Genomic DNA, 72089 nt, shown 5'->3' with positions numbered 1-72089 from the left:
TTAATAACTAAAACAAATTAAATTTAAAATTAGAACTAATAAGTAAAAAATCTTAAATATTCAAGATAGAAGAGAAGAGAGAGAAAGCATAAGTCATTGGATCAATGTAGAAGTCAATAAAACTACTTATTTATAATAATTAAACATGTAATACTTAAATTTATTCATTCATAGAATGATATTTTATCTAATCTAATTTTTCAATTTAAATTCTACATTTAACACCAGTAACTTTAAAGCTTGATGCTATTTTAGAAGTATAAATAATTATAAACTAATGTATAATCATCAGTATTTTTACTAGTTATTCTTAGATATTTTTTATATTATAATTATAAATATGAATATTAAAATAAATAATATAACAACCTTAAGGAGTAAAAGAAATTAAAATAAATAATACAAATGATATTATATCAATTATATTTTTAGTTTACTTTAAACAAAATAAATAATATAATTTGTAATTTTATAAATTAAAAGAATTAAATTGAAGTATTTAAGGATAGTAATGATATTTTATAATATTTAATATTTAATATATATATGTGTTTGTATAGTTTAATAATATGTGTATATATATACATTTAATTATGCAATAATAGACTACAATTTCATTCCAGCTCAGTGGCAAAATGGTTGGACACAAAAGGAGGAGGTCATGGGTTCAAACCTTGAAGGAGACAACTTTCAAAATGAAAATATAAATTGGTGACATGATGACACGTGGCGTGTGGTGAGAGCGACACATGGAGAGCGACATGGTGCCACGTGGCGTGAGGTGGGGGCGACACGTGGAGGATGACATGGCACCACGTGGTGAGAGGTGGGGCCCTATGTGGAGGGTGACATGGCACCACATGGCGTGAGGTGGGGCACACATGGACACCACGTGGACGGTGACGTGGTGCCATGTGTGTAAGTGAACCAATATTACTTTTGAACGGCGACAAAAAAGTCGCCGCTAATTGGTAGCTTTCGCGGTGACAAATGTCGCCACTGATATTTAACATTTAGCAGTGACAAAATAGTTGCCGTTGATGTGTGATTTTTGCGGCGACAAAATGTCGCCGTTGATTTTTAACTTTCAATGGCGACTATCATTTGGCTGTGACAAATTTTCTTTTCTACGGCGACATTTGTCGCCACCAATTCTCAACTTTTAGCGACGACTTTTATTGTCACCACAGATTGAATCAGCGATAAGAGCTCTCGCGGTGACATTGTGACGACTTTTTGTTGTCGCTGAAAAATTTTAGTGGTGACTTTTTGACTTTCAGCAACGACAAATGTCGCCGTTGAAAGTCAATTTTTTTGTAGTGTAAATCAAGAATCACAACAAGTTTTAGTATGTAAATGACACTTTTTAGAAAATCAAACAAACCCCAAAGACTTGTATCTAGATTCTAGGCATTCATACTAAGAGCTTGTTTAATTATGTTTTCATTTATCATAAACTTCATATCTCAAACATTTTATCAAACACTTTATATGCATCAATATTTCAACTATAATACCAAGCTTACTCCTCTCCTATTTTTTTTAAATTTCCAACGCCAGCATTTAAATTAATCAAACTTATTAAATTTCATTGCTAGAAAATTAAGAATAGAAAATATTTCAACTTTAACCTTCCACATGTGACATGTCATGGTGAATTTAATCCATAAATCTCCAATATATATATATATATATATAACCAATATCCACAGTTTCCAATTCTCAAAGTATAAAAATAAATAACCTTTATTATGATTCTTTCAACATTGCTACTGAGGTTTATCCAATTTTATTAACTTCATTTGTCAAACCTTTCATCAGGCATTTTATATGTTCCCAACAACTAACATAAGAACAAACCAACTTGGTCATGAAATCACTAACCAACTATGATTGCCCTCAAAAATAATTTAATCAACAACAATATCTTTACAAGATTTATTTACCCTTAGAGATGAAAATTCTTCTATCAAAAATTTTATCAAATACCTCATGTGCAACTCAAAATTTAATCATGAAACAACACCATAGTTTACAAATTATCACTATTTAACTCCCAAAAATCTAGTCTCACAATAACTTCTTACTTTAATTTCTTCACAACACCTGGTCTAAATTCACAAATGAGCGTGAGCATCACCCAAGTTAGTACATGATTTTTGCAAAATATAACCAAGTAAAGATTACATATTCAAGCATCTTCTTCTTCGACACTATAATAATAACTTCTTTCCCCAAAATTCCTTTCCTATTTAAACTCCCATAAGCACAAATAATAGAAACTTCAACATCCATTCCATATCATCACAGCACGCAAGAAAAAAATATGAATCACCGGCCACAGATGCAATGAAAAGAATCTAAGGTTTAGGCTTACCCAAACAACACACCAAGGGAGAGAAGAATCCGGTGACACCCATGGCAGTAGTGCAAATAGAGGAGGAGGAGGAAGAAAGAACGAGCTCTGTCACACCGGCAAAACGTCGACATGTCCATAGAAGGGGAAGGCTTCAACGATGCGTAACAGAGGGAGAAGATTCTAGTGACTCCCAGCAATGATCGCAGGAAAATCTCTCGCTCACCTGCTCACTCTCATCAGCAACGAAAGAGAAGGAGAAAGGCAGAGAAGGGTTTTCTGGTCGAAGCTCCATCAAACCAGATCAACAACAATAGCTCAATAGAGGAAAGGGAGGTTCTGTGGACGCAGAGCACAACAGAGAAGGAGAAGAGTCCAGCAGTGATGTACCCATGGCAACGGCGGATGCATAGACGAGTTGCTGCACCTGTCGACGGCAAGAACGGAAGGTTTGAACAGAGCATTCTCTCTCTCACTTTTCTGAAGCATTTGAAAATGGGAGAGGATAAAAGGACTAGCTGATGCGTGAGTTTGATTCCTATTTGTCTCCTCTCTTTTTTGTAAGAAGGCTGTTTCAGTGGTTTCGTCGGACAAGGCGAAATAAAATATTCTACTTAAACAAAAGGAGGATTCAAACCTAGAACTTGAGGATGTTTAGCAAGCAAGGTTTCCACTTAGTCACCAATGCATCTTGATAAATTTTTCCCAAAACTTATAAAAATACTTTTAAAATACCTTATCATAAATTTTAATTCTCACTAAAATACTTGGGTTATTACAATTTATGAGGAGTTTAAGATTTAAGATTAACCGTAATACTAAATAAGCTAGTGTAAGTTAAAAAGAATAGCCAACAGTATTCACTAAACTTAAAGGGAGTTAAATAACCTAATGGAAGTGAGTTTTGGGGTTAGTTATGATTAATCATGCTTAATGAAAGTATTAGACCTTAATTATGATTAATGGTTAATTAATAACAATTAGTCATTTATGTTGTTTTCTAGCCATTGCTTGTAGAGTATTGTTTTTGAAGCTTATGTCGGTAGGAAGCTCCCCTAGAAATTCAAAGTATACTCTTGGGGTGATAAAACCAATAGTTTAATTTTAGTATCTGATTGTGCTTGTTTATATAAAATTTTGATATTGTTATTGATGGCATAAGTTGATGTTATAATCATGAGCTTATAGATATGTTTTATTGGTTGAAAATGAGTAATGGAAGTGGACTCTTGGGATGGAAATTATGCATGGTGATTACAAGAATCACTTGATTTTATGGTTATGAAATTGTTGATTCGAAGTACTTGTGTAATGATCATGTGCTCATGAGGTTGTGGTTTTATGTTGGGGCATGATATTTGTTGTAGTGAATACATGCAAGCTTTTGAGCTATGTAAATGAGTATGCCATGTTTCTGCAATTACATGAGATGTTAAGAAGCATGAAAATATTGGCATGTAACCAATGAACTTACATGATCATGATGAGTAAGAGTTCACCTTAGAGTAGTAGAGGGTATCATTGGAAAAATTCATGTGGCATAGCCTCTATTGAGTTGCACAAAGTGGTTGGCAAAGTATTTTATATGTGCTTAGTATTACTATCAACCTTTGGGAATGTCATAGGTCCGCAGGCACGATGTTCAATATCACCAATCTCTACGGAGTTGATGTAGGTTGGGCAATTACGAAACCTCAAATTCAAGTAGGGGGAATCTATGGTTCAAGAATGAGTATAGGAGCCTTTGGTTTAGTAACCCCTCATAATTAGAGAGTGGGACTAGCCCAGTCACACGAGTTAGAGCTATTAGAATTAGTAGCCTATGGATTTAATTAGAAGATATAAGGAGTCATATAAGATGGTTGCATTGATCATGTGGATTGGAAGTACTTGATGCATTATGTTAAGTGCTTGCCTTGTTTGATAGTTGAGTTTGCTTATATTGTTGCCATACTTTTACATGCTTTAATGAAATTGTTTGATTATTGAGATTGTTAAATTTTACTCTCGTGTGTTAATATCTTTCCAAGAGACAACAAAGTGGAGGGCAAAGGGAAAGCCTCTGAGGTTAAGCACTAAGGGATTGTTTTGTAATATCTCTAGTTGCCTTTTGTTGTAATGGAATATATATTTGCCAACACTAGAATTATAATTGTATGTTTGGATTATTTTCCATTTGCATGTTAGCCCTATTTTAACTTGGGCATTTTTGGTTGCTTGGCCTTATTTTTAGGAAGGGTAAAGGATTCAAATGTGTGGATGTGATTGTTGATCTTAATTTCTAGCAAGATCATGTTATGACACTATTGATATGTCTTATAAATGAGAGAGTTATATGCATGTGAATTGCGATGGTTAAATGGCTTATGGAAGGGGGACAGTTAGTTTGAGTTGCCTTTAGAATAAAGGCTTCTTTTAGCACTAAGTATTTCAAGATCCTCATTTAGTACTAAATTGTAATGTAACTGGAGCAATTAGTTAGATCTCTTAATTATTTGCATGTGAGTGCTTGGTCTACCTTAATTGGAGGTCTAAGCAGTTTATTAGGCTCTTTGAAAGTTTAATTTATTTTTATCTGTGCTAATTAGGGGTTGTGCTGTAGTAAATATGACCATTGGCTGCGGCGAAGTTATCCTTGTGCCACATCTGCAACAAATGAGCATTTAGCTGCAATGATTTGTTAATTATTGTTAGTCGCAAGGGAATGTGGTTCAACCGCGATGGATGTTCTAGTTTTGCCGTGTTCACATATTTTCCCATTTTAATCCATTCTCAATGCTGAACCTATCTCCATGTTTTCGTAGACTATTATACTCTAATTTTTGAGTGGTTTCAGGAATTGATACTTCAATGTGCACTTTTAAATGATTTTTAGGATCGCAATACTCTAAGTGTTTGCAAAGTCTATTATTTAAAGTTAATCTTAGCCTAGGTTGATCCTTATTCATAAGGGTTGGTGTAGTTAGTGGAGTTTAAGTTAGGTTAATGATGGATGTGATTACAAAAGTCACTACCTCTAGAACCCTCTTTCAAAAACCCTATCGTAGCATTTGGGTTGATGGATTTGAATTTTATATTTGAAATTTTGCATTTATGTATTTAAAATTTTTTATTTTTGGTAATTTAAAAAATTTCAAACGAAGAGAGATGAATTGAGATTCAAAATAAAAAAAGGAAAAATATTAATTAAGGGCCACTGAAGGATATTCATATCAGTTAAGGATTACTTGTTATCAAAACCCGAATAAATAGTTATTGATTTGAGTTAGTCTTTTTTCAACAAGTATCCATTCGAGTTTTAACAACAACTCATTTTAAATTAACAATAGTCCATTCGAGCTTGTTTTCAATTTGAGTTTTGATAACAACTTTTCCTTGATTGATATAAATTTTTTCCAACAGTTCTTTACTACTATTTTCCCTAAAAAAAGGAAAAAGATGAATTTATTTCTATGTTTTAATTGGCAAAAGATGAAAAAAAAGATATGAGAGTCATAGAGGTATTAACAGTGAAAATGCAAATAGAATGGAATATTTGAAGTAATCAGAATTTTAAATAATTAGGGTGCAGATGGAATTTGGATTTACAAAAGAATTATAATTTGAAATCGATTTGAATTTGAATCAAATATAAATTTTTAATACTTTTGTACATACAAATGAAGGATTTGGTCTAAATTTAAATCCTCATTAATTCAAACACCCCATAAAATTTTGTTTGTTTTCCTCTCATATAGTTGCTATCTATGATCATATTCAATGGCAGATGTGCTCATTGATTCCACAACTGGTGTCAGACACACTTGTGTATTTTAATCGCTCTCACAAATGTATGAGAACAATAAATCACCCAGAGTATTTCAAGTGTCGAATTCATAGGAAAGTTATGCTTTTACTAATTTAAATAATTAATAGTTCGAGAAAAATAGATAAAATGGATAATTTGATGAAAATCTAAATAATAAAAATAAATCAATAAAACAATGATAATGAAAACACAATCACTTGAAGCGTTGGGGTTTAGGATTCACCCTATAGGTTGCTAGTTTTTACCCTTTGAGTTGACTCTGACCAATTATAGTGACAACTATTTTTAAAGTGTCCTAATATTCTCTCAAATTATTAGTCCCTTTTTAATTAGCGTTGAATTCGTTCCCATGATACTCATGATACCCAAGCAACTAATTAAACCGTGAAGCTATAGTTTAAGTCACCACAAATTTCTAGAACTATCCTTAGCTTAGTTATTTATGTTTATTTTTCTAGATCTAGGTTCTTTCTTCACCTCCCAGTCTATCAAGATTACCCATAAATTTGATTAAATGGTGGTCAATTGTTAAATCAATATGAAGAATAAGAGAAATAAATATAATTAAAAAAATAAAAATATTCATAAATATAAATGCAAAGAGTCAAAACAAAGAAAATAGAAAATTAGCTCCTCAATAGGGCTACATCCCTACCCCAATTGGGTAATTTAGAAATACATAATAAAATCAAATAACACCGTTCTAAAATCTCCAATTATGAAAAATGATCACAGAGAAAATTAAGGAGTAGAAAAAATAATAATTATGAATTGTAGAACTCCTCAACGATCTCACTTTCAGCCTTCAAAATATTTCTACGAACTCCAAATATCTCAGAGAGAATTCTTGAAGTACTTAGATAAGTGATTGCATGACTCCCCAATTGATGGAGGGAGTATTTATAGTTAAAGTGGAAGCTCTTTCTTTTTTTTCTTATCGATGTGGAACTTTAATACACGCACATTATTTTCCATATGTATCTCTTTTATATTCCTTGAAAATTGCGTACTGCATCTCTCGTCAGAATATTTAGTCTCAAAGCATATATTGACATGCTTGTGACAATTGCTTTCTACGTTCCTTCCTATATATATAAATATATACATATATATATTTCTATTTTTTTTCTTTTCTTCTATCGGGTTTATTCTTTTCTCTGCAAAATATAAAAAATAAAAAGATATGAGTAAATTTTATATTAAAATCCCTTTCTATCTTATAATTAAGTGATGAATGGAAAATATATAAATATTAACCAAAATTTACACTTATTTAATTATAAAATATGTACTTATCATATTTGACTAGTCAACTCTAGTGTCCACGGTCAGATGTAACTTGAACAGCTTTTGTTCGACACTAGACATTGACACAGACAATATTAGTTCCTTATACCTATGTTTGCGACTAGATGTCTCACATTGTTCCCTTGTTTGCGGGTAGACATAGCCAGAAACTTGGTTCTAAAAACTTTTTAAAACCTAGTTAATATTGGTACAGAAACTAGAAAAAATAGGAAAAGAACTTTGGAAGTTTATTTCTCTCAATTTGTCTATGTCCCAGGCATAGTGCAAAATATTCTATTTATACTACTAAGATAGGGAGGGGGTTACAACTAAAATCAATAAAAGGGATTAATGCTTATTATTGAAATAAACATTTATGTAAAACGGATGTATGAGTATTAATGGAAATGAATGGCGTAACGTTAGTGCTGTAATGCTGTGGCTAGCTGGCGTTATTCTATTTCATGCTCCCTGGGTTGGACGAAACTTGCCCTCATGTCAAGTTTAGCATCATCATCAAGATAGGGTAATAAGTTAGCAACATTAAAAGTTATAGAAACTCCATAAATAACGGGTAATTCAACCTTATAAGCATTATTATTGATCTTTTGCACAATTTTGAATGGACCATTAGCTCCAGGTGCCAACTTGGCATTGGGTTGTTTAGGAAAATGTTCTTTCCACAGATGTATCTAAACCAAGTCTCCCATATTAAAGATCTGTTGCTTGCAATGCTTGTCTTACTGTGTTTTGAGCTTAGAACTCTATTTTTGGATTCTTTCACGGATTTGTTCATGCAATTTCTTGATTTCCTTAGCCTTTTGATCTGCATCAGAACTATATTGTTGCTTATTAATTGAAGGGGTCAAATCTAGTGAACTAAGGGGACGAGTGCCTTAAAAACTTTAAACGGATACTTCCCGATTGCTTGGTTGACAGAGTTATTGAAGGAAAATTCAACTTGAGTAAGAATGAGGTCCTATTGCTTCAAATTCTTCCCCATGAAACTATAAAGAAGATTGCCAAGAACCTTGTTTATAGCTTCAGTTTGTCCGTCCATCTAGGGATGATTAGCACTACTGAATTGGAGCTTATTTCCTATATTCTTCTATAACGTCCACCAAAAGTAGCTAAGAAACTTAATATCACGGTTAAAAGTTACAGTCTTGGGAATGTCATGGAGATAAACAATCTTTTTAAAGTAAAAATCTGCAACTTGGACAGCATTATTGGTCTTCTAACATGGAATAAAATGGGCCATCTTTGAGAATTGATCTACAACTACCATGACAAAATCTTCCTACCTTTGAGTTCGTGGTAAACCAAGAACAAAATTCATGTTGACATCTTCCCACAATACTTCTGGAATTGGCAGTGGCATGTATAATCCTGTATTTTGACTCTTAGCCTTAGCCAAATGACTATTCTACATTGTTGTATATGCTAATTGATATCTCATTCAAGCCTTAGCCAATAAAAATTCTCCTTAACTAGATTAACTATTTTATCTCTACCAAAATGACTTGCTAATCCTCCATCGTGAGCTTCCTATATTATGGCCTCTCTTAAAGAACCCTGTGGAATACATAGGGTTTTGCCTTGAAATAGAAACCCATCATATTTGTAAAATTGGTGGAAATATCGATTTGCAGTTGCTTCCCAGTTTTCTTGAAAATCAAGATCATCTTGATACAACTATTTGACAAGTTCAAACCTAGCAACTTTGGTCTCCATTGTTATGAGCAGCACATGTCGACGACTAAGAGCATCAGCTATGGAGTTTAAAGTTCCAACCTTACGCTTAATAAGGAATGGATAAGACTGTAAGGGTTCACTCCAACAAGCATGCCTTCAGCTGATCTTCTGCTAAGGATTCAAATACTTAAAGGCTTCATGATCAGAAAAGAGTATGAACTCTTTATTCAAGAGATACTGACTCCAATATTGAAGAGCTTGGATAATGGCATAAAATTCTTTATCATAGGTGGAATACTAAAGATTAGCATCATTGAGCTTCTCACTGAAAAAGTTGATGAAATGGCCCTCTTGGCTTAAGACAGCACCAATACCGGTGTTAGAAGCATCACAACTAACTTCAAACACTTGGTCAAAATTGGGAAGAGCTAGGATAAGAACTTCAGTCAACTTCTTTTTAAGCTTCTCAAAACTTTTCTGAGTTTGCTTTGTCCACTTAAATTTATTTCCTTTGGTGCAATCTGTAAGTGGTGCAGTAATAAAGCTAAAATTATGGATGAATCTCTTGTAGAAAGAAGTTAACCTGTGGAAGCTTCAAAACTCCTCAATAGATTTTAGAATTGGCCAATCATTAATGGTTGCAACTTTACTTGGATCAACTCGAACACCCTTTGCAGTTATAATGTAACCCAATAACACAACTTTATTGGTGAGGAAGGTGCATTTCTTAATATTGGTGTAATGACTCTAAATTTTAAATTTAAAAAAAATTCCAATTTCTATCTTATATAAATTAGTTTTACGGCAAATGGAGATTGATGACTCAGTGAAATTTAAGTTAATAGCTTACCTGAAAGTCCAAATTTTAAATTCTGTTGAGCAATCTGCTAATTTTATTTAGTTTAAAATTATGAAAAAATTATGAAAGTCCTCGTATCTTTTATGTTATTAGAGGAAAATATTGTGCCCTCTCTTGTAACTTTCACAATTTCCTAATGTTCAGATTTCTTATTCCTCTCTCTCAGTCAGACGCACAGATCGGAAGAAAAAAATCTGGATCCTTTGACTCAATCTGCGTTTTCATTGCTGTCTCCCTTCGTTTCTCTTCGTGTTTTCTGGTTATCTCTCGCTGCTGTGCCTCCGATCACCATCTTCCTCTTCTCTCTTCCACTCTATTCGGTTGAATCATCTGGAGATTGAGAGCAGTTTTGAGCTCAAGACCCCTGTTATTCTTCATCATTTTCATTCTCCTTCCCTGCTGTTTTATTCGTCGTCGATGTCCAAGTTTTTCGTGGATTCACCGCTGACAAGGTCGGAGTCACGATCACTGTGCTTCTCTTTCTCTTCTATTCGTGTGCGCTGTGGGGTGTTGATATCGAAGCCTCTCCTTCATCATCTTCCCCTGTTTCAAGTGCTGAAATCCCTCTTCCTTCTCTGTCATTGCTGTGGTATGGAGTGCACCAGACCTTATTCTTTCTTCTTCATGTTCGTGTGATGTCAACCTTCTCCTCATTTTTGCTTCTGTCATCGTGGATTGAGGTAAGGATATCTGAATCTCTTCCTCTCTGCTGGTCTTGTGCGTGAATAGGAGAGGTAATAGGATATAAACAAGTTGAAGATCAAGTTTTAAGAGCATGATTTCTAATATGTTATTCATTATAGTTGTTCGATTCAAACTTGGGAAGGATAGAAGTGGGTTTAAATCTTCATCAAGATTAACTAATTAATTCTTGGCAGGGAGTTGAACATGAGAAGCATAACTGATTTGATTTTCTTTAATTTTATTATTGATTTGGGTTGAAGGAATGGAATTGAACCGGAGGAAGGGTGACATAATTTGAGAATTAACGCCTGTGAGCTATTTGATAAAATGTTTAAATGTGAGTTTGATATATTATGACAAGATATGTGTGGTGAATATATTGTTATTAATTAAATAATGATTGGAAGATAATTATTTTCTTTAGTGGAAGTTGGAAAGTTTGAATTGTTCCAATTATTGTTATAAGATAACTTTTGGAAAGGAAATTTAAGCAAAAGAGGCTTGATAGTTTGTGATGTTGTGTTAAGTATTAAGAAAGGCATAAACAAGATGGGAAGGTTTGTTTTTGTTCTTGTTAGGTTATTGTTAAGTTAATAATTTGTTAAGAAAATAGTTGGCTATGTATGTATAGTTGAGATGTTATTTAAAATTAATTTAAATGTCACTAATTGTTTGAAGAATTAATTGATAAGTGAAACTGAAGGAGGAAGAAAACTTATTAGGATTAAAAGGATCTTGTTAATTGTTGATGGTTAGCATATTAAGTACTTATTTATTTATATCAAGAAAAGAATAAAACAAGTGATTTTAGAATTTTGATTGACTTATTAGAAAAATTAATGGTACCCTTAGAATTAAGTGAGAAGTTGAAGTGAATCAAGCTATAGAATCTTTGGAAAACTTTCAGGTGAGTAAGTAGCGTTTCAAGTAAATTTTTGATAATGTTTTTATAAAAATTTCCTTATTTGAATTTTAATATAATTCCCTTGTAAATTGTATTAATATCCTTTTCAATTCAATTTTTATAATAATTTTTTTTATTAATGATCATGTTTTGATTTTATCAATAATTTTTATTATTACAACTTAATTATTTAATTCCATGTTTAATTTGAAAAATGAATCTGAGTAGTGGAAATTAATAATATAATAGCATGGTTGAAGATGAAAATTTTAAAATTGTTTTCTTGCTTTATGCACACTTGATTTTTATTAGGAGACTGAGTTCAGAATAATGGTTGCTAATAGGTAATTTTGTTAGCCTTTAATGTACTATGGTACACTTAATTAGCAAGGTGTTTGTAGGAGGTACTAGCCTTGTGCGCAGGCCAACGCACGTGGAACGGAGGGATGAATATTCATGAATATCATACTTACACTTATTTCATAGGCTTTATGCCTGCACTTGTTTCGTGGCTTTTAGCCACGCCTGATTATTTCATGACTTTAATCCACACTTGATTGGTTACTTATCCTTGTGAACTGTGTCCACGCTTGATTGGTTATTTACCCTCGTAGACTGTGTCTCCACGCTTGTTATTTTTTCTAATAAAGCCCTCCTAAATTTAAATTAAATTTTATCATTTTTAGATTGGTTCTTCAGAAGAATTTTATTGAATTGCACTACAATTGAAAATTTTATATTTTATGAGCAGTATAAATTTTAATACATTTACGTGAGTCTATTAGCATTGTTAAATTTCATGGTTAGGTTATTGAGAAAATTCATTATTTATTGTTAATTAAGTATATGTTTAATTATTTCATTGAATTGTTTTCCAATTAAATTTATTAGTTACTATCTTCATAAATTCTTTGTATTTATTTATAATTTTGATTGGAATACTACTCATTAGAAATTCTTTAATCTCAAATACTGTAGCTGACCATGCGCCTCCTATAATCGTTGAGGGGCCCTATTGATTTTGGAAAGAAGAAGTGCACTGTGAATATCCCTTTTTGGTGAAATTATGCATTGTATTATATAATTGCAAGTTAGTGCTCCGCGTATATGTAGTTAGATCCTAGTTTTATATTTCTAATATGTAATCTATTGGTATGGAGCTAGTCTCCTTTGCTGGATTGGCTGACAAGTTTGGTATTTTAAAAATTTTAGAAAGTCCAAATTATAAGGGAGATTTTATCAAAATTTCTATAAAATTTTTAAGACTTTACAAATTTTTTTAGATTATAGGTCGATATTTTGGCTTAAACTATGGTTAATTTAGGCTTGTGGAATGCAGGTTATCTCAAATTCTACATTGATCATACCTTTAATATCAGGGTGGACAGTTGGCATAAAGCTTCTGTTCTCACAAGGCTTGCAAAACTTGCCATAAGTGATCTAAGTGTTTTTCCTGACTCTTGCTGTAAATAAGAATGTCATCAAAGTACACAACAACAAAATTTGCCAATGAAGAGTCTCAATACCTAATTCATCAGGCGCATGAACGTGTTAGGGGCATTTGTCAACCCAATAGGCATCACATTCCACTTGTCGCACTTGAAAATGTGACACGGACGGCACACGAGAGCAGAGGTTTTGGCCTTCGGAGGGAAAACCGGTTGAAAAAGAGTCACCACCAAAATTTTAAAGAAAATTTTGGGAAACCATTTAAAGGAAATAAGAATGATCTGCGAAGTCAAAAATAGGTTCGGGAGTTAATTGAATGTGAGGTAGGTGATAGGCACCTCGCAACACCCATTCGTGAAAATGGTTATTTGAAGTTGATTATGTTAAATTAATATGGCGTTAAAGTTATTTTAATTATCCCTTTTCTTATTTACATATTTGATATAAAAATTAATAATAATAAAATGAGGAATATTTATTTATCTACAAGAGAGGACTTGACTTAGAATTAGACTCTGAGGCCTACGTATCCTACGATGGGGATTAAAGTCCACATAGTTCGAGATTATAAATTTCTTGATGAAAATATCTTTTTGAAGAAAAATTAATTAGAAATAATTCACTATTTTATAAATAAAATAATTTTCTTAAATTTTGATATGTATGTTTTAAATTACCAAAAAGTAATTTAATTTTAATTATTTTCTTAATTTTTGAAATTTGGAAAAATGAAAAAGGAATAGAGTTTAAAATTATTTTTTTAGAGATTTAATTGCTATACCTTTAGAGCTTTATTATCTCATATGGTAATACAATTGCTTTAAATATCTATGAAGATTTTAAAATCTCGTACGATAAAAGAATCTAACGACTTAATTTAATTACTTATTTTTAAGTATTAATAATATTTTTTAAAGCACATATATACATGTTTTTTAAAGAATCTTAATCGTCATATCTGTAAAGATTTATTGAATTATACGGTAATATGATTATTCTAAATATTTGTAAAGATTCAAAATCCTCACATAGTAAAGGATTAAATAATATTTTTTTGAAAATATATATTTTAATTTATTTGATTTATTATGTATGTATATATTTCTTTAAAAAAATTTAATTATTATACCTGCAGAGTTTTATTAATTCATATGATAATACGATTATCTTAAAATTCTATAAAGATTCAGAAATCTCACATGATCAAAATATTTAATAGTTATTATTCAAATAAATTAAGTTAAATAGTTAATTAGTTAGTTTTATTTTTAAATGTTTATTATATTATTATTTACAAAATTTATTTATTTATTTACTATATAAATTAATAATCGCAATAGCTATAAGAACTTATTATCCCATATGATGAGGCAATTAATTTGAATATCTACGGAGATTCTTTAAATCTCACATGATTGTATTTAAATATTTTTAATTGATTTAAATTATATTTGAGAAAAGATAAGAATAAAATTGTCAATTTAAATAATGGGTCATTGGAACCTGTGTTTAATATATATAAATTGAATCTTTATACCTGCAAACTCTTGTTAATTTACATAGTAGAAGATCATTTTAATTGCCTATGAAGATTTTTAAAATCCCACAGGACAAACAAATAAAATATGAATGTATCTTCTCTTATTATATTCTTTTCTTTTCTTCTTCTTCTTCTTCTTTTTAATTTCAATCTTTTACAAGGAAACTCCCCAACCATGGCAATGCGTGCCTTTCATCATGATTATACCAAATCTGTACATATAAATCAAAGGAAACAAAAAAAAAACATCATGTACGGTGTCAATTTGAACATGGCAACCTATTCTCATAAACACCTTTCATAAATGAATATATCACAACAATCAGCACCAAATGTAGACATTAGCAAGTTTTTCATATTAGTAAGCAAGCACGGTGATAAACTTTCAAATGTTAAGAACCTTGAAGTTTGATTGAACTATATTCTTTGATTACTAAGGAGCACAAGATCATATCTAATCTCATAGGTAGTTGGATAGTAATCCATAAGAACATGGGAAAGAAAATAAACATGATAATAATAATGATGATGATGATATGATTCAAAATCATAACCTTTATCTGAACCTTTAAAACCAGAGAGCATGCTCTTATATTCACCAATATTTTTTTTAGGCATCTTAATTTGAATATATCTCTCATAAATCAAGCAACATCATCATGAAATCAGAATTTTTTTTTTTTGAGAAAGGAGAAAGAAAAATAAGACTTTTGCAAAAACTCATCTCCTGAAACTTAAATGCCTTTGAATATATATGAAAAACTAAAGTAGAAGAAGTATCCCACAACATAGGCATATATACCAAAAATCAAAACAGAAATCATACTGTGCCAAAGTCCTCATCTATCCACTCTAACAATGTATATGTACAAAGAGGATCTATCAAAGATCTAACAAAGTCTACAAGCAAAAAATATTGAACAAATCCTTGCCAAGGCAAACATCAATTTTAAGGTTGAAAATTCTCAAATGATAGCTAAAGGAATATTTTGAACATTCAAACAGCATAACCGTGACTTAAGCTTCCTCAGCCCCAAAATTTATCTCATCTTTGCACGCTTAACATTAACTTGCTTCGAAATTAAGAACAAGAATAAACATAAATATTTCTAATCTGTCAACAAAGGTAGATTTGAAACTTGTTAGACTACTCCCTCCTTGCTTGTTATCTTGACTCTGTTCTTCCTCTATGAATGCTTCGATCGTTCTTCACAGGCTCTCCATCTTCCTCTGAATGCCTCAATCGCTCAACATCCTCTACGCTTATTCTTTCTTCTCTCTTTCAAACTCAGATCTCTTTTCCTCTCCAAATTCGTATCTCTCTTCAACTCTGCCCTTCGCCCCTTCCTTCTAATCACTTCATCAATCTTATAGAGAGAGTAGAGGGGATGGATTTTTTCAAAAATCATGATTACACCATTGCCTGCTCCTCCAATCCCACACGCTTCAGTCTCAGATTTGCTTTTCCTCATCTTTCTCTGCATCGCCGACTTCCTGCCGTTCTAGTCGTACACTCTCCTCGCTTGCTTTCTCTCTTGGCTGTCTCTGTTTTGCTCTTCCTTTTAGGGTCTGTTTGATTCGAGGAGAGGGAAGGGGAGGGGAGGGGAGGTGAGGGAAGGGAGGGGGAGGAGGGGGGGAGCTCCCCCAATTTGGAGGGGAGGCTTTGGAAGGGAGGGGAAGGAAAATTTTAAAAATTTCCCCTCCCCTCCTCCTAACCAAAGGAGGGAAGGGGAGGGGCTCTCCTCCTCCTAACCAAATGAGGGGAGGGGAGAGGAGCCCCTCCCCTCCCCTCCCCTCCCCTCCCCCAACTAAATAGGGCCTAATACTGCTTGCGTGTGCCTCTCCCTTCTGCTCTTCCTCTTTTTGCTTTCCTTTTTGCCATCTTTGGCTTTTCTCTTTGCGCTGAGGAAAGCATTTAGGGTTGTGGTGAAATGCTGCATTATCAACATTTCACCCACCCCATTATATTTTTTTACTTTTTGAATGCCTTTTTTTATGTTAATTAATTTCAAAAATTAGATTAAAAGAGAGAAAAAAAATTGATTTTGAATTAAATAAAAATATTTTTTTAAATGGAAAACAACAAGATTTAAGGAAATAAATTTAAAAACATTAAACTCTCAAAAAATTGATTCTCATGATCTTTGAATTGTTGAGATAATTTGGGAGAGATTTTTCAAAGATTTAAGCAAGATTTTTTTTTTTCCATTTTCAAAATTAATTCTAAAGAGAAATTAAATTTATTTATCTTCTTTATTTTTTTGATTATTTTTTTTGAAAAATAATCTTAAAAAGGATTAAATTTCATTTTTTACAATTACTAGATTTTTTTGGAATATAATTCTTAAAAAAATAAAATTAACTCTTAAACAAAGAATTAAATTTTTATATTATTATATATATATATATATATTGGTTGTTTTAACTAACTAAAAAAAAATAAAATCCTAGCCAATAGGAGATCACTTAGGCTAAAAATAAAACCAATCCTTATTTAGTTGATTTTTTTTATTTTATCTATATTATTAGAATTTCATTTTTTTGGTTGAATTTATTATTATTATTATTATATTTAAAAAATGCTCGAATAAAATACAGTGTTCACACCACTCATAAAAATCATCTCTGTTCTTTAAAAGCAGTCTTCCACTCATCTCTTGACCGAATTCTGATTTGGTGGTATCTACTATAAAGAAATTTTAGAAAAGGTAGTGGCACCATACAATTGATATAACATATCATCGAGTTGGGTATCAGAAACCGATACTTGATAGTGATCTTATTGATAGCTCAGTAATCAATGCATATTTTCCAACTCCCATCCTTCTTAGGTACAAGAAGAACAGGTACAACACAAGGGCTGGCACTTTCTCAAACCAACCCTTTCTTCAATAGCTCTTCAACTTGTCACTGGACTTTGGCATGTTCTTGAGGGACTCATCTTGTAAGCAGGTTTGTTAAGAATGATTGCTCTTGGAATAAAGTCAATGGTGTGCTGTATGTCTCGCATGGGTGGCAACCCTAGTGGTATCTCATCAGATATCACATCTGGAAATTTAGATAATAAAGGCATGACTCTTGGCAGATTGGAAGACTCATCATTCATCTCCAGCACCAGAATGAAACTTATCGTTTGGACTTCAGATTTTGTCATCTTGAACTCCTCCTTGGTTATTAAAGACATTAATAGCTTAGATTTCCTTAAAGATTAGCTAATTTTAGTGGGCGCTAGAGAAGCTAATGTAAACTTGACATCATATTTCGTGAAAAAATAGGTGTTTGCACGCCCATTATGCATAGCATGTCGATCATACTGTCATGGTCTCCCCAAAAGAAGGTGGCATGCATCCATGGGAAGAACATTACACAAAACTTGATCATAATACCTATTCACAATAAAAAAATCACAAGGCATTGCTTAAAAACTTTTGCCTCACTCCCTTTATTAAGCCAGTGAAGCTTGTAAGGATGCGGATGGTTGTGTGTTAGAAACTTCAATTTCTCCACCATGTAGTCAAACATTACATTTTCACAGCTTCCATTATCAATGATGACATTATAAACTTTTTCTTGGTCGTGCAACGAGTGTGAAAAAATATTGCATCGTAGCCAAAGTTTTTCCTTAACTATAGTTGTATGTGGACTTCGTCTAATCACCAATGCTTCAACCTGATTTACAGGCATAACTTCTTAATCATATACTGGATCAGTTCCTTAAGACTTAGTTTCCTCCTTATCTTCTTCAGGCGCTTCATACACTTGCTCTTCCCTAATGGTGACAACCTTCTGGGTAGGATAGTCCGCAGTAATGTGGCTAAATTCTTGGTATTGAAAACATTTAGGTGCTTTAGTGCCAGATTCCTTGGCGACATTTAGTGGTGACTTGCGCATAGCGTTAGATTGCGACTTGCTTGAGGGACTGGACTGTTGAAACTCTACCTTGCGGGCATCTGAATAACCCTTGGAGGAAGAAGGCTGGAAAGATGATTTCTTGGGCGTTTGCTTCTCAACACGAATGGCTAAACAGATGACATCATCCAAGGTCCAATACTACTGAAGTTGGATTGGATGACTGATGTTAGCATTTAGGCATGCAAGGTATTGGGCTATTTTCTACTCATCCTTCTCTTGGATGTCACATTTTATCATGACTTTCTCAAACTCTCTAATATACTCTTCCACAAACAAGGACCTATGTCGAAGATTTTGTAGCTAGAGAAAGTTATCCTGGTAGTAATGGTCTGGTAGAAATTTCTTGGTAAGCTGGCATCTCATTTTTTCTCAGGTCTCAATCTTGTGTTTCCCCTCACGTTCTCACTTCCGCTTGATGTTTTCCCACTAAATAGAGGCATGTTTTTTGAGTTTGAGGGCAACAATCTTTGATTTTTTGTGCATTTGGAATATCCTTATATTTAAATACATGTTTACCAGTTTGGAGTCTTCCCTCAAATTAAGAATGTCTACTTTGATGTCATTGGGACGGAATGGTTGTTGTCGAGGATGGATTGTAAATGAATGATGAACTTTTGCTTCTTGAATCTCCTTCTAGGTTTTCTCTACGAGTGTGTAGCAAAGCTTGCTGCATTTCTATAGTAGCTTCCAACTCTTGTATCCTACGTCTCATCTCTTCTATTTCAACCTCATGCATATTCTTGCTTCTTGGAGGCATCTTGGAATTTTTCTATTAAGGTTAGGACTTTGGAAAAGCAAATATAGGGGCGAAAATGTAATTTATGAGAGTGCAAGGGTGAAAGGGTAATTTCAGAATTTTGGGACAAATATGTAATATTTGAAAATATGGGGTCAAAATGAAATTTATGTTAAAGTAAGAGTCAAAGTGTAATTTTGAGAAATATGGGTTCAAAATGGAATTTATGTAAAGTTACAAGGTTGAAGTATAATTTTCAAAAACATGTGGAGTCAAAATGGAATTCAGGAGAGTTTGGGGTCAAAATGAAAATATTGAAAGGCTAAGGGTCAAACTGCAATTTAGGAAAATAGGGTTGACTGGGCAGGATGATGTGGCAGTTGTGACATGTGGCAATCTCTAGCTGGGCTGACTTGTTGACTAGTTAGAGAAGCTGATGTGGTTGATGATGTTCGCGTCTTCAACCTTCAGCAAACATGTGTGGCGGCAGTGGCGGCACATGATGGTGTGTGTGGAGGTTTCAAGCAGTGGGACGACTCCTATTCCACTTTTTTGGACCTCCTGAGCATGATAGTGCGGTCAAAAAGTGAAGGAAAAAAAATGCTGGAAACGGAACTTTTGAGAGCAACAGTAACCTCTTTTGCCGGTGTCATCTCCAACTCAATTCTAGAAGGGGTTTCCACTAGTTCTCCAGCTTTGGAACCCTACTCTGATATAATAAATGGTACAGAAATCAGAAAAAATAGGAAAAGAACTCTGGAAGTTTATTTCTCTCAATTTGTTCATGTCCCATACACAGTGTAAAATATCCTATTTATACTACTGAGATAGGGAGGGGATTACAACTGAAATAAGTAAAAGGGATTAATGCTTATTATTGAGCTATACATTTATGTAAAACGGATGTATGAGCATTAATGGAAATGAATGGGATAATGTTGGTGCTGTATTGCTGTGGCTAGCTGGCGTTATTCCGTTCCAAATATGTTGCTTGAAAAGTTTGTTTTGGCTTCCATGTCAAAACGTTTACATAACAATATGTCCTCCTAGTTCTTGTATTTTCCTAGTGAACGCTTTTGTTCTCTCTTTTGTCTTCTTATATGATGATTAAACAAACTACTGGATATCCACGGTCCTTTCACAATTTTGTGAGAGACACAGGATATTTACAATATTTGTCCTTGATCACATTACTTGTATATATGTCATCTATTTTCTACAACGAGAATTTGTGCTTGTAGTAAATGAATCTCTGGAGAAAATTGCAGAAGTGTTGCAATGTGTCTCAGGAGTTTAAATCCTAACAAAAGATAAAATTATAGTTTCGTATAGTATTTTCCTTCCAGAAACTTCCCATCAACAATTGATTTAATTCTTTCCTTTTCTGTAGCATGTTTTCAACTATTGTCAATAGGAGGGGAGATTAAACCATAGCTCTTAATGACCCCATTTTGCAAAATTCACCAGAAAGAAATAATTGCCCAGCCCTACACGCTTTAGCTACTTAGCAAATTTCTTATGGTGTCACACCATTTCTTATGCTGTAACACCACCAGCGGATACAAGAAGAGCATTTTTTTATTTTTTTAATTAGAACTTTGCCGGATTTGGAGGATCTAACCTTATATAATCAGATATGATGATTGGAATGAACACAGAAATCACATCATAGATTCACAAACTAGCATTCGGAAGAGGAACCATGACCATAAATATTCATGAACTATAGCAAATTAACATATTAAACATTTAGTACTATCAATGTAGAAGATTTATATATATATATATATATATATAATTTAGAGCTACCCTGTTGAAGATTTGAAAGTATACTGAGGAAGATCGTATTTAAGATCTCTCAAATGGAATAGAAACAGAAAAACACCCCAGTCTATCCCCTCAAAATTTGAGACAGTTACTTTATTAATGAAACATAACTCATCATTGTTTGTTGTTTGCACTGCTGCACAAGACATTGATGGATCTAATGATCTTTTGGATATTTCATATGCATCAGCAGAACATTGCCTATCTACACATTATCAGTATGAAAATTGTCCCCAAGCATCTTAGTACTATTATTTTAGCCTTGGCTTCTCTTAATCAGTCTTCTATCTCCCTTGCATGTTTGTCAGAGTTACACTGTTGTTGGAGCATGATTTGTTGCTTGTTGAGAAGATTCTGAACTCGATACAGCCTGCCTTTGATTGAATGCTGGCTGACATGGAGGAGGAAGATTAACAATGTCACTGTTAAGCATTGACATGACTGTGGCCATAGAAGGTCTGTCTCTTGCAAGTTCTTGCACACATAGAAGTCCAATGTGCAGACATCTTATAACTTCATTGATAAAATCTGGTGCTAATATCTCAGGGTCTATAAAAGATATGATGTCCTCTTCATTCCATGACTTCCATGCCTGAAAATAAAATCAAAGGTAGCAAAAATAATACACATCCATGTAGCTTTGCTAAAATTATACCAAAGTTAAATTTGAGAGACTTACAAATCCTAAGAGGCTCAATGAGTGTTCATAGACATAAAAACTTGTGACTTTCATACCACTAATAATCTCTAGCAGCAAAACTCCAAAGCTAAACACATCTGATTTCTCTGAAAATAACCCTTCCATTGCATATTCAGGTGACATGTAGCCACTGCATTTAATCCTTGAAAGTAAGATCAAATGATATGAATATTTCATGGTTATAACAATATTATGTATAGAAAGATAGAAAACATGCTCACTATGTTCCAACAACCCTTCTTGTATTTCCCTCATCTTCATTGAAGATTCTTGCTATACCAAAGTCAGATATCTTTGGATTAAGCTCTCCATCCAACAAGATATTATTAGGCTTTAGATCTCTATGAATAATTTTTAATCTAAAATCTCTATGGAGATAAAGTAGACCACGAGAGATTCCTTCGATTATGTTAAATTGCTTTTTCCAATCAAAAGCCTTCTTTTTTATAGGATCTACATCAACAAGAGAAATGATGCTTTACGTAATGATTCACAAAATATGAAAGTGTTTGAATTAAGAAAAGTACGAGGCTTTTGCTTTCTTAAACAAAAAACTATATAAGATCCTTTTTTCTAAATTCGGTTTCAAACTTCAAAGGACTTAGAAAAGCAGGAAGAATATATGAAATTCATATAGGAAAAGATAAGGATTTATAATAAATTTGGGGGTTGAACAAGAAAAATTTTAGATGGCTAAGTCCACATATAAGGTAGAGTTAAGCAATTAACTAACCAAACACAAAAGCATCCAAACTCTTGTTAGGCATGTACTCATAGATCAACATCTTTTCCTCTCCTTCAATACAACAACCTAGAAGTCTTACTAGGTTATGATGTTGAAGCTTTGAAATAACAACCACTTCATTCAAAAATTCTTCTAGCCCCTGTCCAGATGCTCTTGAGAGCCTCTTCACTGCAATTTCCTGTCCATCTTGCAACTCTCCCTACAAGAATATGTTAAGAAAAAGAGAATACTTCATAAATATTATTTGAAACTTTACATTGTTAAGTTACCTTATATACTGTACCAAAGCCACCTCTTCCAAGCTTATTATAAAAACGGAAGTTGTTTGTTGCAGTAACAATGATTCCAAAATCAAATAGTGGCAGCTCCTCTATTTTAGCTATTTTCAGGTCTTCAATTAGGTTTGCCCTGTGGTTTTTTAAATGTGATTCTTCTATTTCCAGTGTTAATGTTCCATTATTTCCTTTCCTTCTAGCTGAATTCAAGCATGATAAGAATAAAAAAAACAAGAGTGAAAATAGGACAGTTAGACATGAGAAACAGGACATAAATATTCTTCAAATAACTTAAATAGAGAAATGGCAAACATACCATAACGTCTTGTAGCCCACCACCATACAATACATGCAGCAACAATGATAATTACTCCTACTGCCACTGTAACTATGATGACTAATTTCAACTCTTTCTTTTCTCCTTCTGTATTCATTGCAGTAAATAGTTTAGAATATATATATTGGGGAAGCTGAGAAATAAACTTAGTAAAAAAATATCAAAATATTAAATGTTTTGTTAAAATACTAAATCTACCAAGTTCAGAATAGGCTTCTCGGATGTAAAGATCCACTCCTCCACTTGAGAATCTTACAATGTCAATTAAGTTTCCAGTCCAAGAGATGCAGCCAAGTGCAGCATCATATGCATATGCTGTACAATTACAATTATTTAGGCATTGAATTCTGCACATGTCCTCAGAATCATATGACTTCTCTGCAAAATCTGGCACTTTTGTCATTGGAAGTTTCAAAAACCCATCATCTTTATCTGTATCACTCCCACTTTTCATCTTCCCACACTGCAATGATGCCTTTCTCACACATCCACTAGTCCAGTTTCGTCGATTCCATTCCTCAGCATTCCTTGGCTCAAATCCTCTCAAACAGCTGCATATTGGGGAATTTCTAGGATCGCAGCTTCCAAATGTCCCACATAAGCCATACATATCACAGATTGAATCTTGAACAGTTCGCATCCCAACTTTGTGTTTGTTCACCCAGGTGGTTAAAACTAGTTTTCCTTCAGAACTCAAAACAAGGGTTAAAAAGAAAGATTCATTTGGCAAAGAATATGTTATGTGAACAGACCACTCTCTTCCCTTCCAATGTCAAAGCCATTTAGATATGAGGAAGTATACATCTTGGATAACCCAATGAACACTTGACCATTCCATGGACCTGACCTCCAATATGGCTGTGTTTGATTCCAGATGAACACTTCAGGCGTACTGAGGTGTTCAAGACCGCTGGAGAAGCTTCCAACGGACGGATCCGAAGGGCTCTTCCATGAAGTAACCTTCAGTTTCTCACCTGTTTTTTGGTTAGTGCTAATTACCAAATTTGGAAGGAATGAATTACCTGGATGTTGGAAACTCTCCCATAATGTTCTGCCTGTGTCATCTAGCAGGACTAAGTTTCCTGTATTGAGAAGTTGAGCAGTGGAATTGGATGCCTTGTTTGATATATTTGAAGTCCAAACAACCTCTTTATCTCCATTCAATACAACAAGATTCTTGTCCTCAGATATTGTGAGAATTCCAGATGAATCTTTCAATGGTTGGTTTCTGTTAGCCACCCAGATGACATTCGAGTCAGAAACATATCAGATTCCTACATAGCGATTCGTTGCATTTTCAGGGCTGAAGAATCCCAGTTCAAGTTCACTGTTGTTTGAGCTTACAATTTCAGAATCTCTAATGAACTGAGTTGTTGTAATAGTGTCAGAGGCAGTGCAAAAATCTGCACAAAAGCCAGAAATCACAAGAAAAACAGATAATAAGTTTCTAAGTGAACTAATTCCCATTATTTCAATGAACAATCCTTATTACTTGCCGCAACCTAAAGATACAAAACCAAAGGGACTACTAAGTCGGAGAATTTGGCATGTAAAAGATTGACTTGCTCTTGTTTTCTTCTGAAAGACTGATGAAAAAGAGATGAAAAATCCAGAGTGCTAATGTCTGGTTAAATACTAAAACAGAGTAAAATTGACTTTTACGAGGGATTTGGACCAGATAATAATCTAATTAATTGTTTTATGACTATGATGAAGGCGCACTACTGATCTTCTTATCGTGGAGCACTACTTTGAAGACTCTATTTTATGTCATTATGTTAGTCTACATTTCTTTAATCTTTGTCTAGATCCTCCCTCATTTCTGCCTTCCTTCATTGACTGCATACATACACATACTTATATATATATATATATATATATATTAATTTTTTAAATAATTTTTTCTAGAAGTCATGGTCGTGCATGGTATTTAAACCTTAGAAAGTTGTTCTCAGCCGTGCTTTGTGGATTTCACTTCACGTGATCAGAAAGACAACGTTGGCTTGAACCATATTCCTTCATATTGGTGATGAACAAAATTATTAATTTTTTTAATTTTTATAAATTTTTATTTTAATAAATATAAAATAAAAATAAAAGTTTTAAATCTAAATCTGGACAGTTCATGTAACATCGTGCATTTCATGCATTAGCTTTCATTTACATATGGGTTAAGTCATTCATTTGCCTTCCCATTTCTATATTTCGGCCAAAGGAAGAGAGAGAGAGAGAGGAAGGAGAGAAAGTTGCAGCAACTTAGAGAGAGAAGATGAAGGTGGATGAGAGATCTTGCAGATCCAAGGTCAAAAACCAAAGATAAATGTGATTTCCTTAGGTTTCCTTCCATTCTCTCTTTGATTCTTCCATTACATGTAAGTTTGAATGGTTTGATCATTCTCTTCTCCACTCGAGACCTTGAAGGGCTGTTCTTAGGAGAAATGTTTGAATTTTGATCACTTATGGTCTTGCATGTTGATGATCTTGATAAAAAGCATCAAGTAGGAAGCATGCATGTGATTTTCTTCAAGGTGTCGTCCTGTCCGAAATTTCCAGTAAGTTTTTGGACATGTATGAAGTTTTAAAAAGCTTGGGAAATGTTGTTTAATGTTGATGCAAGTTTGTATTAAAGGCTGAAAGTGTCTTAAAACAAGTTATAGTTTCAAACCCAAAGGATAGTGTATGGGATACAAGCATAAGTTCATCACTGTCCAGTTTAGAGTCTGGTTGGTTGTGTGATACTATTCAGATTGCGCACTTCTATTCTGACTATGAAATTTGGATATGTTTTATAAGACATGATAATATTTAAAATGATTCCTATTTCACGTTAAACAAATAAGTATATAACAAGTTATGATCTCTCTAAGTTAAGGCCAGAAATCTGGAAGTCACTAGAAGTGAGTTTAGCTAAAGTGAACTTTGCTTGTGATTGTGGAATTACGAGTTTATAGAATGGTCCACATGATATTTTTCTCTTAAAATTGGGTTTAAGATGGATAAATTGAGACCATAATCATGCTCATACGATTAATATTGAATGAGTTATGAATTTTTAAAATTTGGGAGTGAAAACTGGAAATATCTATGTTTTAATTTGGAACAGAGGGAATCTAGAGGCTGTGAGTGGTTTGAAGCAAATGGGGCTTCTATAAAAAAAAATTATTTAAAGAGGACATCCCAAGGTTTATTTAGAGACCTAGATCATGCCCAAATGATTTTTCTAAAATTATTTATGATTTTTCAAAGTTAATACAAAATTCTAAAAAATATATATGGGGCAGAAACTTGAGAATTCCCAAAGTCCAAGTTAGTAGATTTATGTTCCATATTTGGGCACTAGACATGGATTTTATAAGGCATTTGCTTCCACCTAAAGCTAATTATTATGGGCTAAAGAAGTTTAAGTTTATATGTTACAGTCATATGTTCTTAAGCCAAAGTAAGTCACCTTTTCGATCTCAAAGTCAAGCATTAGTCGGAGTAGGCTAGGGTGCATTCTTTATTTATAAAAGAAGCTTTATATGAATGGTAACCCTAGCATTATCCTATGATAGGAGTTGGTATTTGTGAGCAAACCCCAACATCAGAGACTTTAAGAGATAAAACAACTATCGGTAGCTAACTACTACTAACTCTTATATTTATTTATGAGCACGTTAAGATGATGTTTTTGCCTTGTATGATTATGATGATGTTGTTGTTGTTATGTTGGATTCCTTGGCTAACGTGAATTTCCATGCTTTGGTTATGATGCTTATATATGTGCTTTTCTTTAGATGTTTTATAAAAGGTATATCATGCTGTGAATACATGAATAGTATAGTTGCTACTGAGATTACTCGAATCTCACTCTCTCTGACTAACCTTTTAGGCATAAGTGGGACTGACAAGGGAAAAGCAAAGGTATAGAAGGGTGACTTATAAAAAAGTAATCTTTTTGGCTAATAATATATAGATGTATAGTGGACATTTAGTCCACTAGTATTTTGAGGATATTTTCAAGGCCATATGGTTTATGGCATATATTCTATGTAATGATAACGATGACTATAATGGTGTTCATAAGAATACTTTTTATGATTTAAGTTTTATGATGCCTGGTGAGACTTAGAGAGTAATAACCATCCTAGGCTAAAGAAAAGGAAGAAACAAGAAAGGTAAGGATTGAGATCTCACTAAGGTTTTAAAGACATGATTTAAAGTAGAGAAAAGTTTTAACTAGAATAGCCCTGAACCGATTAGTGAATGATATCTCCAAATTTATATCGACTAAGTATGCCATATTACAAAAAGAAAGAAAAGAATTTCATTGTTTATCAAGGATAAAAGGAGTTATGTTTTAAAAGAGCAGCAAAAAGTTTCCATTGTAAGTGCTTTAATAGTGCTGTGTTGATTCCTCCTTCTATTAGATGGCATACTTAAAGTGTTAAAATTGATTTTGAAAGGACTATATATAGAATATTGGTTGCTAATGATAGTTCCATTAGCCCTTGGTGCACCACGGTTAACATCTAGCTAGATTGCTTTTTATGAGAATTGCACTCATGTTTGTTATTCGTGGGCTTTGTATCCACGTTTGTTTTTATGACTTCGAGCCGTGTTTGATTAGCATTATTCTCATGGACTGTGTATTTACATTTGTTTTTATAGCCTTAAGCTACATTTGATAAATTATTCTCGTGGACTATATGTCTGTGTTTGTCTTCACAGCTTTAAATTGCATTTAATTGATTACTTACTCTCGTGGATTGTGTGTTTACATTTATTCTATGTTTTGATAAGTGCTTAAAAAGAAAAAATTGTGTTTAATTTGTTTATTTATACACACATATAGCTAAGCTCTATTTGATTTTTTTCTATTTATTTACCAAATATTACTAATTCATTTTCTATTTTTTTTATTATAACGATTTGATTTAAATGTCAATCACTTGCCATTGTATAATGGGAAAACAAATATTGTTGGAGACAATGCTACTGTTTATAAGGACAAAATGGGAATATTCTTTGATTTCGAAGCAAAGTGATTGTTATATTTTATTACTTTATTATTTAGTACATGTTTACTTAATTATATTCCTCACTATTCTTTGAACTTATATAGTTGAGATGTTATTCACTAAAAAAATATTTTTACTCTCAGATAGTTTAGATGGCTTTGGACCTCAAGATGATTGTTGAGGGGTATACTTTCAAACTAGAATTGAAGCACTATTTTGGTTAAATTTCTAATTGTTGTAAAGTTGAATTCATATATTATACTTTGTAATTTGTAAATTTTGTTCTAAATTCTCCATATAGATTATAGTTTGGATTCTTGTTGGATTAAATTTGTTATTAGTCTGTTGATAGAAGTTGAGTTCTTGATTTCTGTTTTGTGTAACAATAATGTTAGTTTTCAGGACAATCTATTGTCAGAGTAGGTTTTGCTGAAATTATTACAAAAATAATAAATCTTTTGTTTGTGCGAGATATATATATATATATATATATGAGTTAGGGTCTAATCCTATGCCAAAAATGTGTACAATTTATAATTAGAAACTTGTGAACTTAAGGCTTAATGGATGTGAGTCTCATATTTTGAGCCGGTTACGCTTTAGATTTTGGGATGTGACATGAATGGTTAAAAAAGTTGGAAGAAGTTTGTTGTCATTCGCTACTTAATTCTAATCAATAATTTGCAAATTTAAAATAGTCATTGACTTCTAAACCCTTGTACATCAATAGTTTAAAAAAGCTACAAAAAGTTAATTGCCATTTGCTACTAAGTTCTATTCAAAAGCCTAATCAAAGCAATCATTTACAAATTTAAAATAGTCATTAATATACAAACCCTTACACTTGAATTGGTTGAAAATAGTTGGAAGAAGTTAGTTATCATTCACTACTCAATTCCAACCAATAGTCTAATTGAAGTAGTCATTTATAAATTTAAAATAATTACTCATTTCCATATTCTTGTACTTGAATGCTTTAAAAATGTTGCATAAAGTTAGTTGTCATTTGCTACTTAGTTCTAGTCTATCAATAGCCTAATCGAAGTAATCATTTACAAATATAAAATAGTCGCTGGCTTTTTGACCCTTGCACTTGAATGGTTTAAAAAAAATACAAAAAGTTAGTTGTCATTCATTACTTTGTTACAGTCAATAATGTAATTGAAGTAGTCTTTTACAAATTTGAAATAGTTAATGACTTCCAAACCATTATATAGAACGACACTACTATCAAATAGTATTAAAATTAATAAAAATTAAATTTTACAGTAAAGCGCAACATAAGTCGTCCCTATAAAAGTTAATGAATTGACTATTTGAATTAATATTATGAAAAGTTAAATAATGAGAGGATTTTTTTTATGATGAAATTAATTAAAAATAAAAAATAAAGCAAGTTCAACTGAGAAAATTATTAAGCATAAGCAGCATAATCAATCACAACTCAATCGCCTAAACTTAATCTTCCTCGTCCAAAAAATAAGTTAATTTTATTTAACTTTATTATTCTAATTTTATTATATATTTTTTAAATTATAATTCAAGAATTAAACAAGAAATTAAGTTATGAAATAATTAAAATCTCTCTTAATTTATAAAATTACTTTAATCAACAATAGCAATTAAAATATAAAATTTAAAGATAGAAAGAAGAAGAACAAATTAGAATAAAGTTAAAATAAATTTTTTACTAAATATTAAAGATTCTAATTATAGTTTAGAGTCATGGTTTATAATTGATGACATTAAAAAAAATTAATTCTGAAACGTGTAAATCACACCAACAAAAAATAAAACGAGTGTTAGCATGATAGGCTGAACCGAAATCGAAGAAAATAAAGAGGTCTGCGATCGCACACGTCTCTGTTGTCCAAATTTTTTCCACCGCCAACGCCGTTCTCCTCTTTTATGCTAAAAGCGATGCGTCTCTTTTTATTCAATTTTCAGTGACTTCTGCGGCTAATCATGTGCGTACAACACTAAATGTTTTCAGAATCGAATCAAATATTAAATTAAAAAAGTCAACAATTTATCATTCATATAGTTTAATTGGATTGAATCAATAGCCAAACTGGTGACGTAATAATAAAATTAAAAAAATTATACATGTATATAATAATATAAATATAAGAAATAAATATGAAATTGCTACTTAATTTAAAAAAATAAAATATTTAAGTTTATCATGACTTAATAAGCCACATGATACAATATAATATCAAATGATTAAAAAATTAATCATTTTTTAAAAAAAATTGATAAAAAAATAAAAAAAATTTTGAACAATCCGGTTTTTGAAAACCAAATCCGGTTCCCAACTTGATTTCGATTCCCGATTCGAAACGGTCTAACCTGGCTAAACTCTTAAAATGGTTTTCTCATATGAACCAAACCGGAGTCCAGACCGATTGACAATCGGACCAATCCGACCGTCCGGTCTGATTTTAAAAGCACTGGGAAAACCTAATAATTTATTAAAAAGATAAAATTACCTTTAAGAACCCTAACTGAAAACTCTGCTAAATACCCAAAATAAATATAAACAAAGTTTTAAATATTTAATTCTTGACTTGATGTTCAAGTATGCCACACTCCTCTATTCAAAATAATCTTTATCAATATCTTTTAACTTAGATTCAGAAAATATGCACAAATATAAAATAAAATAGCAATAGCGCAAAAATATCAAATATATCATAATCTCAAATAAATATTTAAAAATTTAAATTAAAAGGATAAAAATATATAAGATTGTCATTTGTTATAGAATGTTTAAGAAAAGCTGGAAAATGTTAACTTTCATTTTGCTATTGAGTTTTAGTCAATGACCTAAACAAAGAAGTCATTTTAAAATGGGGGCAATCTTGTAATTTATCAAAAGACCTAAATACCAGACAAGTTTATAGGGACTGCATAATAATTATCACATTTTGTGGATCTCTTTTGTCATTTGCATATTTAAAGAGTATTTTTTTGTCATTCTCTCAAAACTCTACTTTTTGTAAGCATATAGGGTAAGCTCCGTAGATAATAAAGAATATCTCTCCTGAGATACGTACTGAGAATAAATAGTAGACTTTTTCCAACTACATTATTACATACATAAGGGCTAAGATTTAAACTCCCAAAATTCTTTGAAACATTTGAGAATGCACTTATTTTGTGTCTAATGTGCACCCTATACTAAAATGAGATTTGATTAAAATACTACTAAAAAAATTAAAATTAGCAATTGACAAATCTGTTAATAAATAGCAAAATCTATCATTAATTTTAAATTTCATGATAGATTGTCCATCACTGATTTCAGTCAAAAATATGGTGTAAAACATCCATCACTAATTAGTAAACTTTTGTCACTAATTTATTTTATAATTAAATTTTTTTTGTAGGTTTAATCACTATCATATCATCTTTCATGTCACTTTTAAGGTACATATCACCCACCACTCGTCACATCATCACTACTTGGATCTCAATGTCATGTCCATAATCACTTTTAATTTTTCTAGTAATGAAAAGGCTAAATTTAATAAGAGAAGTTGAGAAATTTCTTTCTTTTTCAAACAATATTTATCAATCACTTAACTACCTCTCTTTAATTTTGGTGAGATAGTTAAAAATAATTTATATATAAAACTAGATACTTCAGCCCTTCAAGTTAAAGTGTCTACAACAATCCAATGACAAACTAGAAAATTAAATGCTAACAACCAAACCCAAAGCCCGCCAACATGTTCAAAGATAAGAAAGGTCTACAAATCCTACAACAACAGATCCAACATTACATACTATTTTTGTCCCAATTCTCAGCTCATTTTTATATACACGTGTTTTTTTTAAAAAAAAATTTAGAGTAAAAATCTTGAAAAATTTTAGAGTAAAAATCTTGAGTTTAAAATAAACTAAATGAATTTCAATCATAATACCCTTGTTATCTAAAGCTTATAACCTAATTAATTCCTTGGGTAAACATAACTTGATTTGCTCTAATAAAAAAATCTCTTAAAAATTCATATTAAATACTCCAAAATTAAAAAAAAAAAAGTCTGACATGATCAACAAAACTTCAACAAATTCATGTTCTCACAAGTATAATAGTGTTACCAAGCAAAACATTGAAGTTTCTTTTTTTTTTTTTTTGCCAGAAGCAAAACATTGAAGTTTCCAATAAGCATTTCCTCTATAATTTGAAGTTCCGCCCTTAGCGACCTTGGATTTTAGTCTAAAAACCAAACACTTTAATTCCCACCGATTTAAGTTAATAAGACTAGAGAAAGCTTTGGCTTGAATCAAATTCACTGGAAAATCTTCTACATCACAAGCAAATTCGGACTGTCCATTGCCACCAAACCAAAGTCCCATCAACAACAATGCCATTATGCTATGTTTGGATACACATGGATTTGCATTTGGATTTAGATTTGAGCCAAATCCATTGTTTGGATAATTTGAAATCCTTTCTAAACTCCTATTATTTCAAATCCTAACTCAAGCTCTTTTGTAATTTGATCCAAATGTATGAAGGTTTGATTGACTTGCCAACGGTAATTGGACCGAACCCCCAAAGTTGACGAAAATAAGCTGCCACTGTTGATTGGGATGGGACGGCAGACTTTCACTAGGACCAGACCTACGGCAACGATAGAGACTAAACGGCCAACTTTCACCGGCACTGGACCAATGGTGACGACGGGGACCAAATGGCTGACTTCCCCAGAGATCGGACCTACGGCAACCTGAAGGCCAACTTCCACCAGGATTGGACTAATAGGGACCAGACAGTCGACCTCTATCGAGACTAGACCGACGGCAAAGATGAGGACCAGACGACCAACTTTCATTGGGATCAAATCAAATACGACGAAGGGGACCAGACTGCAGACTTCTACTGGCACCGGATAGATGCCGACGATGAGTATATGATGACTGACTTCCACTGGGACCTGATTGATAACGACAACATGGACTAGACGACGGACTTTCACCCTGACCGACCAACAACTACAACGGGATTGAAAAGCCGACTTCCACCAGGACCAGATTGATGGTGACAACGAGGACTAGACCAATAAGGGTGACGGAGACCGTACGACCGACTTCTATCGAGACCGGACCGACGGCGAGGATGGGGATCGAAAGGCCATGTTCCATCAAGACTGAATTGACGGCGAGGATGGGGATTGGACGATCGAGTTCTATCGATACCAGACTGATGACAATGGGAAACGAACGAACGACTTCCACTAAATCGAACGGACAACTTATGAAGGGACCTGATCTACGACGATGATGGGGACCGGACAGCCGACTTCCACTGGCACCAAATCGATGATGACAATGGGAACCTGATGGCCAACTTCTATAGAGACCAAACCTACGACAGTGACGAGGATCGAAAGTCCAACTTCCACAGGGCGAGGACCAGACGGTCGCCTTCTGTCGCCATCCCTTCAATCTAATCGCTATCACCATTGGTTCGATATGGTGCATATAGAAGCCAGCAATCCTATCCCTGTCTTAGCGTCGATCCAATCCCGGTGGAAGTCAGCTTTACTGTCCCTGTCATTGGCGTCGGCTCGATCCTGGTGGAAGTCTGCCGTTTGATCCTCGTCGTTGGTGTCGGCTCGATCCCTATGGAAGTCAACCATTCGATCCCCATCCATGTCATCGTCGGTCTAGTCTTTGTGGAAGTTGGCTATCTAGTGCCTGTTGTAGTTGTCGGTCCTATCCCAGTGAAAGTTGGACATCTTGTCCCCATCATCGTCGTCAGTCAGGTCTCTATGGAAGTTGGCATCCAATGCTTGCCGCCGCCGCCAATCGGGTCCCAATGAAAGTCCGTCGTCTAGTCCCTATCGTCACCGTTGGTTCGGTCTCGGTGAAAGTTGGCTGTTCTATCCCCATCATTGTCGGTCTGGTCTCTGTGGAAGTTGGCCATCCAGTGCCCGTTATAATCATCGATCCAGTCCCAATGAAAGTAGGTCGTCCTGTCCCGTCGTCGTTGTCAGGTCTTTATGGAAGTCGATCGTCCATCGCCCGTCGCCACCAGTGATTGGGTCCCAATAGAAGTCTGCCATCAGGTCCCCGTTGTCGCTGCCAATTCGATCCTAGTGGAAGTCGGCCGTCTGGTCCTCGTCATCACCATCGGTCTGATCTTGATGGAAGTCTATTATTCGATGCCTGTCGTCACCGTCGGTCCGGTCTCGGTCAAAGTTAGTCATTTTGTCCCCGTCGCTACGATTATCCGACCTCGGTGGAAGTCAAAGGTCTTATCTTGGTCATCATCAGTGCCACAATTCCAGTCAGCTTTGTTTGTCTGATCCTATTGGATGTCGGTCATTCGAATCATCGAGTTTGACTAATCTTCCAAGTTTCTTCTAAATTTAAATATAGAATTTAAAAGTTAAAATTTTACTTTAGATCCAAATATAAAATTTAAATATTATAATTTGAAATTTTTTATATCATCCAAACAAAGAATTTAGAATCTATGAATTTCAAATATGAGATTTTAAATTTAAATTTTTAACTTAAATCCATTCATCCAAACACAACCTTAGTTTAATGTTTGGTGCTTCAAATCCCCCTGATTCTTGATGAAAATGGTCTAGAACCTTGAAGAAAGTCACCATTTCTGGAATGCTCTTGCAAAAACCCTAACATAATGTTTGGATTGATGGATTTAGACTTGAATTTTAGATTAAACATTTGAAATTCATGTATTTAAAATTCTTTATTCGAGTATTAAAAAATTTTCAAATAAAGAATACTAATAAATTAATATTCAAAACGAAAATTAAAAATTAAAAATAATGAATTTATTTATATTTTTTAACTGACAAGAGATGAAAAAAGATATAGAAGTCATAGATGCATCAATGTTGAAAACGTGAAGAGAATAACATGTTTAAAATGATATAGAATTTTAAATGATTGGAATGTAAAGGAATTTTGAAATTACAAAAAGAATTATAATTTAAAATCAACTTGGATTTGAATCCAATATAAGTTCAAAAAATTTTGTGTATCCAAATGAAGGATTTGATCTAAATCCAAATCCCCATTAATATAAACACACCATGAAATTTTTTGTTTTCCTCTCATAGCTGTTGTCTATAATCATATTCGGTGGCGAATGTGCTCGTTGATTCCACAAATGGTGCCAGATACACCTGTGTGTTTGACTTGTCAACTCTGGTGTCCACGGCTAGATGTAAATTGAATAGCTTATGTCTGACACTGGACATTGACAGAGACAATATGAGTTCCTCATGTCAACGTCTGTGACCGGATGTCTCACATTGTTCCCTTGTTTCCGGCAGACATAGACAGAAACTTGGTTGTAATAATTTTTTAAAATGTTGTTTGAAAAGTTTGCTTTGGCTCCCATGTCAAAACGTCTTTATACCAGTAGATCCTCCTAGTCCTTATATTCTCCCAGTGAACGCTTTTGTTCTCTCTTTTCTCTTCTTATATGATGATTTAACAAACTACTGGATATCCACAGTCCTTTCACAATTTTGCCAAAGACAGAGGATGTATACAATATTTGTCCTTGATCACATTACTTGACTTGTAAATATGTTATCTATTTTCTACAGCGAGAATTTGTGCTTGCAGTATATGAATCTGTGGAAAATATCGAAGAAGTGTTGCAATGTGTCTTAGGTGTTTAAATCCTAACAGAAGATAAAACTATAGTTTCGTATGGTATTTTCCTTCCAGAAATATCCCATCAACAACTGATTTAATTCTTTCCTTTTCTGTTGTTTGTTTTCAGCTATTGTCAATAGGAATAGGAGATTAAACTATAGTTCTTAATGACGCCTTTTAGCAAAATTCAGCGGAAAGAAATAATTGCCCAACCCTACACACTTTAGCTACTTGGCACATTTCTTATGGTCACACCATTTCTTATGCTGTAACACCACCAGCAGATATAAGAAGAGTATTTTTTATTAGAACTTTGCCAGATTTGGAGGATCTAACCTGATATGATTACATATGATGATTGGAATGAACACAGAAATCACATCATGGATTCACAATCTAGCATTCGAAAGAGGAACCATGACAATGAATATTCATGAACTATAGCGAATTAACATATTAAACATTTAGTACTATTAATGTAGAACATTTATATATATAAAAAAAATTTAGAGCTGCCCTGTTGAAGATTTGAAGGTATACTGGGGAAGAGTGTATTTAAGATCTTTCAAATGGAATAGAGACATAAAAGCACCCCAGTCTATCCCCTCAAAATTTGAGACAGTTACTTTATTGATGAAACATAACTCATCATTGTTTGTTGTTTGCTCTGCTGCACAAGACATTGATGGATCTAATGATCTTTTGGATATTTCATATGCATCAGCAGAACATTTCCTATCTACACATAATCAGTATGAAAATTGTCCCAAGCATCTTAGCACTATTATTTTAGCCTTGGCTTCTCTTAATCAGTCTTCTATCTCCCTTGCATGTTTGTGAGAGTTACACTGTTGAGGGAGCATGATTTGTTGCTTTGTTGAGAAGATTCTGAACTTGATACACCGTGCCTTTTATTGAATGCAGGATGACATGGAGGAGGAAGATTAACAATGTCACTGTTAAGCATTGACATTACTGTGGCCATAGAAGGTCTGTCTCTTGCAAGTTCTTGGACACATAGAAGTCCAATGTGCATACATCTTCTAACTTCATTGATAAAATCTGCTGCTGATATTTCAGGGTCTATAAAAGATATGATGTCCTCTTCATTCCATGACTTCCATGCCTGAAAACAAAATCAGAAGTAAGAAAAATAATACACATCCATGTAGCTTTGCTAAAATTATACCAAAGTTAAATTTAAGAGACTTACAAATCCTAAAAGGCTCAATGAGTGTTCATAGACATAAAAACTTGTGACTTTCGTACCACTAATGATCTCTAGCAGCAAAACTCCAAAACTAAACACATCTGATTTCTCTGAAAATAGTCCTTCCATAGCATATTCAGGTGACATGTAGCCACTGCATTTAATCCTTAAAAGTAAGATCAAATCATGTGAATATGCCATGGTTATAACAATATTATGTATAGAGAGATAGAAAACATGCTCACTATGTTCCAACAACCCTTCTTGTATTGCCTTCATCTTCATTGTTTTGGAAGATTCTTGCCATGCCAAAGTCGGATATCTTTGGATTAAGCTCTCCATCCAACAAGATATTACTAGGCTTTAGATCTCTATGAATAATTTTTAATCTAGAATCTCTATGGAGATAAAGTACACCACGAGAGATTCCTTCAATTATGTTAAGTCGTTTTTTCCAATCTAAAGCCTTCTTTTTTATAGGATCTACAAAAATACAAGAGAAATGGTGCTTTACGTATTGATTGACAAAATGTGAACACGTGTTTGAATTAAGAAAAGTACAAGGCTTTATCTTTCTTAAACAAAAAAACTATATAAGATCCTTTTTTATAATTTCAGTTTCAAACTTTAAAGGACTTAGAAAAGCTGGTAGAATATATGAAATTCATATAGGAAAAGATAAGGATTTATAATAAATTTGGCGGTTGAACAAGAAAAATTTTAAGATGGCGAAGTCCGCATATAAGATAGAGGTAAGCAATTAACTAACCAAACACAAAAGCATCCAAACTCTTGTTTGGCATGTACTCATAGATCAACATCTTTTCCTCTCCTTCAATGCAACAACCTAGAAGTCTTACTAGATTACGATGTTGAAGCTTTGAAATAACAACCACTTCATTCATAAATTCTTCTAGCCCTTGTCCAGATGCTCTTGAGAGCCTCTTCACTGCAATTTCCTGTCCATCTCGCAACTCTCCCTACAAGAATATGTTAAGAAAAAGATAATACTTCATAAATATTATTTGAAGCTTTACATTGTTAAGTTACCTTATATACTGTACCAAAGCCACCTCTTCCAAGCTTATTAGCAAAACTGAAGTTGTTTGTTGCAGTAGCAATGATTCCAAAATCGAATAGTGGCAGCTCCTCTAATTTAGCTATTTTCAGGTCTTCTATTAGGTTTGCCCTGTGGTTTTTTAAATGTGATTCTTCTATTTCCAGCGTTAATGCTCCATTATTTCCTTTCCTTCTAGCTGAATGCAAGCATAATAAGAATAAAAGACAAAAGAGTGAAAAAAATAAGACAGACATGAGAAACAGAACATATATATTCTTCAAATAACTTAAATAATGAAATGGCAAACACACCAAAATGTCTAGCAGCCCACCACCATACAATATATGCAGCAACAATGATAATTACTCCTACTGCCACTGTAACTATGATGACTACTTTCAACACTTTCTTTTCTCTTTCTGCATTCATTGCAATAAATAGTTTAGAATATATGTATTGGGGAAGCTGAGAAATAAACATAGTAAAAAAATATCAAAATATTAAATGTTCTGTCGAAATGCTAAATCTACCAAGTTCAGAATAGGCTTCTCGGATATAAAGGTCCACTCCTCCCCTTGAAAATCTTACAACGTCGATTAAGTTTCCATTCCAAGACATGCAGCCAATTGCAGCATCATATGCATATGCCGTACAATTGCAATTATTTAGGCATTGAATTCTGCACATTTCCTCAGAACCATATGACTTCTCTGCAAAATCTGGCACTTTCGTCATTGGCAGTTTCAAAAACCCATCATCTTTATCAGTATCTCTCCCATTTTTCACCTTCCCACACCGCAACGATGCCCTTCTCACACATCCACTAGTCCAGTTTCGTCTATTCCATTCCTCGGCATTCCTTGGCTCAAATCCTCTCAAACAGCTGCAGATTGGGGAATTTCTGGGATCACAGCTTCCAAATGTCCCGCATAAACCATACATATCACAGATTGAATCTTGGACAGTTCGCATCCCAACTTTGAGTTTGTTCATCCAGGTGGTTAAGACTAGTTTTCCTTCTGAACTCAAAACTATGGTTCCAAAGAAAGACTCATTTGGCAAAGAATATGTTATGTGAACAGACCCATTTTCTTCCCTTCCTACGTCAAATCCATTTAGATATGAGGAAGTATACATCTTGGATAACCCAATGAACACTTGACCATTCCAAGGACCTGACCTCCAATATGGCTGTGTTTGATTCCAGACGAACACTTCAGGCGTACTGGGGCGTTCAAGGCCACTGGAGAAGCTTCCAACGGACGGATCCGAAGGGCTCTTCCATGAAGTAACCTTCAGTTTCTCACCTGTTTTTTGGTTAGTACTAATTACCAAATTTGGAAGGAATGAATTACCTGGATGTTGGAAACTCTCCCATAATGTTCTGCCTGTGTCATCTAGCAGGACTAAGTTTCCCGTGTTGAGAAGTTGAGCAGTGGAATTGGATGCCTTGTTTGATATATTTGAAGTCCAAACAACCTCTTTATCTCCATTCAATACAACAAGATTCTTGTCCTCAGATATTGTGAGAATTCCAGATGAATCTTTCAATGGTTGGTTTCTGTTAGCCACCCAGATGACATTCGAGTCAGAAACATACCAGATTCCTACATAGCGATTCGTTGCATTTTCAGGGCTGAAGAATCCCAGTTCAAATTCACTGTTGTTTGAGCTTACAATTTCAGAATCTCTAACGAACTGAGTTGTTGTAATAGTGTCAGAGGCAGGGCAAAAATCTGCACAAAAGCCAGAAATCACAAGAAAAACAGGTAATAAGTTTCTAAGTGAACTAATCCCCATGATTTCAAGGAACACTCCTTAGTACAAAACCAAAGGGACTACTAAGAGAATCTGGCATGTAAAAGATTGACTTGCTCTTGTTTTCTTCTGAAAGATGAAGAAAAGATGAAAAAATCCAGAGTGCTAATGTCTGGTTAAATACTAAAACAGAGTAAATATGACTTTTACCAGGGATTTGGACTAGAGAGTAATCTAATTAATTGTTTTATGACTATAATGAAGGCGCACCACTGATCCTCTTATCGTGGAGCAATACTTTGAAGACTTTGTTTCATGTCACTATGGTAGTCTTCATTTTTTTAATCTTTTTGTCCAAGATCCTCCCTAATTTCTATCTCCCTTCATCTGAACACACACACCCATGCTTATCTAGATATATATGTATATAGTTTCTTTTTAATTTTTTAATAAATTTTTCTAGAAGTCATGGTCATGCATGGTATGTGGACGAGAAAGTTGTGATCAGCCGTGTCATTTGGATTTCATGTGATTAGAAAGCCAACGTTTGGCTTCAACCATGTTCCTTCATTGACCCGGTGAGATGCTATGACTACATTGAAAATGCACTTTCGATCTTTGGTGACACTTGTTTTATGTACATACGTTAGTTGACATTTTCTTCATTCTTGTTTGCCCAAATTTTGGTGTTATACACACACACACACACACACACACACACACACACACACACACACACACACACACACATATATATATATGAATGTATGTGTTTCCATGCTCCTATGCTGTACATTGATAGTAGTTTGAGAATAACTATAGTTTTGGGTCCAAGAATAATTCAAACGCAAAAAAAAAAAAAAAAAACATGTGCAGATTGACGTTCCTGAAATATTATAACCTAGGGGCGGATCCAGGCTTCAGGTTGAGCGGAGGCCAATTTTTTTTAAATATACTTTTTTTATTAAAAAATATAAAGTATTTTTTATCGAATCATATCTTTTAATAAATTAATTAATTATCTTTAAATTGATATCATTTTTTTATATTTATCCTTATTTAATATAAATATGAGGAAGTCACCCTCAAATCTTACATAAGCCATGTCTAACATGTTTTATCAGAACTAGAAAAAATATTAAAATGTATTAATTTTATTTAAAAATTTAATAAGTTTCTAATTTCTTTCCTATTAAATATGCTTGCTTTTTTTTGTAACATTAAATATACATATTTTAATAGCATATTTCTAACACTAATATTTACTCCTCCCGTTTAAAAATGTAAGGCGTGTTTAAACTAACTTCACCTTTCATAAAGTAGTTAATTGTCTTCAAACTAATATCATCTTTTTATATTCATTCTTATTAATAATATGTTTTACTTTAAAATGAATATAAAATGATTTATTTATTATGAGTATTTTTTTAAAAAATATAATAATTGTATCTTGAAACGATAAAAACAACCTTATAATATTCCTCCTTTTAAAATATATAAGTAGAATAAACAGGACAAAAAACTATTCTTTCTATCTTCTCGTGTCTTTTCTAGAGGGGAGGGGTTAGCGGTTAACCTTTTTCATAGGACTAAATATTTGGAGACTCATATCATGTGTAAGAAGAGGTAGCCATGCAATAGTGGTTCCGCCGCTGCTAACGGCTCGTTGCAGAAACAAATTACTGTCCAGGATGCCAAAGACAGAACAAATGAAAGCTTCAACGTCCCTTTTTGTCTTCTTAAATTAATGTTTTTTGGGGCATCATGAATATATGATGATAATATACATTCACGATCTTTTCATATTTTTGCTTGACACAGAGAATATAAAATATTCATCCTTGATTGTTTAATTCAATCCTAATCCAGGTATCAACAATGAATATATTACCATCATAATACTCATCCAGGTGATATATAAAACTTGCAAGGTTCTTTATGGTAATTAACCTTTTACATAACCTAAAAACAATAATTGATTGTCCAATCTTACGCATTACCTGTAAGGTGCACTTCATATGCTGTACAACGAGCAGAATCACTTTGCCATATTTGGGAATTAATAGTAGGTATAATTATAAATACAAAGAGTGAGTCAAACAAATAGAGAAATCGGGACAATCCAGACTAGTTTATTCGATAGGAGAATACCTTAACTACGAGACTTTCCAATATAGATCTCATAACAATGCACCTTTGCTCAAGAGGCAATATGCATTGCGGTTGCAATCCACATCAATTCACTCAATGACACTTCACTTGAATTCCTTGTCATTAGCTTTGTGGGTAGCCCTCTTCGTGGTTTTGAATGTGAGACACCTTGATATATGACTCATAACATATCCATAGTCTTTATAACCATCATTGTTGTCATCATTCACGATCTCCCTTGAATGTTTGTGAAAGTGATGCTATTAACGGAGTATGACTTATTACTTTTATGAGACAACTTCGCACTTGGCACAAACTTCCTCTGTATGTATGAATGCAGGCTGACATGACGGAGGAAGATTAGCAATGTGATTATTGAGCATTGAATTTACAGTGGCCATAGAAGGCCTGTCTCTTGCATGTTCTTGAACACATAAAAATCCAATGTGTATGCATCTCACAATGTCCCTGATGTAAACTGGATCACATATTTCCACATCTATGAGAGACTTGATACCATCTTCGTTCCATAATTTCCATGCCTGAAAGGAAATACATTAAGAGTTTATAGAAGCCTAGACTGTCAATAAATTTGTAGACTTATGTTAAAAATAAAAATTGATCCATAATTAATTCGGAGAGGCTTACAAGTTCCAAGAGGTTCAATGAATGTTCATGATCACAAAGGCTTATATTTTTCCTACCACTGATGATCTCAAATAGTAAAACTCCGAAGCTGAACACGTCTGATTTTTCTGAAAATAATCCTTCCATTGCATATTCAGGTGGCATGTAACCGCTGCACTTAATCATTATTCATTAATGGTAAAGTTCAAATCATATGAATCTATTAGTGATATTTCAAAATTATATAGAGTGCAAACTTACTATGTTCCAACAACTCTTTGAGTATTGCTTTCATCTTCATTGCTTTCAAAGATTCTTGCTAGACCAAAGTCTAATATCTTAGGATTAAGCTGATCATCTAGTAAGATGTTACTTAGCTTTAAGTCTCGATGTATAATTTTTAGTCCAGAATCTCTATGAAGATAAAGTAAGCCACGGGCAATTCCTTTAATTATGTTCAAGCGGTTTTTCCAATCTAAAATCTTCTTTCTGATAGGATCTACATAAACAACAATAAAGAGCTGGTTACTTTTTGTTTTACAATAAGATAAATTTCAAATTTAATCCGCCAAGTTACAAGATTTTGATGTACTCATATAAAAAACTAAACCTTGGTTTGTTTGAAAGCGTAGCAAGAACAATCCTATGAAACTCTAGCTTCAAAAAATAAGAATGAAACTAGTAATGTAATGATAGGGATAACTATAATGTAATTGCAAGGATTCTATGAACATAGATGATTAGCAGACATAATAAGATGGACTAACCATATATGAAAGCATCCAAACTCTTATTAGGCATGTGCTCATATATCAACATTTTCTCCTCTCCTTCGATACAGCAGCCTAAAAGTTTTACAAGATTACGATGTTGAAGGTTCGAAATCACAACCACTTCATTGATGAACTCTTCCAGTCCTTGTTTAGATGTTCTTGAAAGTCTTTTCACTGCTATTTCTTGTCCATCTTGCAATTCTCCCTAATGGAATATATATATATATATATATATATATATGTATGTATATATTAAATTAAACTAAAAAAATATAATAGGATCGAGTGATCATACAGATTATTTGGAAGTAAAATTTCACAAGATATTGGTACCTTGTATACTAAACCAAAACCACCCTGCCCAAGCTTATTAGCGATGCTGAAGTTGTTTGTTGCAGTTGCAATGATTCTTGGATCAAACAGTGGTAGCTTCTCAAGTTTAGCTATTTTCAGGTCTCCAAGTAGTAGGTTTTCTTCCTTGTTCAGCAATAATTTTGCTTTGCTTTGCTTTTTTCTTGCTGAATGCATGCATCATATGACCAAAAATTCCAGAAATAAATCAATACATAAAATGAAGTCAGTAAAATGGATTATATTTTCTTTTCCTTTTACTTTTGAAAACTAAGATAATAGACACTAGTGCAAAAAGCATTTTTCCCCACAGTTAAAATGTATTTTTGACGACAGAAGACGCTCTGTGGTAGAAAATAGTATAGTAGTAAATGTATATTTTTTGCGACAGATATAATGTAACTGTGGTGAAAAATGTTATTTTTTGCCACAGGTAAAGTTGAGACCTGTGACGAAAAATAGCATTTTTCGCCACAATTACATTATACCTGTCACAAAAAATAAACATTTACTACTACACTATTTTCTACCATAGAGAGAGGTCCTACTTTCACCTGTGGCAAAAAATATCATCTTTTGCCACAGGTCCAAGAGACACCTGTGGCGAAAGATGGTTTTTTTCACCACAGAGAGAGGTTCTACTTTCACCTGTGGCAAAAAATATCATCTTTCACCACATGTCTCTCTTGGACCTGTGGCGAAAAATGCTTGAGCGACGCATCTTTGGCAACAATTGTGGTTACAACTGTCGCCATAGATTCATTTTTTACCACAATTACAACTATAACTGTGACCATAAATGCTATGTTTTTTCTTTATAGAATCACCTATAATTAAAAAAAATTATGTAAAACTTTTAATTATTAATTAATTATAATTTTTTACAGAATTTAGGCATATTTAATGCTTGAATTATACATATGGTGATAGGCATTTATTATGCCTGTCGCCGTGAGTTTGCTTGATTTATTAAATATGCCTGAAATCAGACATACTTACGGCGACAGGCGTTCCCGTAGGTTTCTAATTTCAGGCATATTTATTATGCTTGAAATCAAAAAAATTAAATTTATATATATATATATATATATTTATAATAAAATATTTATAAAAATTAAAATAATTTTAATTTTATTAATAGTTTAAATTTAATATGTCTGGATTCAGACATATTAAAAATTTAAATACTTAAAAAAATTTACGTAAAAATTTTAATTATTAATTAATTATTATATTTTACAAAATTTAGGCATATTTAACGCCTGAATTAGACATATGGCGATAGGCATTTATCATGCCTGTCACCATAAGTTTGCCTGATTTCAGGCACATTTATTATGTCTGAAATCAAAAAAATTAAATTTATATATATTTATAATAAAATATTTATAAAAATTAAAATAATCTTAGTTTTAAAAATAACTAAAATTTATATGTCTGAATTTCAAATTGAAACACATTAAATATATATATATATATATATTTCATACAACTTTATATTTCTTAATAATTTAAATTTAAAATTTGAATTAATAATTTATTTTAATTACGTTATTTGTTTAATGGCTTGTCAAATCATTTATAACGATAGGTGGATTGTATGTATGTGGCCATAAATCTTACATTTTTTTACCTTATTTACATTTTTGCCACTATAACTTATTTTACCACAGTTTTTCTATAAATTGTGGCGAAAAATATGTAGTTAAAATTATATTTTGTACTAGTGAGATTAGATCCTATTATTCAAAAACCATGGCAAAGAAAGACATTTGTATTGTGACCTATCTATTTATTTAGTAACCAACCATTGAAGAGAACATGATTATTCTTGAAATCACAGCAGAGATTTGGGAAAATATACCAGTGTGTTTAGCAGTCCATGCCTTTAAGACATATGCACAGATGGCAATGATGATCACTCCTACTATCACTGTTACTGAGATAACTACTTTGAAGTCTTTCTTATTCCTACCTGTATTAATAGCAATGTAATAAACTCATTTAGAAACATTTATATATAATCAAATAATTAATTGACTCAAAATGTACCTACCGAGTTCTGAATGGGCTTGGCGGATGTAGAGATTAGTTCCTCCACTGGACAATCTTACTACACCTGTTAAATTTCCAGTCCAGTAAATGCAGGAAAGAGAAGCAACATATGCATATGCTATACAGCTGCAATTATTTATGCACTGAGTTCTGCATGTGTCCTTAGGAAAAAATGATGGAGTTGAATATGACGGAGTGTTTGTCATTTGCAGCTCAAGAAACCAGTCATCTTTGCCTTTACCAGTCCCACATTGCAGTGATGCCCTTCTCACACATCCACTAGTCCAGTTTTGGCTATTCCATTCTTCTATATTCTTAGGCTCAAACCCTTTCAGGCAAGTGCATATTGGGGAATTATTGGAGTCACAGATCCCATATGTCCCACAATAGTTATATGTATCACAATTAGATTCTTGAACCCTTCGCTGCTTCCCAACTTTGTTTATTCTGGTCGTGTAAGCCAGTTTTCTTGTAGGAGGGCTTTTTCTTGATGAACCTTTTTTCTGGTTGGTACTGATCATTGCCAAAGTTGGAAAGTCCATGTCTCTTGGATGTTGAAAACTCTCCCATAAAGTCTTGCCAGTGTGGTCTAAAAGCACAAGGTTACCAGAATCAAGAAGTTGAGCAGTGGGACTTGATTGTTTGCTTGATACATTTGATGTCCAAAAAACCTCTTTCTTTCCATTCAATACTACAAGATTGTTGTCCTCAGATATAGTAAGGATCCCAGAAGAATCGTGTAATGGTTGGTTTCTATTAGCCACCCATATGACTTCGGAGTTGGAGATATTCCAAATTCCTACATAGCGATGATCTGTGGTATTTTGAGGGCTGAAGAATCCAAGTTTGAATGCGCTGTTGTTTGAACTTACAGTTTCTGAATCTCTGATGAAAACAGATGATGTAATGGATTCTAAAGCAGTGATGAAACCTATACAAAAGCCTGAAAGTATGAGAAAAATAGACAGTAATTCCATCACTTGAAGAACTAATAGGCGTTTTTAATTTCCTCAACTGCCACAAACTTGGAGGAACCAGATGAATATATACTATTTACATGGTGAAATTTTGCATATGTTGAACTTTGGTTTTCTTGTATTCGAGAAAATCTTTACTTGTTGTGTTGTAATCTGCATTTCAAGCCACAAGTGATGTTACTTCATTGACCCGCCAGGCAATCTTGAAGATTGATCTCCACGTACTATGAGCCATACATCATAATAGTATTTTTTGACCATATTATGCAAAATATTTTTAAACAAAACAATGCTTTAGATTAGTTTGGGATTTGAAATATATTACTTTGAGAATGATTATACCAATTTGATTCAGAAACAAATCAAAATAATAGCATGTATAGCATTTAGATATTATAGTTATACCATGTGTTCAAAATCCATGATAAAATCATCATGCACGTTTTGGAAAATGCATTTCATGTATTCACATATATGCACGCACAAAATCATCATCAACAAAATTAGTAGCTATTTTTACTGAAATTTTATTCTTTTTTTTTTTTTTTAATCGCTGCACTTGATGCATTACTTTTGTTTTCAGAAAGGACCTCCATTTCGTGCATTCACGTATATGCATGCACACAATCATCATCATGGATTCTCTTTGTTTTTTTACTTGTCTGGAACCAAATTTGTAGAGTGGCTTGGGTGGAATAGATTTGTTAGTGATATTGATAGCAGAAACAGTTTGGCAAGCATGATTGGGATAATAACACAGTGCTGATATCAAAGAAAAGAAAGATCCAAATTTATATGCAAAAGAGAGGTCCCCAATAAATTAAAAACACTAAATTTCTTGTGAAAAACACACAACACAGGGGTCATTGCAAAGACAACAATAGGAAGAAAAAAAACCATGCACAATTAAGGACTAGTGGGCTCTAATATCACTTTCTTTCGAAAACTAATAAAAGGAAAATGGAATTTTTGGTCCTTAGACTTTTTTCAGTTATCAATTTGATTAATCATTATCAATCTTGTCCCTATAATTTTATAACCATGTATGGTTTGGGCTAAAGACCTAAAATATCGAAGCGAAAGCCAAAAAAAAAAACAGAAGAAAAGGTTGTAGATAAATAAATACATTCAATTTTGGGGAAAAAAGATGCTTTAGTTTAGAACTTCTATGTAGTTATGAGAGTACATAACGTGGTTCGCTCCATGTATGTGATCTTAATATTTCTCCCTACACCATTTTCAAACAATAAGAATTATTTTTATATGCTTTTTGGCGGAAGACACGTTTGTTAAAAATATAACCTAGGTGTTTCAAGATGGGCTCAATAAAAACAGAAATCTCTTATAAAACAAAAGGGTGAACGCTTGTTTCATTCTGATTTCTAGTATGAATATGAACCATGAAAGTGCGGTCTATCAATCCTTTAGTCTTTTGGAAGAACTAAATTAATAATTGAAAAAAAAATCAATGACAAAAAATTTCATTTCAAAAAATATAGTAGAAGAGATCTTACTTTTATGGCACTGTCTAAGGAATCCTTTGCTGTTCTTCAGAGGATCTGCAGAGAGATGCCAATCATCTGTCCGCAACATATAGCACTGAAAGGAGAGAATAATTCTTATGCTCAGAGGAGACTGAATGTGTTTATAAGTCTGAGAGAATTATAATATTTGATTCTTTGAAATTTTCTTATGAAAAACATACAATACAGAGTCATTGCAAAGACCGCAAGGAATTAAAAAAAAAAAAACGTGCCTTAATTATACGGACTAGCTTGTGGGCCATAATATCACTTTCTTTCGAAAATTAATAAAAGGAAAGACTGACGAGGTAGATTTCAAGACCATTGAAATAAACAAATAAATAAATTTCCAAATTCTTAAATTGAATTTTAAATTCTATTAGTCTACCAAAGACTTTTACTTTGACCCATGAAAGTTAAAAATTAAAAGGAAAAATTAATCTTTTAGTCCTCCAACTTTTAATTCACTTGTAACTCAATCCCTCAACTATGACTCACTGTGACTCAGTCCCTCAACTATAACTCGCCTATAACTCAGTCCCTCAACTTTTAAATCATTTACAAATTAGTCCCTTAACTTTTGTTAATTTTTTTTTTATGTTAGCTTATATCTCACATCAATGAGCAAGAGAAGTGTATTTTAAAATAATACATGAGCATTTTTTTATCCCTCCTATTTGATAAGAAATTTTTTTAAAAAAAATAAAAAATAAGGACCGAGTTATAGATGAATCAAAAAGTTAAGGGACTGAGTCGCAATGAGTTATAGTTGAGGGATTGAGTCGCAATGAGTCATAGTTGAAGGATTGAGTTATAAGTGAGTTAAAAGTTGAAGGATTAAAAGATTAATTTTTTTAAATTAAAATTATACCAACGAACTTTTATACCTTGTGGGCCATAATATCACTTTCTTTCGAAAATTAATAAAAGGAAAGACTGACGAGGTAGATTTCAAGACCATTGAAATAAACAAATAAATAAATTCTCGAATTCTTAAATTGAAATTTAAATTCTATTAGTCTACCAAAGACTTTTACTTTGACCCATGAAAGTTAAAAATTAAAATTATACCAACGACTTTTATACCTTTGGCTGATGAAAGAAATGCAAGCTGGACCAATGACTTTTAACTTACAAATCATAACGACTTTTACTTTTTGGTTAGAGAAGACCAAAAGTAAAAGTCTCTGGTTTACTCCTTGCGGGGACTATATCATGTTCCAAGAAAATTTGACTAGAGACCTCTGTACGTAATGTTCATAAGAAAAAAACTATACTCCTTCGTCACAATTTATAAGATACATTAAATAAAATCACACGCACACTAGTAATATCTCAATCGAAGAAACTCAGCCCAAACTTATCTCTTCAGCTGCATCCCCACCATGAAGCTCTGTTATGAGCAAGAGCTAATTCTGATAAATATTTCATTTTTCCTTCTTTCGGTTCTTCATTCTTCTTGTCTCTCCCTTGATAGTATATCCCCAAGCCAATCACTCAGAGATGGTGACATTTTGCTCTCCGACAGTGGAACTTTCGCCTTCGGTTTCTTCAGCCCCGGAAATAATTCTTCAACGAACCGGTACGTTGGCATATGGTATCATAAATTCTCCAACCAAACCGTTGTGTGGGTGGCTAATAGACAAAATCCTCTTAATGATACTTCTGGAGCTTTGTCTATTGATACTCATGGAAACATTGTTCTCCTTCACAATGATATATATTCGAACCAAACTCCTATTTGGTCTTCCAACATTTCAAACACATCTTCTCGTGACTCCTTTGCTAAGCTTCAAGACTCAGGAAACTTGGTTTTGATAACAAGAAATGGTGGAATAACGAAAGTTCTGTGGCAGAGTTTGGATTATCCCAGTGACACTTTGCTTCCGTTCATGAAAATCGGAGTGGATCGGAGAACCGGTTTCAATATGTTCCTCACGTCATGGAAATCCCCAGATGACCCAGGGTTGGGGAGCGTGAGCCATAGGATCGACCCAACAGGCTATCCTCAGTCATTCATATATAGAAACGGTGCTCCATTTTGGCGGGGCGGGTCTTGGACGGGTCAAGGATTGAGTGGTGTACCTGAAATGATACCAAACTTCAATTTCCAAGTAAGATTTATTGACAATGCTAGCGAAGTTGTCGTGATGACCCAACTCATGGAACCTTCCATGTTCTTAAGAATGGTGCTTGACAACATGGGCCATGAGACATGGACTATTTGGCAACCTAATGGGCAAAAATGGTTGCAGATATGGTACGGTCCGAAGGAGGACTGTGACTACTATCGACGATGCGGGTCAAATAGTAAGTGTGACCCGTATAACGAGGACAAGTTTGAGTGTGTGTGCTTGCCCGGATTCGAACCCGTGAACCCGCAAGAGTGGAACATGAGAAACGGGTCGAGTGGGTGTGTGAGGAAGAAGAACATGTCCATGTGTCAAAGTGGGGATGGGTTTGTGAAGGTGGCAAGTGTGAAGGTTCCAGATACGTCAAAAGCACGTGTGAATAAGAGTGAGACTATGAGCTTAAAAGGGTGTGAAGAGATGTGCTTAAGGGATTGTTTATGTGTAGCGTATACGAGTGCAGATGTGGTCTCACAAAGTGGGTGCTTGACGTGGCATGCTGATATGGAAGATATTAGGACTTACCAAGGCCAAGGACAAGATTTATACGTGCGCGTGGATGCATCTGAATTAGGTACGTTCTTGTTCACTTCTTTTTCTAATATTGAATGAATAAGCAACTGTTTCACACATTAGTTTAATAAGCTATTCACAAATATCACTCTACTATTGTTTGCTTTACGCATTAAAATTGATTAAATAATAAATTATAACCTCCTTTTAATATTATGGAAATTGAATTAGTGGTCTCTAAATCAATGGCCATGTCATGTGCATGATACTAATATTGATTGAAGATCCAAAAAAAAGTTTTAAAATAAGGACAGTATACAGTGCTGGAATTGGTTGTTCTTGATCAATCTTGTTCAAACTCAAATTACAGAGATGATTACAATCAAATCTATAAACTTGAATGTGATCCCATATCAATTCAGAGGAGTAGAAGAAATTGAATGTGCAAAGGCGTGCCTAAATTTATAATCAAATGCATTACAAGATTTCTTTATGATTTTTTGGAAAGGATCAAAGAGCCAGTTTCTCATTATGTCCCACCTGTGGATCACAACCTCTATTTATAGACTAAAATTTGTGATATTTACAATTTGGCCCCTCAATAAATTATAAATATTAATTTGGTTTCTACACTTTAATTCCATAACAATTACACATCTTAAAATTTTCCAAATATAACAGACTGCTTTATTTTGGTTTAATTATAATAATGACCACATATTTTTAATATTTACATGTGTGGCTCCATATGTTGGATTTTTTTTTTCTCCAACATACACTATGCTTATATCAGATTTTCCATAATTATTTATAGTATCCTACCATTCAACATGCCATACAAGAGAAATAAACCCTGATGAAAAAGGTATATGCATGATATAGGTGCTTTTCCCCCGTAGAAATAAACCCTGATTTTTCTTTGGTATGAACTTATCTGCAGGAAAATATGAAAGCAAGCCTTATGGTTCACTTGGAAAGAAGGGGATGGTGACACTCGTAGTCGTTTCTACGTGCCTGATACTCTTGGTTATTGTTTTTGCGTATTGGTTTGTATGGAACAAGAAACGAGGTAAGCTGATTTTCAATAAGATTTTCAGCATATCTGTACTCTATCTCTGAACTGAACATATAAGCTAAGTAGAGGTATGTTTTTCTTCTCTTTTCATTCTAAAGTGTTCAATTAATTGCCTGTATGTAATCCTGCTTTCTGCCTAGTTTGATAGCGAAGTTGTATTACAACTCATCTCTTATCATTTTCTTTTTAATACAGTACAAAGTAGGCATATCGAACATGTTTTTGCTGGACATCAGAACAATGATTCAGATTTACCATTATTTGATCTAAGTGACATAATAGCAGCAACAGACAATTTCTCAGAGACTAACAAGCTTGGACAAGGCGGTTTTGGTTCTGTTTATAAGGTAGTCATATATTCTTTGAACGTAATTAGACTTAAATGTCGTATATTTATTTCTAAGATCAAGGCATATGTTAACAATTAATTTATAGCAAGACAAACAAGTTAAGGCAAAAGACATAATATATAATGACATGATTACATATTGCTGGTTTTGGTTTCTTAAAACAAAGATAATATATGCATACGTTCATAAAATAACTACAGATTTTGGACTCTAGGGTCTACTCAACGATGAAATGACAATAGCAGTGAAGAGGCTGTCAAAGTATTCTGGACAAGGCATTGAAGAATTCAAAAATGAGGTTTCTATAATTGCAAAGCTCCAACATAGAAATCTTGTCAAGATTTTAGGTTATTGCATACATGGAGAAGAGAAGATGTTGATCTATGAATATCTGCCAAACAAAAGCTTGGACTCTTTTCTTTTTGGTATGTCTTCTTTTCATTTCCTATATAATTTTTTAGTTTTAACTTTCATGTTTGATAAAATAGAAAAAATTGGTAAAACATTCTTACTTCTAACAGATTAAAATTTTTATTTATTAGATCAAGCAAAAAAGGTACTCTTAGATTGGACGAAAAGATTTGATATCATTTGTGGAGTTGCCAGAGAAATGTTATACCTTCATCAAGATTCAAGATTAAGAATAATTCATCGAGACTTAAAAGCCAGCAATATCTTATTAGATTCTACATTGAATCCAAAAATTGCAGATTTTGGTATGGCTAAAATGTTCGATGGAGATCAAATTGAAGGAAACACAAACCGCATCGTGGGAACCTAGTAAGCACTCTCCAATGCAACACTATATAGTTTCCTAGCATTACATTGCTTATATCCCTCATTCCCCAAAGTTCACTAAAATACCAATTAAAATTAAACAATAAAGACTTTATATTGGAATGAATATTTGATATCATCAAAATTTATATCTAAGTAGTGTAAAGTGTTATACCAATTAATTTTCAATCCATTATTCATGGTTAAATAACATTAAAACATGATCTTGTTAAAGTTCGTCTTTTTGGTTCTTTTAAACTCAAAACATATTTATCTGACATATAATATTGTGACTAGAGGAGAAAACATAATTGTTTGCCACACCAGATTGTTCACTATGTAGGAACAAATTAAAGTTACAATAAAGCCTAGTTCTTTCAACACAACAAATACACACACAAAGAAAAATGAGAGAAAGAGAGAAACCGAGAGAGTTTTTCTAGCACCTTGAAACCAGTATACATTCTCTGCCTTTAACCCATGCATGCCCCCTCTTCCCTGAATGAGCATGCATGGATAGTTATAAAAATTATTCCCTCCCATTTTCAAAGAAAAAAGGGAGAACTGCACATAAGGGTCTAAAATCATTTTTATATCTTGACAATGCCTCATTATATATTTGGGCTTGGGTTTGGGCTTAATCCATAGAGTGGACAATCCAACAAATATGTCAGAAATAACAATAAAAAAAGTCAAGTACACACACTTTGCAGTTTAAATATTTTACATTGAGATGACCATTTGATAAATTTCAACAATCTTTTACAATGGATATATGTCACCTGAATATGCAATGAAAGGGCTGTTCTCAATAAAATCTGATGTATATAGCTTTGGAGTTTTACTCCTAGAAATTGTTACTGGCAAAAAGAGCAACGGGCATTATGATGACATTACTTCTACTTTAGTTGGACATGTAAGTATGAAAAATGAGCATCTAAAATTAAATTTTTCCTTCAATAGTCTAATTTTATAATATATTCAATTATTCAGATTTGGGACCTGTGGAGAGAAAGTAGAGCTATGGAGATCGTTGATCCATCATTAATAGGAGAAACATGCCTTGAGGATGAAGTTTTGAAATGCATCCAAATTGGGCTTTTATGCGTGCAAGAATATGCATCTGAGAGGCCCACAATGTTAGAAGTTGTTTCCATGTTAGATAATGACTTAACTCTTCATCCTCCAAAACAACCTGCCTTCATTTTCAAGAAAAGTAATCGTGATTGTTCAAATCCTGAAGGCGTTGATTCTGTAAATGAGATGAGTATTACTGTGGTTGAAGCTCGCTAAAGGCCTTGACACTCTTGTATGGTATATGAATGCTCTTATAATGCTACCAGTTAATACTTGCCAAGTGAATAATTTTATCTGGCAAAAAAAAAAAGAATAATTTTAAGTCTTTCAAAGAATGATGGATGATTCCTGTATTTATCGCTATCGTAGTGACAAAGTAAAGTTGGCATATATCTTTTTAATTATTAGAAAAATTGGATGGTTTCTTTTCTGTACCATTTTGTTGGGGATGGAATTATCTTTAGTTAGTAACAATTGTGCATTATGTCAATTATTTGGATGAAAATTGTATTCATTTTATAGAAAGAGTTATTATTATATTATTTATATGTCTAAAGTATTATTTATATGTTCACTTTAAACTAATTAATTTCTATAGATAACTATGGAGTTATTATAAGGGTTAAATAGTAAATTTGTCTTGGTAATTTTTTATTAGGTGCAATAGGTATTTTTAACTTTTGATTAGCGCAATATTACTCAAATGTTTTAAAGACAGCACAATGTCCCCATAGAGTTATATTTGACTAGCATTGACCATTAGGTAAAAAATATTTGAGGGTTTAATGAACTACTTTGTGTCAGAAATTTTTATGGAAGAGCAATTAATATCATAAACTTTCATTGAAAAAAGTTTGTCCCTTGTAATGAATGAGTCATAAAAGATGCCTTAAGGATATTTCAATTGAGAAGTGATTACTCCCACAAATACATAAGATTACAGTAATAAATTATTTAGAATGTTTCAAGTGTACAAGATTAATCAAACCATATACTAGTAAAAATAACTCATCATAATAGAAAAGAAAAGTACTAGATTTAAAAGTCTACTATAATTAAAAGTGTGTGTGTGTAAAAGCATAGCTTTTCATGGTAGACAGGATTATTCTATACCATAGTAGAACGAATTAAAATCAAAATTAAAGAAGCTTTACTATAGCAAAAAAAAAGTAATAATAATAATAATAATAATAATAATAATAATAATAAAAAACTAGTGTAACAAAAGTCTATTGTTGTAGAAAAGTCCAGAAGTATGTAACAAGGTCGATTGATTGGATTAGAATTTTTTTTCTTGAAAGATTATTTGTCTAGTTTAGAGAATTTGCCGCCACACTTTCAAATTTTCATTTTGTGATACGCTACTTTTGAACTATGTTTCCCATTTTTAAAATTAACAATAAATTTTCTCTTCAGAAATTATTTATTTAATTTCATAGATATGCAGCTATATCTCAAAATTTATATCTTATTACACCTTGATTTGTAACTTCATTGCCTATTTTAAATTAGGAACTTAAGATTTAGCTTCGAATTTTCTCTTGAACAATTATTTTTCCAATCTCAGGAATTTGCGACTATATCCCCTGAATTTGCACCTTATTGTACCTTGATTTGCAACTCCATTTTCTATATTTAATGAGGATCATAGGATTTAATATTAATTTTTTTCGGGATTATTCAATCTTAGGGATTTGCAATTACGCATAATTAATTTGCAACTTGTTATACCATGATCTGCAACTCTATTTGTGTTTTTAATTAGAAACAAAAATATATTAAATAAATTTTCACTTAAAAATTATTTTTTTTTCATGGATTTACAATTAAATTTCCCATATTTACGACTTCTTATATCTAGATTTTTAACTCATTTTTATTTAAAAAATACAATATTTTTCTTTGAGTTTTCTTTTCAAAAGTTATTTAATCTAAAAATTTTAATATATATATATATATATATAAGTAATTTGAATAAAATTTTTGTTACAAATTTATCTTGATTTTTGAAGTTATATTGAACCTCATATTTGTGAAATATTTTTCCTAACATATTTGATTATAACTAGTAAAAAAAAAAAATACTTGACGGCAGTTCTTATCCTTAAATTTCAAACAATAACCTTTCTTAAATTTTAATTAGAAATTATAAGCTATAATTTTGTAAGTTATAGAAGTAAAAAAAGGGTCAAAAAAATCAAAGAAAGAATTTTGGAATTTGGCTATTATTTTATAACTAGTATGTGGCCCGTGCAATGCACGGAATCCAAAAAAAATAAAAATAATTTAAATAAATAATAATAATTAAAAAATCTAAAATCTAAAATGTTATCGTGTGAAAGTAATTTTTTTTTACTAATGTTTAAATAACTTGAAGGAATCAATACAACAAACAATGTCTAAAGATGAATTTAAAAAGAGACAATAAAGTAAAACACATATCTCTAATATATAAAAATCCATTTCTTCATTTTCATTTATGGCAAAATATGCAAAAAAAATTATTTTTTTTCTATCTTAATGACCAAAATACAAAAATAACAATCACTTGAATAACATGTAAATCAATAATCTACTTTATATTTTACATGTTATACATTTGGTTTTTGGCACCAAATAGTGCATATTAGGGTTTTTTTTTTGTTTTTAGTTGTGTTTCACATATTGACTTCATAGACCTTAATAGTGCTATTTAGTGGTTACTTTAATACTTGAAAATGCTTAATTAAATTTTTGGGCTTAAATTCTTTTTTTCTTCCTTTTTAATTGTCTTTTTAGAATTTATTTAGGTTTGTATCTTTTATTTTCAGATTTTTGAGGAAGCAAATTTGGATCAATAAGCAAGACTAAGTCAATATTCTTGAAAGAAGTCAAGAGCAAGAAGGGAGCTTAGGTGGCATTACAATTTCAAATTCACATTGGCTGAGTTGGCAAGCCTAATTGAAGAAAGTAATTGAGGGAATTAAATAAATAATTGGCAAGGGAGGCAAGGAGCATTTCTATGTGTCAATTGAAACTTGGTCCAAGAATTCATTACATGACATCATCATGACTCATCATGAGAAATGAAAAGCAATTTATGTGTGAATTGAAGCTAATCCAAGGGAAATATTAAGATGACATCATCATGATGTAAGGGAGAAGCAATTTAGGCGTGAATCACAACCGAATCCATGAAGAATTCACGTGGCAACTGAAGCAAAGCTTGGAGAGTCACGTTGTCCATGCATTTAATCACATTTCTCATGCTCTTTCAATCAGAACCTATGGTGCCTCATTCCCTCTAATTTTCAAAATTAATTCTTCAATTTTAATTCATTTTATCCAGCTGGAATAACTGATTCAAATCTTAGCCTTGGAATCATCACCATTGGATCAAAATTAGTTACACATACTTAAGCCAATTTTTTAGATTTAGACCTCATTCTATACATCCTATTCTCTGTCTTGGTCTGATTCTCTCTGAATTCTCTCATCTCCAGCTTCCTATTCATGCCCCTCTCATTAAGTCTTGGGAGTTCTAGATCTAGTTCTTCTCTATTCCAGCTCCAAGTTTGTGTTTTCAGCATCAATTCCTTATCAATTTTGTTTTCTTCCAGCCTTTGTCTAGATTTGTTCATCACGTGTTCATCCTTAGTTCCATCATTTCAGATTTCCTTCATCATTTTCTTGAATTTTGATTTATGTTCTTCCTCTGTCTAGAATTGTTCTTCGCCTCCTCTCTTTGATTCTTCCACCTTGTGTCATTCTCTTCCTCATTCTCCATCAATTTTGTTTTACATCCTTCCATTTTCAGCTTTGTATTTTGTCCAATACTCATCCACAAGTTCTAGATTCAAGGTGCTCTCTCAAGTTCAAAGTCTGATTGGTTTGAAGAAGAAGAACATGAGAGGTTGATTCTCCATTAAGCTTTAAGGAAGATGAACTTGTGATTTGAGTATTTCAGATTTGCCTTCTTAATTTGTTATTTCAATTATGCAATTTCTTCTATTTTCTTTTAAGGATTCAAAATTATTGTTCAGGTTGGATTATGATTTTGATTCCAATTACATGCTAGATTGAAGTTGTGGATGTTGGATTGAGATTTGATTTTGTATTTCAGTTCTAGAATTTTTGAATTCAGTTAAGCGTTCTTAAATGTGTTCATATTTTCTTGATGTTCTTGTTTAGATTTCTTCATATTTCAAGCTAGATCCATATGTGTTTATATGAATTTGGTTTGAGAGGTTTTTCCTGTCACTTAATTTGGTCTGAATTGAGTGTCTATGAACAGGCTGAATTACATTGTTAATTTCACTTCACTTGGCTTAGATTCATGGTGATCATTGGATGCAATGTTTCACAACACTTTAAAGGTTTTAGAGTATTCTTCATTAAGCTAATTGTCATTACATGTGTGGTTGCAATTCTAGAATTCAAGAATTATCACAAGGGATTCTAACTTAAGCTCATCATCTCATTCATTTACATCAACACATTTAAATCAGAAATTACAAACATTTAATTCTTGCATTGTAGACATAGCTAAATCATATCACCATTCTTTTAATTTGTAGGCAAGTGAACCATAATTTTTGTGCATTGCTCTCTTGGGAGATGACCTAGAATGCTCTTGACTACATTCTAGTTTTATTTGATGACCTAAAGCGGCTTAGGGTTTCATCAATCAACAAAATAAGTAGAACAGAGTTTGTAAGAATAATATGATCCAAGTCCAGATCTTCAAACTCATAGTTGAATGGAAACAAAACCAAAGTCATAGAATAAGATAGACTCACGCTCATGTGATGCAGAGCTTGAGCACTTTCTCCATCATCTTTATCTCCACCTTCAATGCATTAACAACAATTATAATTAAGAAATTTTCATATAGACTTCAAAGAAAAATGGTGGAAATTCACAATAAAGTTTAAGAAATTATGGCTTTGGCATCTTTGGTTTAGTCTTTACGGTAGAGAATGAGATCTCAAAACAAACTTTAATTGCACAGGAAAGCAAAGTCACCAAGAGTAAAAAACAAATCTTGTTTGATAAAATGAGAGAGATTTTTGAGAATTCAAATAGAAAAATTTACCTTTAAACGTGTAGAAGATGGTTGGTTTCCATCAATGGTCACAAAAAGAAAGGCATGTAGCTGTAACCTTTAAACTACAAGAGTTATAAAATAAATATGGTATTATAAATTTATAGTTACAATAAGCAAAAACTAGAACAACCAACCCATGTTAGGAAAAACGGAATATCATTTAACATCTGCAATCACCTTATCCTATATAACTACACTACCCACCTTAGACATGTTAGTGTTAATTAAAAAAATTTAAATTCAACTTTAAATTTAAAGCTAATGTGGCTTGATAAGTTGAGATAATGTAGAGATTTTTAGGGTGAGGTGGTTTTATATTTATTTTAAATTATGAGTAGAATCAAAATTAAAAGTATACTAATATTTTGAAAAATTAAATTTTAAATTACGAGATATTTTATGAAATTTTAAAATATAAATTAAAATTTCACAAAAAATTTAAAAATCAAAATTTTTAAAATTAAAATTTAAAATTATGGGCAAGAAGTTGGTCTGTTTGGATAATGGATATATTTTTTGGATATGAGAAGGATATACATAATTTCATTATTCTTTTACATTAGAAAGTAAAATTTTTAAATAAATTAATTAATGAAAGAGGTGAGGTAGTTTTATTTAGATTTAAGAATTAAAAATCAAATAAAACAGAATTACATCAAAAACACATGTCATTGAGAGGATGCTGCTCGTGATTCTGTTAATATTTGTAAAATTTAAATATAAATCTAGTTGTAATCTCAAGAAATGTTTAAAATTAAAATCTCAAATTTTCAATAATTTTTGAAACAAAAATTTTAAAATTAAAATTTATAATCATGAGTAAGAAGTTGTAAAGTTTGGATGATGGAAGGATTTTTTGAGACCAGAAAGGTATAAATATTTTTTTATTATTTTAATGTTAGAAATTTTGAGATTATAAATAAATTATTTAATGAGGAGTTGGGATAATATAAAAATATTTGGGGAAGGTAGTTTTATTTATGTTTAAAATTTTAAAAATAAATAAATCAAAATTACATAAGGGACACTTATTTCCAGAATGCTACTTGCAGTTATACTTTTATATATATATATATATATATAGATATATAAATTAATAAAAAGCTGGGATAATGTAGAAATATTTGGAGGTGAGGTAATTTTATTTATTTTTTAAAATTTAAAATTAATATAAATAACTTTACTTATAGAAGTTGAGATAATAGAAAGATATTTGAGGGTAAAGTAGTTTTATCTATTTTAAAATTTTTTATCTATTTTTAAAAATTAAAAATAAATAAATAAATAATATAATTAAAGACACGTAATGTTACTTACTGTTTATATATATATATAGAAGAAAAAATTAATCTTTTAATCCTTCAATTTTTAACTCACTTGTAACTCAATCCCTCAACTATGACTCGCTGCGACTCAGTCCCTCAACTTTTGATTCACCTATAATTCAATCCTTATTTTTTAATTTTTTTAAAAAAATTCTTATCAAATAAGTGGGGTAAAAAATGTTCATATATTATTCTAAAATACCCTCCTCTTGCTCATTGATGTAAGATATAAGCTAACATGAAAAAAATTAATTAAAGTTTAGGGACTAATTTATAAGTGATTTAAAAGTTAAAGGACTAAGTCATATGTGAGTCATAGTTGAGGAATTAAATCACAGCAAGTCATAATTGAGGAATTAAATTATAAGTGAATTAAAAATTAAAGGATTAAAAGATTAATTTTTTTTATATAGAAATTGAAGAGGGAGAGAAGATAAAGTCACGTCACATCAGTTATTGCTTTACAAAGAAAAGGATAGTACGAGAACGTCGTTCTTTCTTTATTTTTATATAAAATCACGTCACATTACGTCAAACAAACTCACAAGTTTTACCAGTTGCCATGTCTCTTCCAATTATATTAAACTAAAATATATTGTTCCTTAATACAGACGCACAATATCTTCAACACAGCAATTATTTCTAAAATATATTCGTAACCTCTACGAAATAGACTTTGGGGGCAAACAACTCAAAATGTCTAAATCAAAATTAGAAAAATGCATGCCTTATTTTCCAAGTTGTTGAAATTAAGCATTTAAGGACAAATGTTTAAGGTTTGGCTAAAAGGATAAGCAAAATAAAAGGATTGTCAAGTGCATCTTTCTTTATCGTCTTCTTTCAATATAATTTATCTTTTTTAACCTTTTATTTTGCTGCATTCATTACAGATAGTTCACTATGCAGGAATGAAGTTATGGTAGAACTCGGTTCCTTGTACACAACAAACAGATATATAGAGGACAAAAGAGAAAGAGAGAAAATGAGAGTGTTTTGCTAGCACCCTGAAACTAGTATACATACTCTGCCTTTAACCCACGGACTCCCCCTCCTCTCTGAATGTGCAAGCATGGACAATTGTGAAAACCATTCCGTCCCATTTTCAAAGGAAAAAAAAAAGGAAAAACTGCACATAAGGGTCCAAATCATTATTTATATCTGGACAAGGCCTCATTATATATTTGGGATTGGGTTTGGGCTTAATCCCATAGAGGGGAAAATCCAACAAATATGTTACACATAACAATAAAACAATTCAAGTACACAAACTCAACAATTTAAGTATTTTACATTGAGATGACCATTTGATAAATTTCAACAATTTTTTACAGTAGATATATGTCATCTGAATATACAATGGAAGGGTTGTTCTTAATAAAATCTAATGTATATAGTTTTAGAGTTTTACTTTTAGAAATTGTTACTGGCAAAAAGAGCAATGGGCATTATGATGACGTTACTTCTACTTTAGTTGCACATGTAAGTATAGAAAATGAGAATCTAAAATTAAATTTTCCCTTCAATAGTCTAATTTTATAATATATTCAATTGCTCAAATTAGGGACCTGCGGAGAGAAAGTATAACTATGGAGATCGTCGATCCATCATTAATAGGAGAAACATGCCCTGAGCATGAAGTTTTGAAATGCATTCAAATTGGGCTTTTATTCATGCAAGAAGATGCATCTGAGAGGCCCACAATGTTAAAAGTTGTTTCCATGTTAGATAATGACTTAACTCTTCATCCTCCAAAACAACCTGCCTTCATTTTCAAGGAAAGTAATCGTGATTGTTCAAATCCTGAAGGCATTAATTCTGTATATGAGATGAGTATTATTATGGTGGAAGGTCGTTAAAGGCCTTCAATCTCTTGTATGGTACATGAGTGCTCTTATAATACTACTAGTTAATACTTGCCAAGTGAATAATTTTAAGTCTTACAAAAAAATTGTGAACGATGGATGATTCCTGTATCTATTGCTATTATAGTGACAAAGTAAAGTTGGCATATATCTTTTTAATTATTAGAAAAATTGGATGGCTTCTTTCCTGTACCATTTTGTCGGGATGGATATTATTTTTAATTAGTAATAATTGTGCGTTAGGTCAATCATTTGGATGAAAATTGTATTCATTTTATAAAAAGAGTTATAATTATATTATTTATATATTTACTTTAAACTAATTTCTATAGATAATTATGGAGTAATTATTATAGAGGTCAAATAGCAAATTTATCTTGAAAGTTTTTTACTAGGTGCAATTTAAATTTCAATTGATATAATATTACCCTTGAAAGTTTTAAAGTTGGCACAATGCCTCCCTAGAGTCATATTTGACTAATGTTGACCATTAGGTAAAAAATTTTTGAGGGTTAATAAACTACTTTGCGTCGGAAATTTTTATGAAAGAACAATTAATATCATTAACTTTTGAATGAAAAAAGTTTGTCCCTTGTAGTGAATGAGTCATAAAGGATGCCTTAAGGATATTTCAATTGAGAAGTAATTACTCCCACAAATATATAAGATCACATTAATAAATTATTTATAGTATTTTAAATGTACAAGACCAATCGAACCATATATTAGTAAAAATAACTAATCATAATAGAAAAAAAAACTAAATTTAAAAGTGTGTGTATAAAGAATAGCTCTTTTGGTGATAGACATGATTTTATACTATAGTATAAAGAATTAAAACCAAAATTAAAAAAGCTTTACTATAGCAAAAAAGAATAAACTAGTGTGACAAGCCACTATTGTTGTAGAAAAGTTCAAAAGTATGTAACAAGGTCGCTTGATCCAATTAGAATTTTTTTTCTTGAAAGATTATTTATCTAGTTTAGAGAATTTGCCACCACACTTTCAGATTTTCAGTTTGGGTTACGCTACTTTGTAACTATGTTTCCCATTTTTAATTAGAAATGCAAAATTAACATTAAATTTTCTCTTCAGAAATTATTTATTTAATTTCATAGATATGCAGCTATATCTCAAAATTTTGTATCTTGTACGTTACACCTTGATTTGTAATTTCATTGCCTATTTTTAACTAGGAACATAAGATTTGGCATCGAATTTTCTCTTGAACAATTATTTTTCCAATCCCAAGAATTTGCAATTATATCCCCTGAATTTGCACCTAGTTGTACCTTGATTTGCAACTGCATTTTCTATATTTAATGAGGATCATAGGATTTAATATTAATTTTTTTTCTCGAGGGATTATTCAATCTTAGGGATTTGCAATTACACATAATTAATTTGCAACTTGTTATACCATGATCTGCAGCTCTAATTTTTTAATTAGAAATAAAAATATTAAATAAATAAATTTTCACTTAAAAATTATTTTTTATGGATTTACGATTAAAGTTTTCATATGTACAACTTCTTATATCTATATTTTTAACTCATTTTTATTTAACAAATAAAATATTTTTCTTCTAGTTTTCTTTTCAAAAGTTATTTAATCTAAAAATTTTAATATATATATATATATATATATATAAAAGTAAGTTGAATAAAACCTTTGTTACAAATTTATCTTGATTTTTGAAGTTATATTGAACCACATAGTCGTGGAATATTTCTTCTAACATATTTGGTTATAACTAGTAAAAAAAAATTCTTAACGGTAGTTCTTCTCCTTAAATTTCAAACAGTAACATTTCTTAAATTTTGATTAGAAATTATAAGCTATAATTTTGAAAGTTATAGAAGTAAAAAGGATCAAAAAAAAAAATCAAAGAATGAATTTCGGAATTTGGTTATTATTTTATAATAGAAATTGCTGATATGGAGAGGGAGAAGAGATGATGTCACGTCACATCAGTTATTGTTTTATAAAGAAAGGGATAGTACTGTCATTTCGTTTTTCACAGAAGGATCGTTGGGAGTTGGGAAGTATTTTTCAATCTTTTACGATTTTTTTTTTTCATTGGACCAGTTCATTGAGACTAAAACGTCATTCTTTCTTAATTTTTATACAAAATCACGTCACATTACATCAAACAAACTCACAGGTTTTACCAGTTGCATGTCTCTTCCAATTATTATTAAACTAAAAAAATACTGTTCATTAATTCAGACTCACAGTATCTTCAACACAGCAATTATTTCTAAAATATATTCGTAACCTCTACGAAATAGACTTTGGGGGCAAACGATTCAAAATGTCTAAATCAAAATTAGAAAAATGCATGCCTTATTCTCCAAGTTGTTGAAATTAAGTATTTAAGGACAAATGTTTAAGGTTCACGCATCAAGAGAAATAAGATTTGGCTAAAAGGATATGCTTCATTATATTGAGCCGCCAATTGGACCGAAATTGACCGTCTATTCATTGTAATATGAGTCAAGTCATTAGTTTACATGCTCCCTCCCCCAAAGGATGGGGAAAAAAATCCTCCCTCATTTTTACCGGATTTGACTTAGATACCCATCAGTGATAAAATTTACACCATTTAAATTTTAATTTTGGTGGTTCAAATTTAAAAGATTGTTTTATTTTATATTTATTAAAATAAAAATTTTAAAAATTATAAAATAATTTTAATAATTTTTTTATTTTTAAGATGGTTTAAATTTAATTTGAAGGATTCAATTTAACGTTAAAATTTTTATAATTTCTATATATTGACTATTCAAATGTATTACGTACAATCCAGATTTTGACTTCCAAATCCAATTTAGACCAATTTAACATTAAAAAATTTATTAAAATCATTTTATAATTTTTTAAAAATTTATTTTATATATAATAAAATTTTAATATATAATAATACTCTAAATTTAAACCATCCAAACTAAATTTTGGATGGTTCAGATCTCATTCGGGTGACTCATCTCCTGATGAGCACCGTAGAGAGACCTCATTTTTACCTCCTTTCCTTTGAATCTATTTTTTCCAACGTACACATCTAAATTTATCTCCATATTCGCAGAAGTGTGTGGGTGTGTGTATAATACATGTCAAGAGAGATAAAATAAATAAATAATGAATATAAAAATGTGATGCTGAATCCATGTCGACGTGGATAGTGGCTAAGTAAATATTAAAAAAAGAGAGAAAAGTTAGAAAACAAAAATTATTAGATCTTTTATAATTTCGATCAGTATCATCACTATTTATTTTTTTTAAGAAAAAGACTGAACTTTAATTTATTTTGTACCAGCCGAAAAGATTGAACTTTCTCTCGTAATTACTTCAATTTTAAACATGTGGAGCAGAGAAATATGAGAAAATCACATGTATATGCATCAAATTCTATTGTTTAGACCTTGTTGAGAAGACTATGATCAATGAATGAGCATATTAATTCAATAATTGAAATGCATGGAGAAAAATTGATTATGTCGTTTTGGAAATCTTTTGCAAAAGTCCCTGCGAGTAGGGTTGTCCACAAGATATAAGATTAGGACGGCCCTTGCTTTATGTCTCATCCTCATAAAAAAAGTACATGATGATGGAAAATCTAACCCTCTAAGACAAGATGGAATATGGACAGTTCGAGGAAAACTAAAAGAGTAAATGAGAGATTGTTGGGTACATTATGTATTTTGATGATAACAAAACTCCATAGAAGGTTTATTGCTTTTATGCAGACCCATTATTTAATCAATGACAAAATCTTGATGATAACAAGATTCAAGAGAAGACTTAGCTTTGCAGATTTATTACCTTTATTCTCTTAGAATCATTGTGAAAATCAATATTGAGAGCCTACATTTGCATGAACATGGTGGAACTTAGAGACAAGTTATAGCCTTTAAAGTAATGGATATGGATTTAACTTAGCAAATCTCTTTAAAAACAATTTCTTGTGCATCATGTTAATGCCTTAAAAATGTCTTAGACTCTGTCAAGTACATTCTCGCAAGAACAGGAAGTCATTCTCGCAAAAATTAGACTTCCAAAATGGTACCTACTTCCAACTTGGTTATTCATGAGAGAATCAAACTGAATCACATAAAAAATTAGAGCTCCAGAATAGTGGCTAGTTCGGACCAACACATTCACATGAGAATCTAAAGTGATTTGTGCAAGAATTATATTGTTAGTGCCAAAAAGAACCTTGGGTCTGGACTGATATTTCGCACAAGAATGAGTGTTATACCAATTAATTTTCAATCCATTATTCAAGTTAAATAACATTAAAACATGACCTTGATAAAGTTCGTCTTTTGGGTTCTTTTTAAAGTCAAAACACGCCTGTTTGCCACATTAGATAGTTCACTATGCGGGAACGAAGTTATGGTAGAACTCGGTTCTTTCTACACAACGAACGCCCACATAGAGAACACAAGAGAAAGAGAGAAAATGAGAGTGTTTTGCTAGCGCCCTGAAACCAGTATACATACTCTGCTTTTAACCCACGGGTTCCCCCTCTTCACTGAATGTGCACGCATGGATAATTACAAAAACCATTCCCTCCCATTTTCAAATAAAAAAGGGAAAACTGCACAAAAGGGTCCAAATCATTTTCATATCGTGACAAGGCCTTATTATATATTTGGGCTTGGGTTTGGACTTAATCCATAGAGTGGCTAGTCCAACAAATACGTTAGAAATAACAATATAACAATTCAAGTACACAAACTTAGCAGTTTAAGTATTTTACATTGAGATGACCATTTAATAAATTTCAACAATCTTTTATAATGGATATATATAACCTAAATATGCAATGGAAGGATTATTTTCAATAAAACCTGATGTATATAATTTTTGGTAAACAATAGAATTTTGACGCATGCATATACAAATATTCCTCTGCAATACTGTGATTTTCTCAAATTTGTCTACCCCACATGTTTGAAATTTAAGTTATCGGAGAAAGTTCATTTCATTTTTCCACACCCCATGAATTTTTTTAAATTTTAAAACACAACTTTTTAACTATTAATTTTTTGATAATATATTTTGATTATTATAAATTACATTCATCTACGGCCAACCGATCATTAGGCTATCATTATTAATCATTGACGACCAATACTATTGATATTTTTTAACTCTAAAATTATTTTCTAATTAACATAATCAAACAAATTTTCATTTAATTTAGTTTTGAAAACAGGTTTTAAAAATTCAATTACAAATTTTTAAAAATAAACAATGAGAGAAAAACCAAACAAGTCCTAAATATTCATGAATTTTTGTAAAGTTTTTCTTTTTTAATATTTTCCCCTTATTTTACTAGCATTATAAAATACAAAACCTACTCTTTTCCATGCAAATTTATAAAATTTACATATTCTTAACTTCATGGGATCTATTCCCTAAAACTAATGTACACATTTTTTAAAAAATAATTTTTATTTATGTGTTTTCTCTTTTTGATATTCTTTTTTTCAGTATGAATCAGCATCATATTTATATGTTCCTTATTTTTCGCTATCCACATGTATTATATGTGCGTTTACTCTAGTAAATATGCGAATCCTCCCACGTCTTCACTAAAAAAAAAAAAACAAGAAGAAGAGTTTTTTACATTTAATGATTGATCATACGTGGAATGTGTATTATTTCTAGTAGAAAGGCACATGTAAGCAATAAAAAAAATATTAATGTCTGTGTTTGTGCATGTGGGTGGGCATAGATTTATTGAAAACAATTGATTTTGGAATTATTTAAAAAATGAATTTCCATCCAGTTGGTAGGGTTAATGAACCAAATGCTTTTCCCAAATTTTGGGAACTTAAATATTTGTCCTTAAGTACTTAAATCAAGTTCAAATACTCCAATCATATCTGGTATAAAAATATTGGTAATACAAGCCCAATCGTCGTCGATGGCATGCATTTGTTTTAATTGATCTTGACAGTGTCTTTTGTTTAAGCAGTTAACGTGTGGTTAAATTACCCAAAAACATTCTGACCCAAAATTATTTTTTGATATCTTGAAATTCCATGGATAGAATTCTGAGGGAAAAACAATAAAAACTTCATGGATAGGAGAAACCGCCTCTTGAAATATTACAGACCATGTACACCCACAATTTTATCAGATCTATCATTTAATTGAAACTGTGGTATTATATTGTTTGAAAACAGTTTATAACATTTCTTCATTGAACGTTAAACTGAGGTATAGTGATCGTAATTGGGCTTTCTCTTGAAACGTACAAAACTATTATATGAGAGTACCTTAATAATATGGAGTTTGCATATTATAGTACTTTTGTCCATAATTTTCGGGATAGTGATCTCTGATGGACCTTCTTCCAATGCCTTTTGTAATAACCTTCCTTCTCAATTTCATTTTTATTTTTCCTTAAATCATCATCTTCTACATAAAATAAAAGGTATCTTGATCTCCTGAAATTCTTTTATTTTATAAACAAGCCAATAATCTAAAGAAAAACAAAAAAAAAAATTGAGAACGCAGGGCTTTATAAAGGGCATCAATTAGAGGAAGGCACATTAGAGATGTCAAGCCCTATTTTTCCTTTTTTTAATCTTTCCTCCACATTTTTTATGAACACATTATTTTTTGTGAAAATAGGGGATCACATTATTGCACACAGAGCAAATTAATGAAAAAATACTTAGGTGAATTGAATGTATCATGTCATTTGTAGTCTATTCTATTAAAATGCTCCAAGTAATCTAAACAGAATATACTATTATTAATATCAAAATTAATTTATATTTAATGTCATTTAAATATCGTATTTTTATTAAATAGATCACAAATAACATAATATATTTGATCTACCTAGATATTTTTCTGAACTAATGATCCAAAAAACGGAATCTTCAGAGTGGTAGACTTCAAATGAAGTATCAAAGTAAATTAATGTGACAGTAGTGGAATAGTCATAACATGTCACTGCGCCGCAATGACTTGGATCTCTACGCATAGATTGTCAATCTCTCTCCCAATTGGTATCGGTCAATGAAGCAATAAATGATTTACGCTAAGTGTTGTTTCAAATGGAGGAGGCTTCTATAATAGACAGACCTTATCAAGGTCTAGCTCGTCGGCAAAGAAAAAAAATTAAGGTCAAATTCTCCAATCTAATTTTATTCTAAGATATACACAACCCTTATGAAATTACCAACATTTTTAAAAAGGTTTGGAGACAAAATTCATTATTTATATATTGCATTATATTTTTAAAAGGTCTTAGTGATTGTTTGGCCTAAAATATTTTTGGGCTAGAAGCCTGTTGGACCGAAGGAACCAAGCGTACATCAACCAAGCCCAATAAAATAGGTAGAGAAATAGTAGAGTTAATAATTCATATCAAGTTTTATGAGTTAGCCCGAACTCTATTACAAAAAATTAAGATGAAACTTATATGAGTTTTTTTTAAAAGAATAGGAGAGTTTATGGTCTTTTTCGAAACGCTGGTGTCTTCCTCCTGGCGTAAGCTTGGTGCAGGCATGAGCTAGATTTGGATGCGTGAGTTACGAGATCTTCGTGGCAATATGGCTGGAGAAAGGTCATTTTTGTTCTATGCATTAATTACCAGAGGTAATAACAGCTACTGTGCCTTAGGAAAGGCCAGCGAAGCCAGCCAGCCAAGCTACCCAAGCCTGTGGCAGCGACGCGTGCCGTGCCGGCGGAGGCTGGAACATCATCCTAGAAAGATAACATCACTGGCGAGTCCGTTGAGGTAGAGAGGAACAAGCTGGTGTTCTTCGAAGGCGAGATATTGAGCTTCGATTTGGAAGATTTGCTAAGAGCTTCTGCAAAAGTTCTAGGCAAAGGAAGCGTGGGAATGTCCTACAAGGAGGTGCTAGAAGGAGGAACGACGGTGGTGGCGAAGAGATTGAAAGAGGTGGCTGTAACAAAGAAAGACTTTGATGCTCAGATGGAGGTTCTGGGCAAGATTGAGCACGAGAATATTTGTTCCTCTCAGAGCTTACTATTACTCCAAAGACGAGAAATTGCTCGTCTAAGATTAACTCCCATCTGGCAACTTGTCTGCTCTGCTTCATGGTACCATTTTCAACCCTCATCTCAATTTTTTCTTCACTCAATTGATTTGTTTTCCCCTTTCAAATTGTTGCTAATAGAGTTGTTAACAGTTCCACATTAACATTATCAAGGCCATTCCGGCATCTATTATATTCATAGGAAACATAAATCCTGATGTCTGAATTGGCACTATCTTCGCTGGCTGTGTCAGAGAAGATGTTGATCAAATTTTCAACTCCCTCCAGCTGTAAATAAAGATGGAGATTGAGAATATTATGATTTAATCAAATTTAACATAGGAGTGTAGAACATGAGAATGTGTGCATTAACAAAGTCGTGTGTGGATGATTGGCGTTGATAATGGAGGTAATTGAATATTGTGCTTGCTCAAAAGCAGAGCGTAGTAAGTATTATTTAAACTGCTTTTTACCATATAACAATTTTGATCAAGTTGTGACACTTTCAAGTTTCAACTCATCTATATCGTTGTCGAGTTGTACAGGCAGGATTATATAAACTGCTCCACTTAAGATTATTCTGCATTTAAAATCCATGGCCATATAATAATGCTTTTCTAATTGGCAGAGAGTACTGGAGCACTGCAAAGATGCTAAGACGCAACAGAAAGCTGTGGATGAGATTTTAGGAGCTGTTAGCCTGTTAGCTCAGGATCACAATGGAAATTATGTTGTTCAGGTTAATTTTCCTAACTACTCTCAGTTTAGACTACTTGTAGTTTACTAGTCACATTCTGCTGCAAGTTAGTTGTTCTGAGAGGAAGATCTGATGTGAAACTTGCTAATTGAAGTTTTTTTCTCACTTTTTTGGTTATATTGGTTGAAGTTATTTATTTTTTCGTGACTTCTCAATTTTCATTTTTCACTGAAGAATGTTTGGAGTGGATGCTACTTATCAATTTACTTTTGACATCTATGTATCTTGTAGTTTATACTTGTAAACTGATCTTTCATTTTGCTGCCTTGCTCTATCCTCAATAACAGCATGTGCTAGAACATGGGAAGCCACATGAGCGTTCGGCTATTATAAAGGAATTAGCTAGCATGATACTTCAAATGAGTCAACAGAAGTTCACCTTCAATTTTGTAGAGAAGTGCTTGACATTTGGAGATTCTTCTGAATGCCAGTTACTGGTGAATGAGATGCTTGGCTCCATGGACGAAAATGAACCCCTTCAAGTTTAATTTCTTAAAACATTTTCTATAGCTTTTTGATAATATATAAGTCTTTCCCTTTTTCTCTGTGGCAGCCAGTCAATGCTTATTTTATATTTGAGTCAATTCATCTGAGACAATATGGTTGTTGATCTTGGGAGTCTCTTGTTTCCTATGATTACTTGGGTTTGGATTCTTAACAAACTGCTATATTTGACTTTGAATCTTTGCTTCTTTTGTGTCACATCATTTTTCATTTTAAAAGTATAGATTCAAGAAAAGCATGAATGATTTGACAATTATGTAGTTCATAGTAAGTAGTTAGTAGTTTTGCTAGTTATGGTATGTGATTATTGTTAGTTTTAGTTAGTTATGAAGCCAATCTGTTCTACCAAGGCCT

The 72089-nt window shown here is 32.2% G+C and overlaps 3 protein-coding genes and 1 pseudogene across 3 annotated transcripts; 2 read left to right on the top strand and 2 right to left on the bottom strand.

Moving 5' to 3' along the window:
• Positions 1-21136: 21136 nt before the first annotated feature.
• On the bottom strand, positions 21137-24618 carry LOC129285515 (G-type lectin S-receptor-like serine/threonine-protein kinase At1g11330; annotated as a pseudogene).
• An 11659-nt stretch (positions 24619-36277) lies between these two features.
• On the bottom strand, positions 36278-48340 carry LOC129286402 (G-type lectin S-receptor-like serine/threonine-protein kinase SD1-13). Its single transcript, XM_054922362.1, is given in 17 exon segments — positions 36278-36893; positions 36981-37131; positions 37223-37460; positions 37747-37957; positions 38028-38233; positions 38349-38456; positions 38568-39854; positions 41401-41477; positions 42177-42277; positions 42279-42488; positions 42595-42745; positions 42835-43072; positions 43341-43551; positions 43680-43864; positions 45562-45672; positions 45754-46695; positions 48244-48340. Coding segments are annotated over 17 exon segments (4815 nt in total). The 5' UTR covers positions 48323-48340; the 3' UTR covers positions 36278-36584.
• Positions 48341-49637: 1297 nt separating this feature from the next.
• On the top strand, positions 49638-54492 carry LOC129286401 (G-type lectin S-receptor-like serine/threonine-protein kinase At1g11410). Its single transcript, XM_054922361.1, has 6 exons — positions 49638-50955; positions 51835-51963; positions 52165-52316; positions 52534-52744; positions 52862-53099; positions 54090-54492. Coding segments are annotated over exons 1-6 (2049 nt in total). The 3' UTR covers positions 54091-54492.
• A 15444-nt stretch (positions 54493-69936) lies between these two features.
• LOC129285518 (pumilio homolog 1-like) lies at positions 69937-71921 on the top strand. The gene is made up of 3 exons (XM_054921254.1): positions 69937-70538; positions 71103-71213; positions 71519-71921. Exons 1-3 carry the CDS (start codon positions 70536-70538, stop codon positions 71717-71719), a joined length of 315 nt encoding a protein of 104 aa, XP_054777229.1. The 5' UTR covers positions 69937-70535; the 3' UTR covers positions 71720-71921.
• The last annotated feature ends 168 nt before the right edge of the window (positions 71922-72089 follow it).

Source organism: Prosopis cineraria, unplaced genomic scaffold (assembly GCF_029017545.1).
Source record: "Prosopis cineraria cultivar Desert tree isolate PC_DT_omini unplaced genomic scaffold, ASM2901754v1 PC11, whole genome shotgun sequence".
NCBI lineage: Eukaryota > Viridiplantae > Streptophyta > Magnoliopsida > Fabales > Fabaceae > Prosopis > Prosopis cineraria.
The sequence above is the reverse complement of the archived record's forward strand: the minus strand, read 5'-3'. Positions and strand labels throughout refer to the sequence as shown.

Bases quoted from the DNA above. Each gene is read 5' to 3' on its own strand.
- LOC129286401 (XM_054922361.1), top strand. From the start codon at position 49,638: ATGAAGCTCTGTTATGAGCAAGAGCTAATTCTGATAAATATTTCATTT. The intron at 50,956-51,834 runs GTACGTTCTTGT...ACTTATCTGCAG, and splicing joins CGTGGATGCATCTGAATTAG to GAAAATATGAAAGCAAGCCT. The intron at 52,745-52,861 runs GTATGTCTTCTT...TTTATTTATTAG, and splicing joins CTTGGACTCTTTTCTTTTTG to ATCAAGCAAAAAAGGTACTC.
- LOC129285518 (XM_054921254.1), top strand. The intron at 71,214-71,518 runs GTTAATTTTCCT...CCTCAATAACAG, and splicing joins ATGGAAATTATGTTGTTCAG to CATGTGCTAGAACATGGGAA.